We start from the raw sequence: 72,089 nt of genomic DNA, 5'->3' as shown, positions 1-72,089 counted from the left end.
GGGAAAGACTTCCAAGGTCATTGAGTCCAACCTTTATCTAGTGCAACCTTTTACCATGCTGTTCAGAGAGGAACTGGATTTTGAAGGGCAGAACATTCCAGAAGGAAAGGGGAATTACTGTGTTGCTTTCTGAGGATGCAAGTTCAACATAAAAAGCTATAATGAATTTTTCTTTTGGCAAAAGTGGGTGTAGAGCCTGACAGCATTAAAACCTCTGAGGTGAAATTTGAAAATGTTAGCAGATTATTAGCAGTGTATAAAAAAAAAGTGCAGAAAGCTGTAGTGCTGAATTAATGAAGTGCTGCCCTCTCAACCCCTTGCAGCCTGTTTGAAGAGAGTTTCTGAAGCTCCTGCCACAAGGTTCCCCCCACCTGAAGCCATGGGGTTGTATGGTGCGGATCACACGCAACCAGGTGCCTCCTACCTGAGGTTCCAGGTTTGTCCCATCTGCAGGAGAATTTTAGAGCAGGGTCTCAAAGGCACCTTTGAGTTAAAACGAATTTTATAAACAACCTCTGGGTCCTGTACCTATTCCTGCAGCTTTCTCTAAAGGTAACGTGTAGCCTGAGACTCACAGGAATTGTATTTTACCCACCCTCCTGGAGACTGAACTTCTGAAACGCTGTCACAGCATTTCTTCCTAATGACTTTGTGTATTTGTTTTTGAAGAACAACAACAACTTTGGGGTAGGGAGGAGAAGACAAAAATGTTCTCTGAAGATGCTGTTTCTGGAGGTTACTTTTAGTAAGCCAGGAGTCTGCTGCCACTAAAATCAGCAAGAAAGTTATCACTGGCACCAGGGGAACAAGAGCACGTGCAGCATTCAGTTTTACATTCAGAGGCTGGGTTAGGAAGTCTTTTGTTCTTGCCTCTGGTTTGCATGTCTTGTTTACACAGGGCAGTTAATGCCAATAAAAGGACTAACCACCACTAACAAGCAGCTGTAACAGATAACCCATTGAGTATGGGATGGATTGTGTTACAGCAGGGAAGGGGGGATTTGTAGCTCTGTGTTATACAAGGATGCTGCTTTCCCACACGGGGAGCATATTCTACAGTGGTTAAATCGAAGCAGGGATCTAATTTATTTGTACTGAATCACTCCTCCTGTACCCACCCCTGCACCCTCTCCCTGGGAACAAGGCAGCCTGAAGGTATTCATCTCCTAGCACCAATGCTTGCCTGGTGAATATGCCAAGCACCTTAGCAGGAGGTTTCAAAGGCATTTCCCTACAGCAGGGAACTGATAGAACTCCTGTCTCTTAGGATTTTTACGCTCTCATGGAAATAAAAGTGCTGTAACTGACACAGTAGTATCCACCCCATCCCTGCAACCCTCCTGCCCCGCATGCTTCAACGTCTATCTTTCCTTTGCGCGCCATGGATTTCTCTTTGAGGTCTTTCTCCGAGTCCCAGGCTCTTCATTTAACCATACAAAGAGAGGCTCTGCATGCTCCCTCTCTTATCTACTCCCTTGTCTCTCAATCTGTTCTCAACCTCAGCCCTTCCCCTCCATTTCACAGTGTTTTTATTTACCCAAATTCACTTTCCTTCACACCCTATTCGGCTGCAGACCCTCCTTCACTGTCCTCTGGCTGCCCCTTTCTGTTTCCATCAGATGGGCTTGCACTCTCAGCATCCCTTCCTTCCACCTTTTCAGAGTTACACTTGGTATGCCCCTTTGCCATGACCTTTAAGCTTTCCCACACCAATATCTGGTATCCAACAGGTGCCCCCCCTGCCATCTCTGGGCATGTCAAACATCATGCTGTGCAAAGCATCCCTGTGAGGGCTTTGAATCTCCAAGCAGGAAACCCAAGGCAGTGCTGTATGAACTGAATTCTCTCCAAGGCCATGTGTGGTACCTCGGGGTCTGGGCTCTGTTTTGCTCCTATAAAGACAGGAGACTCCAGCCTGGAGTAGAGGGCAATCCTGCCCTCAGACAAGCACCTTCAAGCTTTTCAATCAACCCACAAGGAGGGTAATCCTGCATTTTTCTTGCAGAGTCTTTTAAGGGAAAAGCTATAAAAGAGTTACTCTCTTTGCTAAAAGGTTTCTGTTCTTTTCTGTCATCCCTCTGTGTTACTAGCATGTCTTTCACTAATATCTTCTCTCACTAATACATCCTTTTCACTTCCTCACTTCCCTTTCTTCCTCCCAAACAATTTACAAACCCTTTGGCAATGGCAGAGCTGTATGGGAATAGCTTCACACTGACAGGGAGTAGCTTTACATTGGGTATGAGGAAGAAATTGTTCCCTGTGTGGATGGTGAGGCGCTGGCACAGGTTGCCCAGAGAAGCTTAGGCAGGGAACTTAATCCTGAGTCTCCTGTCCTTTCTTTACTCCAGCAATGCCACATCCAAAGGGATCTTTCTAGCCCAGGGCAGGTGTTTCACAGTTTGCCCTGCTGGAGTGTATCTAACCTGCATAAATACTTAAACAGTTGCTGAGAGAGGAGAGCATTTTGCAAGAGATTGATTTGACAGTGCTGTTGTTCAGGCGTTCACACAGGATGTGGGAAACTGAGGTTCAGGTCCCTGCCTCAATGAATATTGAATTATTTATGGAAAGAGGAGCAGCTGCAGTAGGGAGGAGTGAGACACAGTAATGCCTCTGGAGTTGGGGCATTTATAGGGCATGTTGGAGAGGGCAGAGCAAGATCTCATCTCCAACTATCCCACATTCCTGTTGACTGTCCCAGCTTTGGCTGGCTCACTTGTTCTGTTACCTCAGAGGAAACCTTCACAGCTTGCCCCTGTCCCACTGCAAAAGTTGTAAAACCACTGTGTAGTACAAATTACTCCAGTTCTGGCATTTCTCAGCTTTTCAGACCTCTGTTTTTCAGTGTAAATGTTCTTTTACACGGTGCAAACATTTTAAATGCAAATTAAAAGATTTCTGTCTTCCCTGTGACTTCTCAAGGAAGCAGTCTGAATGGTTTGATGTATTTTCAGCCTGGATTCCAGGGCCTACTGATCTGGGCTTCTGAGTACTCCTGTGGCTGAGGAGAAAATAATTTAAAAAAATAAAATTAATGGGGTTTATATTTGGTTTGGACAGTCATAAGGCTTGAGGTCAGGCTTACAGGAGCAATTTCCAGAGACTAACACTCCCAAGCTGTGTCTTATAAAGCTCTTAAGGACTGGGAGAGGAGGCTGTAAAAATAAAACACCCACTCTAAAGAAACATGATGAATATTGTGTTCTCAGTCCTCACCACAAAGGTGTTGGCTTATCAACTACAGGTGCTCCTCAAGGAGTCCAGGAGCTTGGTCTCACTGTTCCACAAGAAGTCCACATGCAGAGGAAGGAGGGGACGTTATGTGGCAGGTGGGGTGAACTTTTGAGTTTCATGGTGTCTCTGGACTTTCTCCCCAATCCTTTACTCTCCTTCAGTTTTTCACCGCCTTTTAATGCTTGATGTTTGCTCCAGGTCAGAGAATTTATGATGTGAAATCTCAAAGCTTCATCCTTACTTATGTTCACACAGTCATCCCAGGTAATTTTTGCTTGGCCACTGTAGTCCTCAGTGTGACTTCAAGCCTGTCAGATCTCACTTTTCTTTTCATCTCCACAAATACAGGTGTTCCTGGCTGCTGACTTCAGTAAACACTGGTTCTCTTCAAAGTTTCCACCAGCTAAATGCCTTCAAAACCATAAAATTATTCTTAGAGGAAATGGGTTGTGCATATTCATATCACTGCTTCCTCATCTGTCAGCTTGCTGAAATCGTCTTTAACTTAGCAAGGAGTATAAAGCTGAAAGTGTTGCTATCCACCAGGCAGAGATGGATCTCCTGGCAGACAGGTATAGCTCTGCTTCAAGGCAGTGAAAGGACATGAGAGACATGAGCACCCAAACTTCCTGGTCAGTGACTGGGGCAGCTCTTTGCTCAAAGGAGCTAAAGAATGGCCCAGATCTGATAGACTGCTCCTAAAGAGGAGATGACTGCCTGCAGACTGGAGTTCGAACTAGTTAGGAAAGGTCAGTTCCATGCAAGTTCTTTCCTAGCACAGGCAGTGACCTTCCAGCTCCCAGGGATGCTCCCAGACACACGCAGGTTTAACGCGACAGACACAGCCTTGTTATGAAACCCAGCAGGATGAAGAATCTTGCTTTTGTCTTACTGAATTCAGAAAACCTCCAGCTTGTGGGGAAAGATATGTCCTATTTTGCTGCTTTGTGAAATGATATTTAGCAATAAACATGTAGCAGAGGAGGTAAAATTTGTTGCACAATCCATCACCATGACCTTTGCAGGAAATAAAACTCTGCTTCGGAGCTCATCAACAACAACTCACGGTGTGATTTACTGTTGGGGCTCCCTAATTTTATGCTAATGCAACTCTATTGATTTCTTCAGAATTGCAGTGGTATTATGTGGAAGGAACACAGAAATAAACTGAGCACTCGGTGTGATGAGGGGACTGTGTGACAGAGAGCTTGCCTGTGTTTTATAATTTTATCATCTGCCCTAATGAAAACCACTTCTTCTCCATGCACTCCTCAATGCCATCAGTCCAAGCACAGTGTTAGTTTAAAAAAGTGATAAATTACCTTCTCCTACTGCTGCCTGGATCTAAAGCTATTTGTGAATTACTGCCAGTAGGTATTTAAAGAGAAAAAAGAAAAGGAAGAAATTAAAATCAATTCAGCAAATGCCCCTAAGTTGTACAAACAACGGAAGATTTGTAAATGACCTGTGCTCAGCATATCTGTCACCAACAGGGATGACAATGTTTGGCAGTATTTTTCCAGTTGATTTGTAACCACCGTGGAGAGCAGTGAAAGTTGGCTGAAATTCTTGAGCTGCCACTTATTTTTCTATTTGTTTGTTAAGTTTTTTTTTGTCTCTGCACTGAGCACAAATGTTCTCCTTTGGGCTAATTCTCTGACTTTTGGTTCATGCTGCAAAAGGAAAAACACAAATCCCTTCACAGCTGTTCTTCTGGCTTATCAAAGACTTGCTTAAAACACATTACAGTCAAAGCAAGGCTGCTGTGCAGCAGACACGGGACAACAGGGTGCAAAGATGATGTAAAAACAACTCCTATGCAAAGCAAAGTTCAGAAAGCAGAGCTTAGTGTGAAGCAGAAAAAGACATACACATTGATTTGACCATATGATTGGGAATTTGGGAATGAGGAGTGCAAAGATTCTTCTTACTAGGGAAAATAAATCCATGGGACCTCCTCAGGTGGAAGAGCACATTCAATTACATTTCTGTGATTACATGACTGTGGATTCTCAGTAGGATATAGATAGGGTATCTCATTTTTTGAGAGAACAAGCTTTGTACCTCACACTTTGTTCAGAAGCTTGCTTTGGTCTCAGTGTCTGGCTTCTAACACCTGCATGGATTCATTTCCACCACAAGCTCCTGTGTACACCTTCTTTCAGGAAGATGCCTGTCAAAACAAAGCCATGAATTCAACCACTGGCACTTCCTTCTCTCCGTGGTCTTACTCCTAATGCAAACTATAAATTTTGCATTAGGAGTAAGAAAAAAAGAAATTCAAGCTGTGCTTTTTTATAGGAAGTTTCTGGATTTTAGCAAAATATAGAATAGGGAATATGGCTAGGGCAAAATGATTTTCCAAACAGCAGAAGAGGAGCTAGTTTAATGCAATGGGGATGAAATAATAGTACAACTAAATTTCTAGGAAATAATAGGAAAACAGTAAAACCATTTCCATGCAAGCTCAGAAGACCAAACAGGAAAATTATCTAGAGTTACTGAATTTCACTGACCAAGGCCAAAATCTGAGATTCCAATAGGAGGATATTCATTCAGGGTGGTAAGGGATGGACCCACAGTTCCAGAAGCTGTTTGGATTCAACTGACAGCAGCTCTGAGTTACAGGTTAGTTGGTGGTCATAGAATGGATCAAAAATTGACATTCATTCATTCATTCATTCATTCATTCATTCATTCATTCATTCATTCATTCATTCATTCATTCATTCATTCATTCTTGGGTCCACAAAGGAATATTTTCCTGACCCTGCATCCATCCGCTCAGTCTCAAACAGCTGGCAAAGACTGGTGAGGTACAGGCATGGCTGCCTAAAATCAGGGAAGAATTCAGGGAACAAGGGAGAAGAGCTTTACTTAGGTTCCCATCCTAGCTCCCAGTTAGTCTTGGAACCTTCTGCAAAGGACCTTGACTCTTGCCTTTCACCCAAGGTACTGCCTGTGGAATATTTAGTTCCACAGTTGGGTTGGTCCTCTAGTACACACACACATACACACACACACACACACACTTGGTGCACTTCCAAAGGTTTTCTGGTGTGCTAGAGCACGAAGGAGAAGTAAATAGCACACACAAGCTGCCTTTCCATTGCAAGCAGAGAAGATCAGACTTCAGACCGCAACAGCAGAGTGTGGCCAGCCCCCTGCAAACAAATATCCCCTTGGTCAATCTGGGCCCATTGCTTGCTGCTCTCCAGCATTATCAGGGAGTATTATCACTCATATCAGCCCCCAAATCATTCAAATTCCACTGCAAGGTGTGGCAGACAGTAAGATGGCACCTACCCAAGTAAAATGAACCCCAAGTCTCAGCTGCCTGGGGCTGTGACAGGAGTAGGGGTGTGGGACCGCCCTTTTTCTCTGGCTGGGAGGGAAGGATTGATGAGCACAGGGGAGTAGCTGCAGGAATCCCAAGCTGTGTTTCCCATTTCTTATTCTGCTTGGGAAAGTGGGATATGGTCAGGAGTGAGTCTGAGGGGTGGCGGAGCAGAAGGATTAAGGACAGGAGGCCTTTGGTGTAGGTGTGGGAAGCCCAGGCACCATGCAGCCGTGAATCCAGGGCTGACAGCAGGCACGGCAGGACTGTCACGTTCCCACTCTGCCTGGAATTACCTCACTACCAGCATCTCTTCCACAAAAGCTCTTTCACACCTTCTACAAATGTGTAAAAGTAAACAAACTCCCACTATGGGTAAAAAAACTCTGCCAGTGTAAGAAACCTCAAGCAGGTTTTTTTTTAAGCTAAGGAAAAGTCCACAAAGATTGTGCTGGCTTGTTAAGCTGTATGTGCATGAGGATTTTGTGATCTGCTCTCACTTTTCACAGGACTTATCCTGGCTTCCCATAGGTTTGCACAGGTATATTGCAAAATATCCCTTTTACTCTCTTCAAAGAGAAACATTTTTTCTTCACCAGTGTTTGCTCAACAGTGGGTTGAGCTCATCCTTTGTGTCCCTGCAAAACTGAATGGAGAATTACATGGTATCACGTTTGGGTATCTGTGAGATTTGGTGGGTACAGAGGCATATCCATAGGGTGAACCAAATTCCAAAACAAATTGTTTCTTTGATATATTTTTGATTCATTTCCAACCACCAAAAGTAAGGCAATTAAACATGTGAACTCAATTGGGATTTTAATCCAAGTTTTCCACTGAAAATCTCCATGGCTTAAAATAATGTATTTCTTCAAACAGTAACATGCAATAAAGTACAATACTTGTCCCCACCACTAAGAAAAACCAAAATTTACAAAACCCTGTGTGTTTTCAACAACTCAAATGCTGGGAGCCCTTGGATCCAATGTAAGCAGGATGCACTTTGGCTTGCCTCCTGTTCTTCAGGGCATTTCTGTCTAGTGTAAGTGCTCAGTGGGAATAACATGAAATGATCTGAGAGAAATCTCAGTGCATCAAGGTCTACATATATTCCAAAAAAGTGGTAGAGAAACTGTTGCCATAAAAAAGTTCATCAGACTTGCAGCTGGAGAAGAAAACAAGGGATAAAGAATTTCTCAAAACTCCAAGAAGATCCTTTGCTACATAGACAGCTCAGGCTGATGCTGAGCAGGGCTAAAGGGTTTGGTGAAGGCATACACAGGAACACCACCTGCACCACGTTATTGTTGTATCACTGCTACTCTGCACTTCAGAAAATCATAAAATCACAGAAAGGTTTGGATTGGAAGGGATCTTAAAGATTGTTCAGTTCCATGCCCCTGCCATGGGCAGGGACACCTTCCACTAGCCCATCTTGCTCAGAGCCCCATCCATCCTGGCCTGGAACACTTCCAGGGATGGGGCAGCCACAGCTGCTCTGGGCAACCTGTGCCAGGGCCTCACCACCCCCACAGAAAAGAATTTTTTCCTGATGTCCAATCTAAACCTGCTCTCTGTCATTTTGAAGCCATTCCCCCTGGTCCTGTCACTCCAGGCCCTTGTCCAGGGTCTCTCTCCATCTTTCCCACAGGCTATCTTTAGGTCCTCAAAGGCCACAATGAGGTCACCCCAAACCCTTCTCTTCTCCAGGGTGAACAATCCCAATTCCCTCAGCCTTTCCTCCCAGCAGAGCTGCTCCATCCCTTGGATCCCCTTGGTGTCCCTGCTCTGGCCTGGCTCCAGCAGCTCCCTGTCCTTGCTGTGCTGGGCCCAGGGCTGGATGCAGTCCTGCAGGGCGGGATGAGCAGAGCAGGGCAGGGCAGAGGGGCAGAATCCCCTCCACTTAGAGTATCTGCACATTGCTCCTACTGATGATCTTTGTAGTATTAAATGTGGGCTTGGGAGTCATCTACATGAGCTCCTCAGACCTGTGTGACAGCAGAAGTCTCAGAGAGAACCAGCCAAGAGAGAATCAGCCATTGCTTTGTGAAGGGCTGGCACGATGGGTGCTGACAAAGGCACTCCATGGAGCCAGAGCCTTGCTTTCTCCAACAGTCAAGCTAAAGGCGAGATACATAAAATCACTGCTTCTAAAAGGAGATGTAAGCTCCAGAAATAGAAAGTGGGGCCATGCTCCCAAAGACTTTGCCAGTCTTCTCAGGGAGCAGTCCTGACATAAACCTGATCACCAATGCAAAGAATAAGAACTGCTTCTTTGGAGTGGGAAAGACACCTTCATCTATCAGAAAGGAGCAGAAAGGGTAGAAACTGTTTAAGAAAATACCTTTCTTGCATTTCAGGACACTGGGGAACACTGGAGCTGTCACAGTGTTTCGCATCTTGAAATGTGGGTCTAAGGGAAAGAAAGGAAAGTTTATTTCATCTAGATGTGGAGTGCAGAAAAATTACTTGTCCCCTCTGCCCTCCTATGTGACACAGATGCAGGCAGTGGGAATAGTTTTGCTGAGGGAACTCTCAGGTGCCACCATGTTTGCCTCAGAGTAGATGTGTGCAGGTGTTTTAGAACTGTCCCTGTCTGAGGGGGATAAACAACTGAGCTGTTTCAACTGGTTTAAGAGTGGGCAAATTTCATAACTTCCAGCTTGCAAACAAAGATATGAGACCAAGCTGAAGAAGTTCCATTTCCGCTAACAGAGAGGCACCATGCATTCACGCTTTACAGTTCCCTCTGTCACTGCTGACTTGGAAAAAACAGTAGCTAGGCAAAGTGTGGCTTCACCTGGAGACACTGCTCCATGGTCCTTTCCATCCTGTGGATTAAATTTCCTTCTGAAGACATCAGAGGATTGCATGGGCCTTTGCTAGGAAAACTGCAGCATTAGCATGTGACCTAAGGAAGACATCATCACTGAAACAATTATAATGGTCATTTTTGTATCCTCAGGTTGGGACAAGGCATGTTTAACATGACACCTGGCTGCGCCCTGCCAGCCAGGAGGGACATCCCTGTCCAGGGGGCACCAGGCCCAGCATGGCCAGCCAGGCCCAGGGTGGGAATCATCCCACTCTGCTTTGGGCTGGGGCAGCTTTGGGTGCCACAGTAGTAGGAAGATCTAAAGCTATTAGGGAGCTGGGTCAGGGGAGGGTTAGGCTGGATGTCAGGAAGAGATTCTTCCCCCAGAGGGTGGCTGGACACTGAACAGGCTCCCCCAGGCAGCACTCACAGCACAAAGCCAGACAGAGCTCAAGAAGTGTTTGGACAACACTCTCAGGCGCATGGTAATCCTTGGGCTGTCCTGTGCAGGGCCAGGAGCTGGACTGGATGATCCTTGTGGCTCCTTTTCAGTTCAGACATTCTCTGATTCTATTAAACTTCTCCCAATGAATCTTCATTAAGTTACAACATAGAATCAGTCCTCCATTTCCATTTATAGCCTAATTCCCTTGATCTTTCTAGCACTAAGTTATTACCACTGTGTCATGCAGGCCCAGATTACAGCAGTTCTTCCAGGCAGGACTCTTCAGTGTCAGAACAGCAAGACTTTGGTTTCTCCAAAGGCTACAATGAGTTAAGCAGGTGCAGCATTCCTATTTCCACACAAAGATGGGAAGATGGAGCCAATTCCATGCAGACGGTGAGCTATTTAAACAAGAAATTCCTGTTTTGCATCAGCCTGCTGATGTGCCTCCTGCCAGAGGGCATCTGCAGCCTGAGCACTGCCAGTTTCCAGCCCCAGCGCTTCCCCCCTCCCACCAGCACTGCTTGTACAAACAGGGAGAAGGCACTGCATCCCACCATCCCTCCTCTGCTTCTTCAGGCCCAGGGAAGAAGGAAATCTACACATTTATCACTCAGAAAGGCACTTTGGTGACAGTGGAAAATATTACACACAGCCATAAAAATAGTCATGTCTCCTACCCAACAACAGCATTATTTCAATGTGATGGATGGCTTAAACCAAATAAAGCTACTTTCAGAGGCAAACCTCGACCTTCAGGGCTCTTTATTAGATATGTAAAGCTTCATCCACCAGGGGTCCCAAGCAGCTGTTTAAATATGCAGAATCTTAATGAAGTCAGCAATGCTCCTGATGTGTTTCAAGCAGTCTTTGCTGGATCCATGCCCATAAAACCGCTCTTCTGCCCTTAACCATGGAGGTATTTAATGGTGCAGGTGCCACACAGTGGAAGTGGTCACCATTCCTGTCACCCACAGGGAGATGAGGGCATGTTTTAGGCCAGGTTCAAATAGTACTGGTTTTTCATCAGTTTCAGCTGGGTTACTTCCACTCCAAATATTAAGACCAGCATCACTGAGTTGTACCTGCTCCTGAAAGCTTAGTTATTGTTGGTGTATTATTTACATATTTAGCCAAGAGAAATTCACAGTGCAGAGTCTATTTTAGCCCCAGTCTTGGAAAGGGTCTGCTATAGCTGTCATTATTATATATGTGAAATTCCAGGTGCACATCTGACCAAGTACCAACAAGTATTTGCAATCTTCATGGAATGCCTACTAGTGATGTTCCAAAACATCTTTCTCAGACTGCCTGTGTAGCTTATTCTTCCTTCTATTAATTCTTCCATCTCTGACCAGTGAAAACATGGACACCATTATATTTACCCGACCTCATTGCCATCTCAGCTGGGGAGAGACTGAGCTCAAGATGCGAATCAGGCCTGTGGCAGTGCCTATATTGCAGGCTGGCTGTTTGAGTTGGATCTGCAGACGCAGGAAATCCAGGCAGTGCTGGCTCCTGCAACCCAGTGACACAGCTGACTGCCAGCCAACACTGCTTCAGACAAGCAGGAGATCTCTCTTGGCTCTGTTGGCCATCATTGGGATCTCCATGCTTCAAAGCAGTTGCTTAATCATGGACATCTGATGCCATCTGAGGCCGACAAGGATGTCCCTGCTCTGACTTTCAGTTCCTGCTGCAGAAGAGTGCCACACTCCATGCTGTAATTCCTCAAGCACCTCTGGGATACCCTAGGAAGATCACTGCTTATTTATTTCGGACCTTGTTGCTTTAGAAGAGCTGGTGGTGGCAAGGACCAGAGGTTTTTGCTCTATCCTCTCAAGAGAGAGGGGCCTAGTGAGACACATTTACCACTGACATTGACAAAAGTAAGAGTTGTGTTTGCTTTGAAACCAAAAATCCTGTACAAGAGCCCCATTGCTTATGAGAGTTATAAGTCAAGCTACAGTTTTAAACCTTGTGAATTAAATACTCTACTATAAAAATAAAGCCTAGTGGTCAGACAGTTGCAAGAAGCAGAATATTCAATGTCAGTTATTCAAAACAACCAAAGGAAGTCCATTTTAAAAGTACTGATGAGGCTGTTTCTCTCAGACCACTAAGCAACTGAGACATTCAGATTTCCAGAAACAGAATAGACTGCAATTTATTTACCTGATCTATGCAGGCTAACATAACTGGGGTTTTAAGTAATAATTTCTTGATAGACACCTATTTGTGAGCATTATATAATCTCCTGATATTGTGACATATTTCTTCAGACACAAAGGGTCAGACAGTTAAGACAATCTGAGAGCAGAGAGGATGTAAACACAATGAATTTTCATGTGATTTTTTCAAAGCAATATAGAAAACACCAAAATAACATCATCACTTTTGTACAACAATGCAGTCACTATTCCTGGGTGTAGGACTGACCTTTGCAAAGAATTTTTGATTTGCTGTAGCTCAGTTTCTCCAGTGGAAAATGGCCACTCTGCTGCCATAAACAAGAAGAGCTGTGTGATTTCAGCTGCTGATGTGTTGTCTCTGATTCTGTTCTCAGCTAGTGAGGGCTGTTGGCACAGCAGACTTGTGTGGGTCAGGCAGGCATTCTGTTTTCCACATGGTGCTGGAATGCTGCTGTGCAGAGGTGGCTGCGTGGGATGGCAGGCGTGGTGTTGTTGACTGATTCGTCCACAACGGCATCATTTGTACACAGCTGTGAAGAGAGCCCTTGTCAGGCTCATTACCATCTGGGCAGAGTCATTCCCAGAGCAGAGCGAGCCTGGCTGAATGGACAGACTGCAGGAGGAGATGTTGGGGAGCAATGCCATGGAAAGAGACCTGGGGGTCCTGGTCGATGGCCAGTTGGACATGGGCCAGCAGTGACCTGGAGCCAGAAAGGACATCCTAGCCAGGGAGGGGATTGTCCCACTCTCCTCTGGGCTGGGGCAGCCTCACCTCGAGTGCCAGGGCAGGTCTGGATGCCACAACATAAGAAAGATCTAAAGCTGATAGAGAGTGTCCAAAGGAGGACCACCAGGATGGGGAAGGACCTGGAGGGGAAGCCACATGAGAAGCTGCCGAGGGCACTTGGTCTGTTCAGCTGGAGAAGAGCAGACTGAGGTCAGAGTCCTCACTGCAGCTTCCTCACGAGGGGAAGAGGAGGGGCAAGCCCTGATCTCTGCTCTGTGTGACCAGGAACAGGACCCAAAGAAATGGCTGGAGCTCTATCAGGGGAGGGTCGGGGTGGGTATCAGAAAAGGTTCTTCCCTCTGAAGGTGCTGGGGCACTGAACAGGCTCCCCAGGAATGGTCGCAGCCCCAAGGCTGCCAGAGCTCCAGGAGTGTTTGGACAATGCTCTCAGGCACAGGGTGGGATTCTTGGGGTGGCCTGTGCAGGGCCAGGAGTTGGGCTGGATGGTCCTTGTGGGTCCTTTCCAGCTCAGGATATCCTGTGATTCTGTGACTATGTCAACTGCAGTGAATAAGCTGATTTTATGACAACGAAGCACAAATGGGTGGGTTACAAATTACAGGACAAGGACGCTGATCATGTATCCCAAAATGCTAATGATGATATGCAAGGAGATAGCCAGCCATCTCACAGCCTGGTCAAGGTGAAGACACATAGGAAGGTGGGCACCTTCTTACTTGAAAGTAAAACCCAGGCAAAACTGATCTCTGCTTAGGTTTGATTACCAGCACAAATCTCAGGTTGAGTTCATCAAAGTTGTAGGATGAGATCTGAGTACTGAGTGAAATGAGTGCTCAGATTTCCAGCAGGTCCAAGTCATGTTTAGACTCAAGCTCTGCTCTCTGGGTGGGGATCTACAGTTGCAGAAAGGAAGGTGATGAACCCAAGTGGTTTTAGCTGGAAACCACTCCAAACTAAGATCTGGAAAAGTTCTGCTTTCTATTATCTGGTTATATGAAGAATAAAATTGTGTTAAAGCAACACTTTTCCTCTGCCTCTCCTCAGATTTTGGATCCTTGTTCAAGCTGGAAACTGGAGGGTAATTCTGATTTGGTTTGTTTTGTGGGCATTATAATGTTGGCATTTTTTGGCTTGTGTCTGCTTTCCAAATTGGGAAATTACATCAGCATTTGACATTTTTATTCTTGTTTTAACCCATTCTCAGGCTCACCTTCAAGACAAGGACTTGAAACCCCATGTGTATTTCAAACTTTTTTTCTTCACTGGAGTTGATTTCTCTTTTTATGTTCTCTGATTGAAGGAGGACAAATAGAACAGGTATCAAACTCTTCTGAACCACATGTATTTAGGCAGATAAGGGCCCAGAAAGGACCATGTAGGTCTGGTTCTATCAGGATTAAAGCTCCAGGAGGACAAACATAGGACACAGTGTGCCAGGGATGCTCAGAGGAGACCTCAGTCTCCTCTTCTCCAGCTGAACAGACCAAGTGCCATCAGCTGCTTCTCAGTGCTCATTACCCTGTTTATAGGTGTGTAACGTCTGATGTTGATATCTGTGTCTCTAGGAACTGAAATCATAAATTGAGTCAAGAAAGATCAGCATGAATCCCACCTCTTCCCTGTATCCTGCTGCATGACATGGTATTATCAACATTACAGGGGTGTTTATCTGTGTCCGGGTACTGCTGCTTCCTTTTCCTCTTTCACCTGGGGTCAATCTCTACAGCCAACCTCACCAGGACTTTAAGGGCTTTAAAATATCCCTATAAACTCTGCAGGACTTCACTGTGTGTGAACAATACAGAATGTTTCTGCTCTGGACCTCATCTGGACCTCCACCAACAAGCCAGTGTTCAGGCTGCTCTTGCTCTGCTTCTCATCTCATATAGTTTCAAAACACTTTCCTGTTCTCCCAGAGCTTCCAGGCACCTTCCTGCTCCCTTCCTGTCTGCTTGGTAGGCCTGCTGCTGTGCCAGCACTGTGTTCTCTGTGTCTGCAACCCTATTTCTGTACACACCAGACCAAGAAAGTTCTCTAGTGCCACACCTGAATGGACAGAGCCTCCCATCTGCCCCACTCCCACCCACTCTGCAGATTTGGGCTGGTGCTTCCCACCAGCAGAAGACAAACTGTGGCATAAGAGAGCACCTGAATCACAAAATCATTCAGGTTGGAAAAGACCTCTGAGATCATGAAGTCCAACCTGTGACCAAACTCCAGACCATGACACCCAGTGCCATGTGCAGTCTTTCCTTAAACACTTCTGAGGATGGGGACTGTATCATCACCCTGGACAGCCCCTTCCAATATTTAATCACCCTTTCAGTAAAGAAATTCTTCCTAATGTCCAATCTGAACCTCCACTGGTGCAGCTTGAGGCTGTTTCCTCTTATCTTGTCCCTTGTTCCCTGGGAGCACCTGGCTGTTCCCTCCTGTCAGGGAGCTGTGCAGAGCCAGAAGGTCCCCCCGAGCCTCCTTTTTTCCAGGCTGAGACCCTTTTCCAGCTTCCTCATCTGCTCTTCATAGGACTTGTGCTCCAGACCCTTCCCCAACTCCCCATTCCCTCCTCTGGACATGCTCCAGCCCCTCAATGCTCATCTTGCAGTGATAGGTGCAGAACTGGACACGGGATTTGAGATATGGCCTCACCAGTGTTCAGTACTCAGGGACAATCAGTGGTCTGATCCTGCTGGCCACACCATTGCTCATCCCAGCTGGGTGCCATTGCCTTCTTGCCCACACGTTGCTTCTCATTCAGCCACTGTCACCAGCTCCTCCAGGCCCTTTCCCTTTCCAGCCATTCTGCCCCAGACTGGAGCACTGCAGGAAGCTGTTGGGGCCAAAGTGTAGGACCCAGAACTTGGCCTGGTTGAACCTCAAGTTCTCCCCAATGACCACAGCAGTCTAATTGTCTCCCATCTTTGCCTCCTGGAAACAGTAAATAAGAAAGATCCCTTGCTAAGGCAACATCTCTGGCCATCCAGAGAGCTCTGTCTGAGTGTCCATCATCTGTGAGGACAGACAGCACTGCTCTGGAAGGCACTGCAAAAGGCTGTCCTCTGGGAACAGAGTGCCCTCACTGAGACCATCCCCAGCCAGTCAGTTTTGTGTTATCCTCAGCTGGCATCTCTTTGCCATGCAAGCTAGGGGCTTTTCCTCCCTGCCCCCAAATCCAGGGCTGTTTTAGGTTACAGTGTAAGATGTAACCAAAAGTATGTATTCTGCCACCATCTTCAGAAGCTGTTAAAGCAGGTGGGGCAGTGTTCCTTATCTCCTTCATGATTCATTCCTGATAACTCCAGGGGCTGTCTTCTGCTAATGGGCCATCAAGTCTCACTGCATGAGAGATAAAATTGCATCATCCCATTGTGAGATGCTCCGCCCAGGGAGAGGAGCCAAGCATTCCTACCTGGATAGAATCTGAGGCTTGGAATGCCACGGGCAGCCTTATCCACTGCATTCTCAGGGGACAAGAGCTACATAACCACCACCAGACCTTCAGAGGAAGACCCGACCTTCTACAGGATCACTGCTTCAACAGAACCACATCTATCACTTCAAGAGGACTGCAGACACCATTTAATGGGACTGCTACCACCATCCTGACCAACAGGCTGTCAGTTCTGACTTGGGATCTCCCATTGGTTTGTTTTCAAACTAGCACAAGGGCTGGCCATAATTCATGCAATGGTGCTCCAATTTCTTTCCCTAATTCCTGTTTTCCCCAGGGTTTGCTTCCTGTAAATAAGCTTCCTTCAGGAATAATAGCACAATGTGTACATTTCCCACCTTCTTTATGAGCCCCTCCTGCCTTTCCATATTTTTTATGCTGTTCTGATATTTCTGTACTTACCTTTTAAGAACCCATCCCCCTTCAACTCTAAATTGCTTCTCCTTTCCTTGTGCCTCTCCTTTTGCTCTTATTTTTTTGTATTTTCTAATTAATCTCCCTGCAATGCTGAGATGCTAATAAAATCAGAGGGAGAAAGGATTTTTATGGGACCCAGAGCTTGCTTGAAAACTAATAACCTTGCTAAAGTAGATTTAAGAGATGCTAGGTGCAGCCTTGCTCTGAGTGCAAACCTTGACTCAGCACATATGCAAACAGGTTCCAAAAATAGCTTGCACTTTCCCAATTCACATGTGATGCATGTGCCATAATTCTGCACTGTGCTTTCCAAATATAGCACTCACACACTATTGGCTGGTCTAAATCCATGGACATTTAGCTTTTTCAACCCAGGCATCAAAGCACGTGGCTGCACAGTTTTTTCATAGAGGGATTTTTCTCCTGGGCTCCTCCCCCTCTATTCACAAAAATAAAGAGATTTATCCCCTCCCCTGTGGCTTAAGATCCTCGTGGCCACTGCAGAAACCCCTCGTGAGGAGAAGTGACATTAGGTGTTGGCTCAGAGGTATTTTTAGCTTCTTGCCGTGCTCTCTAGCAGCTGGAAGCAAAGAGGTAACCTGTCACCTTGAAGCCAGCCAATTCCCCTGGAACAGCAGCAAGGGCTCTGCAGAGCAGCAACCCAGAAACCACAGCCTGACAAGCAGGGCTTGTCTGCACGCAGATCTGAGCCAGGAGCTCAGTTAAAGACTGAATGAAGGGCTTCTCTCCTGTATTTCAGGGATGGAGATGGAATGAAGGCTTCTCTCCTGTATTTCAGGGGAGCAGGTGAGTTTCTGGGACAGGACTGAAAAGGCAGAGTACTGATCACTGGGATCAAGGCCAGGGTGGATGGGGGTCTCAGGAATCTGGGCTAGTGGGATGTGTCTCTGTCCATGGTGGGGAGTGGAATGAGATGAACTTCAAAGCCTTTCCAACCCAAACCATTCATGATTCTGTGATGACCATTTCTTTGGAATAAAGCAGCTAGGAAGCTGGGGAGCACAACTCCAGGGCACTACAGGTCCAGGGATGCCTCACAGGTTTCCACCCACACTTCAGATCATGGTTACACACCCACAGCAGTGACACTGTGGTACAGGCACAGGCATAGGACAGAGCAAGAGTCTACACCCCATGAGGGGACACTGCGAATTCCTTTGAAGATATCTGTTGCTAAAGCAAATATGGCAGACGCAGAGCAAAAGCACATAAAGTGTCCATTCAAATACAGCCCAAAATGTACAAGAATAACTCTGTCCCACCAGCCTTATGTCAGAGCAGGTACTGTCCTTCCTGCAGCTGTGGTGAGCAGCTCCCACATCTGCTGTCAATAGTGCAGCAGAAATGTGAGGAACACATCCATACCTTCTTTCCAGTGGTCCTGCTGGATGATCCAACACTGCTCTAATCCCATATCAGTGATCATTAGTTGTGAAACAGCCTGAAGGGAGAAGAGAAGACAGATATGATACATGAATCTTATAACTTAGCAGACAAGGTCTTCAAGTGCCTGTAGTGGTAAGAACAGATCTGAAGCAAAGGAAAGTATACCTTCTTGGGGCTGTGCTGTGCAGGGCTAAGGGCTGGCCTTGGTGAGCCTTGTGGGTTCCTTCCAGCTCAGGAGGTTCTACAATTCTGTATTCTGTGATCTATCAGGCTGATAACACTGATATGTCTTCCAAGCCCAAGGAAAGGAATTTAACCTGCAGGAAATTCAGGGACTGAGAGACAGCCTGGGCCAAACTCATTTGGGATCGATACTGCAAGTACTTACTGACAGCACACTACACCTCCTTATCTAAATAGCCTGCTACTACCACTACCTTGCTTATCAAGTCCTGCTTTACACTTATTGAACTCCAGCAGCTTTGCTCCTAAAATATACCGGCACACAAATATGCTGGCGTGACTCAGAGGTGGTAATATCAGTGGGGATTTTTTTGCATAGCAGCAATGTTTAAAGATAAAAATTAATGCAGCTACTCTAGGGGCAGATGGAGAAGTGAAGTAATTGGCAGCTCAAATCCCATTACCTGTGGGTATCTTTGCAAGCACTCACAGCCTCTGACCAAGGGCCTTTCACATCTGCTTCAGCTCATGGTGCAGATGCTTAACCCTTAAAAACAGGCACTGAAGGGGAAACCTCTTGAGGGTTTGCAGCATTCTTTCTATTCAGCCATCTTCACTGCAACACCAGCAACTAACACTTCATTACTCCTGAGGAAAATAGAAAGAATTTTTGCCAGTAAGGACTTAGGGGTGCTGGTGGGTGAGAGCTGGCCCTGTCCCAGCTGTGTGTGCTGGGACCCAGAACCCCCCGTGCTGGGCTGAGCACCCAGCATGGGCAGCAGGGGAGGGGAGGATTCTGCCCCTCTGCCCTGCTCAGGTGAGACCACACCTGCAGAGCTGCCTCCAGCCCTGGCCCAGCAGAGCAAGGACAGGGAGCTGCTGGAGCCAGGCCAGAGCAGGGACACCAAGGGGATCCAAGGGATGGAGCAGCTCTGCTGGGAGGAAAGGCTGAGGGAATTGGGATTGTTCAGCCTGGAGAAGAGAAGGTTTTGGGGTGACCTTATTGTGGCCTTTGAGGACCTAAAGATAGCCTGTGGGAAAGATGGAGAGAGACCCTGGACAAGGGCCTGGAGTGACAGGACCAGGGGGAATGGCTTCAAAATGACAGAGAGCAGGTTTAGATTGGACATCAGGAAAAAATTCTTTTCTGTGGGGGTGGTGAGGCCCTGGCACAGGTTGCCCAGAGCAGCTGTGGCTGCCCCATCCCTGGAAGTGTCCAAGGCCAGGTTGGATGGGGCTCTGGTCTAGTGGAAGATGTCCCTGCCCATGACAGGGGATTTAGAAATGGATGATCTTTTAGGTCCCTTCCCACCCAGCCATTCTATGATTTTATGATTCCTATCCCTCCTGTCCCAACCTTTCAACTCCCATCAGATTTTCAGATTCCTACAAGCCACTCCTTGGGACAGCAGGGCTCCAAACTGCTGATACCCAGTTTGCAGTGGAAGAACAGCAGTGACCTGGAGCTGCTGACTGGGCACAGGTCACAAAGGGTGTCTGAAGGGATGTCCCTGAGACAGAGGCTCTGCTCCATTCCCCCATGAACAGTGGGTTCAGCTCTCACTGGAACACCTCTGCTGCTCAGTGGTGCAGATGGAGCCCACAGCCCCGCTGAGCAGGCACAGACTGTGGGTTAGAGCAGTGCCGAGGAGTTGGTGTGTGACAGACAGGCTGGCTCCTCCACTCCTGGGTCACCACAGAGCTCCTGGATGTCACTGTGCAGCTGTGGTGGGGGATGTGAGCACGCTCTTGGCAGCCATTCTGTCTGAGGAAAGGCAGCCTCATTTATGCGGAGTTCTGAATAAATTCCCTGCTAACCTCCCAGCCATCTGCCGTGGCAGTTGTACCTTCAGAGGCAGCCAACGAGCTCAGCTGCCAGCAGCACGAAGCAGAACTGGTGCCTTCTCGGAGCATGGGGGCTGCTGCCAACAGAACTTGAAGTCAGGCAGTTTTCCTGGGGGCTTCCAAATGGTTGCTCTTTGTCCAGTGGCATGAAATATAAGAGGGGGAGGCACCTGCCATGAAAGGCAAACCTAGGCAAAACCCCCCTGGTTTGGTCAGTCTCAGGTTAGGTTCACAAAAGTTCAAAGGTCTCCTGGTGAACTTGAGATAGGCCTTTTGAGAACCAGAACTGGATGCTGGGAAATTGAGAGCCATGAGCAGCCCTTTGAGATCAAGATATGAGTGAGGAGGCACCAAACAAAGGGGCAGGCTTGTCCAAGAGGCGGTGACTGTTTGGGTGGGCTGAGTGCGGCAGCTCCAGGTCACTGCTGTTCTTCCACTGCAAACTGGGTATCAGCAGTTTGGAGCCCTGCTGTCCCAAGGAGTGGCTTGTAGGAATCTGAAAATCTGATGGGAGTTGAAGGATTGGGACAGGAGGGATAGGAATCATAAAATCATAGAATGGCTTGGTGGGAAGGGACCTAAAAGATCATCCATTTCTAAATCCTCTGTCATGGGCAGGGACACCTTCCAATATCCCAGGCTGCTCAGAGCCCCATCCAACCTGGCCTTGGACTCCTTGGTGCAGGATGCTGTGAATGGTAGCTGTTCACAAGCGTTCAGCTGGTCAAACTCATGGAAGTGAAATCCCTTGGATGTTTATATTTGAAATAAATTCCACCAACTTGTGAAGCTTCTGGACGTTTCCTGGGTTTAGGTAATGGATTCAGAGCAAGAGCAGCACAAAGAGTCAGTCATTCCCGTGTACTGCATTATTTCCTTGACCAGGACTCAGGGTTCAAGGGTACAAAAGTATTTACAATCTCAAGTTTTACTGAAAAAAGAGAGTTTAAGTTTCTATGTCTTTGTGATTCTGCAGAAGGGTGGCTTACCACCTCCCACAGAGACTTTTGCTCAGCCTTCCCATGACATTCACACAAGTGGTTGATGGAGGAGGTGCTCCACATGTGTCCAAGGTCTGTAAAATCAATGTTCAAAGGCACAGCTGAGCTAGTTCAGCCCAAGGAACAAATCCATGTGGTTGAAGGGCAGGAATTGTCCTCTTGGGCAGTGTAGTCTACAGCAGGAAGTATAGAAGAGACATTGGCTTAAGCATCCATGAAAAGATTAAATTCAGACATCATCCCTCATATTTGTGAGGGGATCAGAGCACGACATGGGCAAATACTACATTCAACTGATGTGTGATCATCCTCTGTGAGGGTGGAGAGGCCCTGGCACAGGGTGCCCAGAGCAGCTGTGGCTGCCCCATCCCTGGAAGTGTCCAAGGCCAGGCTGGATGGGGCTCTGAGCAACCTGGGCTAGTGGATGGGCCCGTGGCAGGGGGGGTGAGCCTCATGATCCTGGATATCCCTTCCAAGCCAGGCCATTCTGTGATTTCTATGGAGCCACCAGAGCTCAGTGATAAATCTTGCTTCCCTTGCAGACAAATGTTCCCCCACATCAACTGCTTTGACTGACATGAGTGGAGCAGTGCCAGCTTACACCAGCAGTACATCTGCTCCCACATCTTTACATAACTGTTCCTGAATTTTCCCTCCTTTTTTTTTCCTCCTCCCCACAGGTAAAAAGAAGCTGTGATTATGCTGGATTCATTTGAGAAATTCCACCAAAATTGATGACACCATGATAATTATTACCAAAATTTGCTGCTGTTCATATTTTAAGCCCTTTAAACTTTCCCCCATTTTTCTTACAGAGCTGGGCTGTTAAATTTATTGCCAATATAAAAGACAAAGGGAAAAACCTTTGTAAAAACATTAAACATGCTGCAAGACTTGGGCCAAACCTGATTTACAGTCACTCTAGATGATCTAATAATGTACAGATCAGGTTCATGCAGCAGTGAGCAATTTGACGGTCAGACCAACAGTGTTTCAGAAAAGGGGAAAGCCGTGAGGCAAGCAAAAGGTGCTCTGTGGAAATGAAACACTTCAGAGTGGGACTCTGCTTGCAAAATCATTTTTCACCCTCAACATTAATATTTATCTGTTCTAAAGCATCACCTATGGTAAGTGCCAGGCATGTTTACTATAGGCACTGTGTTGACATCACCCTAGAGAAAATAACAATGGTCTGGCAGCCTGCAAAGTCTTTTTAAAAATAGACTGTGAAGCCCCTGAGAAAACGACAGGCTCTAAAAATAGGACTAGAGATGAGGAAGGCCAAAAAAAAAAAAAAAAAAAAAAAAGAGAAAAAAAAAAGCTTTCCTGATGCTAAAGCTCAGGGTCAGCTGCAAAATGTGAGGTTCCTTCAAGGACACATAATGAATGCATTGCAGTGCTCTGCAATGAATGAAAGCTCCCTCTCTGAGCTTTTCCTGTGCTGCACCAGTCTCTCAATGAGGGGAGAAGAGGGAAAAGGCACAATTTTAGCAAATCCAAGTAGGTACAACTTAGGGTTTCCCCTCCTTCCTACCCCTGATCAGCCCTTGATAAAAACGTCTCACAGAAGTGGTGTGGATCTCCCTTTGCTTCTCCCTCCACATACCCCTGCCTCTGTTCTCCAATTCCAGTGTTCATTCTCATAAAAACAGATTTTGTGAGCACATCTTTGCTGCACTGGCACAGAGACAGACCTCAGGAGGCTCAGAAAATCATTGTAATAACCCAAATAATTACAAGTAAGCATCCCAGATTCTTGGTTATTCGTGAAGCATCAAGCTGCACACCCCATTTTCAACTTTCATGCCCAAGTGTCAGGATAAGGCATGAGGCTTCTGCAAGAGTTTAGACCCTCCTTTTGGCCCACGACACTGGTAATTTTTAGTATCACTGTCTCATAGAATGAGAAAATATGAAATATCTTATGAAATAAATCCAGAGCCCTCCAGTGGCCAAAAGCACACCAGTAACCTTGCTGGAGGCAAACCAGAGATGGACTCCAAGTAAGCTGCCCTCCTTTAACTTGGCACCAGCCAACACCAGGTTTGAGAAGGGCTGGACAGCTGCAGTCAGTGGGATGTACTGGGACAGACACACGTGAGGATCGTGGGATCCCATGGGTTAAAATCCTGGCATCACTAGCGGAGAAGACACCAATGAAAAGAGGGAGTCACTTAAAATGGCCATGGTCACCTCTTGGGAATAACTTGATTTCCCTTAAAAAGTGGCAGGGGAGGAAGAGGCTAGCCTGAGTTTTTGACAGGAGTGCAATGGAAAGGCAAGCCATGGGCACAGCTACGGGTCAGGCACTCCAGAAATGCCACTCTGCCACCTTAGAGGACAGCTGTGAACCTCCAAGGAATTCTCTCCCTGCAAGGTAGGCACCAAATTCAGGCAAAGGAAGTTGTGCCTGTGCTATAGGCAGCTGCCTTACAAACAACTGCTCGGTGTAGATGTTTTGTTTCCTTGGTCAGTTGCCTAAATGCACCTCTTCTTTCTCCAGTTCTGTGTTATTTATCAAGGCGTAGATTCAGCAGAAGCTGAGCCTTGTGTGTGTGTGTGCCATTCAGAGTCTCAGGATCTAATCGTGGATCCTGAAGGTGTGACAGCACTTTCCTTTTGGGATTATCCAATTGCTGTGACCCTCCTTGCCAGGTGCTCTCTGTTGCAAAATTAAGCAGGTTTTCTTATCTAGGGTTTCCTTCCTCTAACTTTGATCACCCCAGTTTTGTTGGTTTGTTTTATTTTGTTCCCAAAACCACAAGGAAATTGAGTAACCTCTGGAATAATGGAAGTGTCATGCAGTCTCCTGATTGTTAGTGCCCTCCTCAAAAGGTGAGTACACTGAGCATCAGATGCAGGCTGCTCTGGGTTTCTCCAGCTGAGGAATGCCATGGCAGAGTCTTCCCTCACAGGCTGCATAAACCTCAACCCCACCACAGCTCTCTTTGCTCCTAGGGCAAACTCTCCAGAGGAACAGGAAACTTTATCAAGCGTAAAGCAGATTTTCCCCACAGGGTTCCAGTCCCATTTCCCTGCCCACTCATAGATGCTGATGGTGAAGGAGTGCACCATTCCACAGAGCTTCCCAACACCAGGATGATATTTCTAGCTGGCACAGTGCACTGTCACTTTTTGACGCCAGGGAGGAGATTAATCTTTTAGCCTATGTTAAATACTCTCTCATGGACCTTCAAAATCAAGCTGAATACAGAGATACCATTAAAAAACCAACCCAGGACATAAGTATGAGCTGAATTATTCTCCAGAAACCTCAATATACTTAAAATGGGGGAAACAATAGAAAATAATGGGAAAACCTCTAGAAATGCAGTTTTGCAGAGTCATGAGCCTGGTATGGCTTTCTACAGATGAAAACCCAAGAGCCAGAAGAAGATTTCTCAGAGAATTCATTTGTCCATTCCATTCTTTTCTTCTTTCCCACCACAGGTATCTCAGTCCTCAGATATCAGTGAGCAAAAGCAAGGATTTTTTTCTCCCAGCAGCCCTATCCACAAATGGCTTTAAAATTATCACTTCTATTCTGGGAGGGATACCACAAAAGGAAAAAAAAAATAATTTTCATTCTGCCACAATCCATCAACAGAATGAAAAGGGTGCGTTTGGAAGAACTCAAGGAAGCATTTGGCAGGGTTATTGAGACAAAAGGAGAAGAACAAACAGGTGAAAAAGAAGAAGGAACTGTGGAAGAAATTTTGAAAGATTACAGAGTTACCGCTGGAGAAACTTCCTATGGGTGAAAAAGCACTCCAATGGTCTAGAAAAAAAAAAGTTCAGGTGTGTTATATACTGTTTTGAGATCAAGAGGACAGGGAAGACAAATGACCAGAATTTAACCAAGAGAGCAAGGGTGTCTTTGAATACCTTAAAACAAACTGTCTCCATGCAAACTGGAGATACTTGGTTTTATACAGCAGAATTTACTGCAATCGAGAAAATAAATCAGTGTTTTACAGCTTGTTTACCATGCATGGAGCCAGTCAATCCAGCTTAATGACTTGCAGGACACGAGCTCTAGAGACTTCTGGCTGCATTATTCAACACTGATATACAGCCCTCAGAACACTAGAATCAGATCCTCATGCCAGCAGCATATAGATGATATCCAGGTGGGCAGGCACAACATTGAGAAACAGTCAAAAAATCCTTGGTTAGCAAAGAGGGTCACATTAATTTATAGTCACAGAATCATAGAATGGTTTGGGTTGGAAAGGGATCTTAAAGATCATCCAGTTCCAACCCCCTCCCATGGGCAGGGACACCTTCCACTACCCCAGGTTGCCCAGAGCCCCATCCAACTTGACCTTGGACACTTCCAGGGATCAGGCAGCCACAGATTTTCTGGGCAACCTGTGCCAGGGCCTCACCACCATCACAGGAAAGAACTTCTTCCTGATATCCAATCTAACCCTGCTCTCTGTCAGTGTGAAGCCATTCCCCCTTGTCCTGTCACTCCAGGCCCTTGTCCAGAGGCTCTCTCTACATCTTTTTTGGAGGTTCCCTTCAGGCACTGGAAGGCCACATCATTGTGGTAACCCCAAAGCCTTCTCTTCTCCAGGCTGCACAATCCCAATTCCCTCAGCCTTTCGTCCCAGCAGAGCTGCTCCATCCCTCTGATCCCCTTGGTGTCCCTGCTCTGGCCTGGCTCCAGCAGCTCCATCCCAGAGCACAGCCTTTTGGCCTGGGATCCTTTTGCTGCATTCCTGACCACTCCATGTGAGAAAAGTTATCTCCAGTATCTGAAGGGAATTGTTTGGAGACATTTTTTCCCGGTATGTATCCCATTCTCACTACTGTAGCCTTTAAAAGGAAGACACAGACTGAAAAGACAGGCCCAGAATGTATCCTAGACATTAGTCCCGCTTGTGTTGGATGGGAAAGCTGAAGAATGACTATCCATGACAGAGCTCTGCCATGGGTCTGCCAAGAGGAGTACAAATTCTTTGATTACCAGCAAAGAAGTCTGTGTTGCTCCAACTGCCAGATTAAGCACCTTTGTCAGTTTAACCATCCCCAAAAGATGCAAATCAAACTGTAACAGGATAACCATCCCCATCACAGTCCTCTACAACTGAGACACTGCTGAGCAGGGAATGTTACTAGAGGTCAGAGAGGAATTTTTTTCCCTGCATCCATCCATCCAAATTGGAGGATTATTGGTGACACTGTCAGACTCAGCAGCAGCATTGCTGGCGTGTTTGATGCAGCCAAGCTTGGCCAGGGTAAGAAAATGCTTTAAGCCCTGCTTGGCCTGAGTCAGAAAGCAGTGGTTTCTTGTTAGTTCCTTGAGAAGCTCATCACAGCATTGGGATCTGCCCCGTCTGAAATGGTTTGATTTTTCTGGAGGAGTTAAACCACACTGGGTCCCCACACAAGACCCCCATTGCCATTCACCTCAGCAACGAGTCTTGCAGTGAATGTTGAGTGCTCTGCTCCCTCTGACTCTACAATGTTAACTGGAATCAAGACCACGTCTCTGGCTTGCACCAGATCCCAACTATCCAACCAGAACAAAATCTAGACATGTACCACCAGCACCTTCTCTAAGACTCTTTATATGTCCTTCTCTCTCCCACACCAGCTTTGCCAGCTTCTCTCACAACAGGATGTGGCTGCTCCATCAGTTCTACCTCCTAGGAACCAGCCACTTTCTGATGCAGAGAAAGCTGCAGCTTTGACATGCAGGCAGCTCATCAGCTCCATTTGGTGTCACTCACTGCTTCAATTTTTGTGCACATGATTCTTTTCACTGAACTCCCACTGAAATCTAAAAGAAAAATTTTAGATGTACCTAAACATCTAGTCCCTTTATTCCTCTCAAAGATATTTCCTTCTCCTAGAAATTGATTTCTAGAAAAGCAGAGATTAAGGAGCAGTGTCTTACAAGCTAGCAACAGTTTGAGTATCCTCTAGTGGCACGAAATGGGATTTCAGTCACTAAACCTTGGATGTCTGTAAGATCTCCCACCCTTCCCATGCCAGCAACAACTACCTTTCCTCCCCTGAATCTACTTTCCTGTGCTCCATAGTATCCCCCACAATTCCAAATTCAGGATAACTTCAGCTGTGGTAGCCACAAGAAAAGAAAATAAGAGCCTTTTGACACAAGATATGTTAAGACATGAAGGCTCTCTGCTCTCTTGCTCATAGAAGCCTTGGCCATGCTCGTGTTTGAGGCTTTTAACAAGAATGTTTGTGTTCAAACAGCTGTGTGAACATGGGACCAAAGACTTGTCACATACTCTAACAAAGGCATCTGCTGCTGCTGCCACTACCCCAAGGAAAAGAGACAGCTCCACCATGGCATCAGTGTCAGAGCAGGGCTTTGGACATAGATTTAGAGAATCACAGGATCAGCCAAGTTAGAAAAGAACTTGCAGATCATCATCTATCTAACACCACCTTATCAACTAAACCATGCCACAAGCGCCACATCCAGCCTTTTTTAAACACCTGGTCCATGGAGTCATCCCATCCTTCACTGATAAGAGGGGCAAAGACATTGGTGAAAATAAGCCGAAGAGCATCTGCTGCCAAATCTCTAAGCTGCACACCTGTCTAAAAGATGGCATCATACCTAATAATGAAAAAGAGTTAACAGTATAACAGTACTGTCATGATTTTATTTTATTTTAATACATACCACCAAGATTAACAGTAATTTTAAAATTCTATGATGCCATGTGATAGAATACTTCCAGTTTGTAAAAAGGATTTTTTAGTTTCCTTTCAGAGAAACTTTAGGTGGCACTGCTGTGCCATGAGAAGCTTGGTGACAAATCACGGTGGAACAGCTCTTGGCCCTCTGCAGTTCTATGCACTTCACGCATGGGGAACATTCCTGCATTTCCTTGTCCACAGAGAGCTTTCAGTCATCCAAAAGTATCTGCTTTAGTGTTGGCAAAGTCAGCTCTGTAATAACCCAGGTTTCAGAGGTTGACTGGAAAACGAGAACCTTTCTTTAGCTCTTTTTTTGCATCATCCTGTAACCTTTTAATTGGAACAGCACTTCTGCTATTGAATTCAACAGGAGAGATTCCATACAGTTTTTTTATGAGATTCATTATCTGGGGAGTACATCTGCCATAAATTTTAAAGCCATAAAAGACTGCTGTGATCGTGTATTGTACTTAGAAAAGGGAGCAGTGGAATCTCAACCTACTGGTAGAGCAGCTCTGTAAGGCAGCTAGGAATTCTCCCAGTGTCGGCCTTGCACCTTCCCTGTCCTCTAAACGTGCAAGTTAGTATACACAAGTTAAAATCCACACTTCACTGTGTTACAACTGGCTGGATGGCCAGGCCCAGGAAGTGGTGGTGAATGGAGTTATATCCAGGGGGTGGCCAGTACATCTAGAGGTGTTCCCTGGGCTCAGTGTTGGGGCCAGTTCTCTTTAAATTACAACCTAGACAGGGGGATTGAGTGCACCCTCAGTCATTTCTCAGATGACACCCAGCTGGATGAGAGTGTGGATCTGCTGGAGGGCAGCAAGGCTCTGCAGAGGGATCTGGACAGGCTGGATCCATGGGCCCAGGCCAGTGCTCTGAGATTCCACAAGGCCAAGGGCCCAGCCCTGCCTTGGGTCACACCAACCCCCTGCAGCTCCAGGCTGGGGCAGAGGGGCTGGAAAGATGGGAAAGGCCCTGGGGGTGCTGGGGACAGCGGCTGGACAGGAGCCAGGCGTGCCCAGGGGGGCAGGAGGCCAATGGCACCTGGGCTGTGCCAGCCATGGTGTGGCAGCAGGGCCAGGGCAGTGACTGTCCCCTGGGCTGGCACTGCTGGGGCCACACCTCAGATCCTGGGGCGCTTCTGGGAACCTCAGGACAAGAAATGGACATGGAGGGGCTGGAGCGTGTCCAGAGAAGGGAACGGAGCTGGGGAAGGGGCTGGAGCAGCAGGAGGGGCTGAGGGAGCTGGGGGGGCTCAGCCTGGAGAAAAGGAGGCTCAGGGGGGCCCTTCTGGCTCTGCACAACTCCCTGACAGGAGGGGACAGCTGGGGGGGGATCAGGCTCTGCTCCCAGGGAACAAGGGACAGGATAAGAGGAAATTGTCTCAAGCTGTGCCAGGAGAGGTTCAGGTTGGACATCAGGAGGAATTTCTTTATGGAAAGTGTGCTCAGGCATTGAAAGGGGCTGCCCAGGGAGGACAGGGAGTCCTCATCCCTGGAGGTGTTCAAGAAATGACTGGAGGTGGCACTCAGTTGCTCTGGGCTGGGTGACAAGGTGGTGTTTGGTCACAGGTTGGACACGATGATCCTAAAGGTCTTTTCCAACCTGAATGATTCTGTTATTCAATGATTCTATGATTCTAAGGTACCCTAATAGAATAACCTTAGCAGGCCAACACCCCACCCTTCCATCAGCAAAGGAAAAGAGAAAAATCTAGAGACTGTCCTAGAGGCAGAGTGTGTAGGGGCAAGTATTCACACACCTGAAACAGCACTGCAGAAGAAAAAAAAAAAAAAAAAAAAAACAAAGATAAAAAAAAGATAATCAGGCTGTGTGGAACAGCCTGGAACAGCGTATTCCTAAATGGATCCCGCGCCCTCTGCTGGAGCTCATGCCAGCCCAGCCAGGGAGGAGAGAACCGAATACAGATCTGCCATGGAAGGGTCAGAGCTGGGAACAGGCAGCAAGAAGGGAGAAAGCTCAAGGGATATAATGCAGTGCAAAGGCTATTAATGAGGGGAAAAGGAAGCACTGCACAATAGGTGATGAGGGGGGAACTTGCTCCCAACAGGGTACCACAGGGGGATGGATGGACAAAGGGATTTGGGGCTGTCTCAGCTCACTTCACAGCAAAGACCAGACCCCAAAATTTGGACACTACAGCAGAGGGAAATTTGGAATTTCAGGTTTACTAAAACATCAGAAATCTCTGGCATGCCTGAGAACGGTGCCAATCTTTTCTGCAAGCACAGGTGAAATCATTGATTTGGATGAAGGGCACTGCCTGCACAGCCTCTGGGGAAGGTTCCACCTCCACCTGTGCTGCTCAACTCACTGCAGCCACTTTCCCAGGAAGTTCCATGATGTCCCCTCATGTCCCAACAACAACACTGTGCAGCAGACGAAAGGCAAGCTATCCTTGCAAACTTCTCCAGGCCTCTGGCTTCAGGGATACTCACAGGAGGGGCAGATCAGTAGATGCTGGAATGGCCATCCCCACTTCTAGGGATGCGCAGGACAAAGGTATCAGTGAGACTCAGCCCTTTACAGCACAGTGTATTTGTACGTCTGACACCTGGGGCTGCCCCCAGTCTGGAACAGCAGCTTGGTCAGGATGGCTGAAAAGCCCTGGGAGCTTTCTTCCCTCCTTCTGTGATGGCCAGGTTTGATTCCTACGTGGACATATAAACAAATGGCAGGACTGTACGGGGTTTGCAGAGCAATCAGAAGTCACAAAGTGAGCAGCTGCAGGAGGCAAACAGCACCTAGTTGATTTGGAAGGAGCTACAGCTACACATCCCTATATAACAAGTTTAGGATAGGAAGAGACTTCCTGAAACATAGTATCAAAACCTACTGGAAAGGGTGAATTTTTCTAGTAATAAACAAGGAAATGATTCCTCTATGAGTATGCAAATCGCTACTCAGCAAATGGCCTGGGCTATGGGGAGCTGTTAATGTTCACAAAATCAATACCCAGACAGTTTGTCTGCTCCTTTCAAAGGCTAACACAGCAGCCACACTGGCTTGGATTGGTCTGGGGTATGGAATATAATTTCCCCCTTTGGAAAGAGAGAGTGCTGTGCAGACCTGATGGTTTCACCAAAAACCTCAACACTTCACACAGATTTGACCAGGTCACAAAGAGAAATAGACACAGGGTTGTCACATTTTTCTGGTGAGAACTTCACCTCTTCCTTATTCATGAGCTTCAGAGTCTCACTCTTGTGACTACTTTCTCCTTTTCCAGGAGTGGATGTCTGTTGCCTACAATAAATTTGAAAATTAGGGATGAACTTTACATAATGCAGCCAATGTCCATCAAGCTATGGTTCAAGACTCTTTAAGGGTCTGTGGACAAGTTTTAAGGAGCCCATAAAGGTCACTAAGAAAAAATAATTGGTTGTCAGCATTTACTGTATTGCTATTCTCATCCCCAGCAACAATATTTATAGTATCTGCAAATAAAGACTGGGAAACAGTTATTTTACTCAGAGCTTGGGAAAAGTCAGATATAGATCTCTCCAAAGGGTCAAAGCTATATAACACCAGTTAATACCATTAACTGTAGAAGATGAGCTGATTTTGATCTAGACATAAGTTTCCTGTTTCTGCCAAACTTCTGCATGAATAATAAAGTCTGAAGAATGACCACAAGCAGACCACCTAAACCTAGAAGTTGACTGTTTCCCATTTTTAACCATTCCAGGACTTTCTCTTTTGATCCCATGACTGGACATTTCCCTCTAAAATCTTCTGACCTAACCAAGAAGACTCACCATTACCACTGTGCTTGTTTATCTCTCCAAAGAAATCAGTGTCCTAAACCAAAACCTTCCATAACAGAAATTATGGTGACTTTTATGAAGGATACTTTTTGTATTTATCAGGCATTCATTGATTCAATTCCTTTTTATACAATTAACTGTCCTCCTACAGAAGTTAAATTTACCGGACTGCAGTACCCTAGATACACCCATGGAAACTGTTTTAAAGAAAGCCACCACCTTTGATATTCTGCAGACTTCAGGCAACAATGGAGGATTAAGTGAATGAAGTGATGTACGTAATTCCACAATTTCCCTTGAAAGTCATGAGTGAATATCACTCAGTTCTGATGATCTGTCACATTCAGTCTGTCTGCAACACAGTTTCTGCCACAGTTATTCAATAGAAGAGATGCTACTCTGTCTTTGATTTCATTTCTTCTAATTCAATGACTCCCCAAATTGTATTCTCTACTGGGATCACTAATTTACTTCTGGGAAAATCATTTTAACAGACCAATTATGACAGAAAATACAAATGCTGTACTTAAAATTAATACATTTATACTCCTCCCTGCTTCTCCTTCTTCCTGCCATTTCCTTTATACCTGTATTGCCATGAATGCAATTTAATAGTCTGTAGGCCCTTATGGCAGATGCAGCTCAACTGGTCAGCCTTGCACAGCTTATGCCTTCATAATTCACCCTCTAAAAACCTTCTCCCAAACTTACCTTGAGCCGGATTGGTTTAAAAAACCCTCTTTATCTTATCTGCAGTAAGTCAGACTGAAGAGGATGTCACAAAATTTAACACCATGCAAGGGACTGAAAAAATGTAGGAGGACAGATTCCTGGGGCTCACAGACACAGCCCTGGAGTGGCCTCACCTTTTTATGGAGCTCCCTAAATCCCAGATTTCAGAAGGAAGCCATGAAATTAGTAATTACAAGAGTGAAGATCAGGGCTGTGCTTGCAGCCTGACCAGAAATGCCTTTATCTCCATCACCCATTTACAGTTCTGATGAGTGACCACCTGCAGTAGCCTGAGGCCAGTGAGATGACCACTCCTCCCTTCAGATCTTTGCTACCTGCTAGATAAAAAAGACATTTTCAAAAGAAAAAAAAAATAGAAGCATTTTGAGTTTTACTAAATAAATACAAAAGGAGGAGAGACGATGGTGATAAGGAGATAAAGGGGTTTGCATCATTGTAACCCAAATATGATTGATTTTTTGGGGTGAAGAGATGATTTATGTGATTTGCCTGGACATCATACATCTACCTGTAGTTGTGAGCAATCTCAATTCTACACACGTTGCTGCAGGTTTGGAGCAGTGCTGGTGCAGTCTGGCAGTGATGGGGTCTGTAATGATGAGATCCAAAACACAGCTCCTCGGTGGCATTTGTGCCACTCTAGTGCAGTGGGGTTTGGGACAGCAACTTCCCTCCAGAGGGGAGTGAAGAATCATCTGGGCTGGATGAAGAAGGGAAAGAGATGAAGCAAAGTAAGCAAGTGTAGTTTGAAATCTGACAGCCGAGAGAACAAAAGACTTTGTAAAACAAGGAAAATACATGGATTAACTCAAATGTGCAAATGTGTTCAAAGCAGTGAGGGCTTTGGGTGAGGGACAGGGAGCAGACAAGCACATGTACTTACCAGTAACAATACTGCCACAGTGGTGGGGGAGAAGAGAAAGAAAACAAATCTGTGTGGGAACCATTGTCCTTCAGCAAGACACAGACTCCTGCATCCAGTGGGAAAATGAGGCTTTTCCCTTGACTGTTGTCTCCTTGCTCTCTTCCAGCATGACTGTGAGGCAGACACATGGATAAATGCCACGTACATGGGCTTACCTTTGTGGCTCCTGAGTTCAGAAGCAAGCAAAAGCCGAGTGAGGAGTAATTTGGAGATTGCCACTGAGCACACACAGTGCCCATGATGGAGCAGGACAGGTCTCATGGAAGGTGGTAACACTCTGTGGAGTGCCCAAGTTGGCTCTGTTTAGTCTTGGTATCCAACCAGACACAGGATGTGGGACATGCAAAAGCATCTTCACCAACTTCATCTTTCCTTGAGCAAGGGCTGGAATGGAGTCAGACACATCCCTCACCAGCACTACACTGATCTCCAGCCAGTAGTTCACTCCAACCTGATGGCAAGCAGAGCTACCATAGCACAGAGGGACCACCCCTGCGGGACCACCAGGGGGACATGCCAAATTATCTTCACATCTTTCCCTGTGGGAGGACCTCAGTGCAGCACTGCAGCACCCACCTCTGAGGAAGGTGAAATTCTGCAAGGGGATGTGGACTGTGCTAAAAAAGCTGCAGACCCATATTAACTCCACATCAAACATTTAATATGAACACAATAAAGTCCAAGAGGGCAACTAGCCTTTTTGGCATAAAAAACCCCACACAACACTTTAAAAAATACTGATTTTATTCATGTCTAACCTATTCAACAATGGATCACACCAGCAGGAACAACAACAAATATCACGGTACAAGGTTTCACCAGGTTCTCACCTTGCAATGCTGGATTTGAGTCAAGCACATATTATGGCACTACCACTAATGACAATGACTGCTGTTCAAAGCTCACTCGAGTCCCATCTCCCTGGTGCACTTCCAAGCCCAATAACCTTGTTTCCCACTGTGTGTGGGGTAGTCTGCAGAGAATTTGTGTTCTCAAAGCCTGAATGCAGCAAACATCCTGAAGCCAGTCCAGCTAAAAATTCTCTATACCTCATTTGTTTTTTATTTGAAAGGGTTCGAGTTTTCAGTGAAACAAACAAAAAAGCCCCCACCATCAACAATTTCTCAGAAATATTTGACCTGGCCTGTATAAATCAGGTCCAGTAAGGGAGCTGAAATTACTTATCTCACCACATGACCTGGCCTGCAAATTCCAGCTGTTTTCCTTAGAATGATGCATCAGAGCAAGGTTTCACACCAAAAGGAAAGCCTGCCTGTCAATATCATGCCTACTGATGGCGGGCACACAGTATGGCCCAAGGTTTCTGCCCCATGGATTTCCCCAGGATATTCACACTTTTCCAAAGATAACCTGAACCTATGCTGACTCTGATGACAGCTGCTCTTGCAAGAAGGGTCCATGGCAGCCCTGGTCACTCATGGTGAGCCACATGGCCTTGACACACAGATCAGGATAAAGGAACTTGGAGGGTTCCCACAGCTGGCCTGCACTGAGAGAGCAGGTCCCTTGGGATTGTGGAATGCATTTTGCCTCCCAAGGACTGCAGGCTCACTTCCACACCCAGGACTACTCAGAAGAGCTGCACCAGGAGCAGAATCCATCTGGCAGCTCAGAGTTTCTCTAAGCCCAGTCCTACAAGCCTGTGGGAGCCACAGGTAGTCAGGAAGCTCCTCAGAGATCCAGACCCTCAGCCAGCAGCACAAAGATATACTGAAGTCCCAGAGCTGCCAAATCAGAGAGAGCTGCCTCCCATCTCTTTTCCCTCACACACTGATGCTGAAAAGTGCCAGACAGGCTAAAAGTCACTCAGGGAGATATAGAGGGTGTTACTGATAAAGCGTTCTAGAGAAGCTGGATGCCCAGCATCCATCAAACTGCCTTCTGGAATCCCAGCTGTCACATTTAACTTTACTCTTCCCCTCAGGCTTTCCCCTTCCAGAATCAATTCTTCCTACCCCACCTCCCATTCCTCTGTGCAGAGAGCTGGCAACACAAACAAGTTGGATCCACACGTGGTCATGGAAATTTGGCTGCACGGTTGACCTTTGCTGCTTCCAACAGGAGGGAATTCCAGGCCAGTGCACCCCTCTCTGCCCTTTACTTTTCAGAGGTAATTGGGTTTTCTATCACTTTCAGCATGGCACAGCATGGATTCATGGAGCTTGAAAAGCAGCAGAGGTTTTTATCACCATGGTGCAATGGGAGAAGACTTCAGAGCATTTTCTGGGAATGCCACGTACAGTTATATTACAATTGCAGAATTGTCTGGCTATTGTATCTCCTAAGTCACACAATGGACTACAAACAGTGCTATTTCAGTGAAACTCTCTACAACCACTGAAAATAAGTCACTAACTCCATTAGAGCAGGCAGTGGACTCACAGGTTCACAAAAACTGACTACAGATGCTAAAGCCAGATGCTTTGTAGGTAAATGAGAAACACCTCTGGTTTGGGCCCATCCCTCAGGCAGCAGATATTTTGCATAAATAGGATGATTACTACTTGTAGAGCTATATGAAACATCTACTTTTTTATCCAAGTTATGAAAGCACAGCTTTGAAAAGCACAGTAATCCAAGGCCAAAAAGGCAGACAAATGGACAGACTTCAGCCACTCATTTGGTTTTCTTAGAGAGAGCTCTTTGCTCTTTTAAGGGCTGACCGTATGCAATTGCCAGGTCTCGATGCTCCACTTGAAAAAAAGGCTTAAAGGAAGTTTCAAGAGCAGTCTCTTCAGGAGGTGTCCAGTGTCAATCTCCAGCTTCCCACAGGACTCGGTGCTTGTCTGGGGCTTTTGAGGAACAGCTCATAAATTGCTGCTATTTAGCCACTGGCAGTTGAATCCCGCTTTATTTAGTTTTCCCAGAAATAAGATGTATTGGAATCTTGTAGGGGATTCTCTCTGCTTCCTTCCTCCAGTCCCTGCTCACATTGAGTTTCAGTTTCCTGGAACTAAGAGTGTTGACCCCTTTAAAAGCAGCAGCAGCAGCAAGAAAACCACAGAGCAAGGAAAACAGTTTCCTGGCCAGAAAGGTTGTACCCCCTGCGTAGAGAGAAACTCCACCAACTTTACAGGAAGAAGATGCAACAACCTCTTTTGCAGCGTCCTGACATGACAGCCTTGCAGCATACAGAATCCAGCCTAGCAAGGAAAAATAAAAAAGGTGTTGTGTTAAAAAAAATGCACAAGAAAAAGGTGTTATTTTACATGGATCACAGTAAAGCCACAACAACATAAGGGTTTATTTCTTCCTGAGAATGTTTGAAGGGGATGAATTTGAAATCTGTTGTCAACTGCAGCTGGCTAAAATGGAAAGTGCTACAATTCTTTGCTTACCTTGATGCCTACTGGGATTGGCTTTAGGGCAAATTTTTCCTTGCAGCTCCTGGAAATTACACACTTGTCTTCTTGCATGAGATGAAATATATTTATTAGAAGGTTGCAGAATTTGTTAGGATGCATTGCAGTGCTGTGCTCTTCAAGGACAGAGGCACAAGGTCTGATTCTTACTGTAACTGGGACTTTGGGAATTCCTAGAGCCATTTTCATGGCATCTAATTTTAGGTCCTTTTAAGATAGATCTGTAATGACAATTTGCCTTATAGTCCCTCCCTCTGTGCTAGGGGCAGGAAAGTCTATCAAAGTAGATAAGGGAATTTAAAATTTTAACTTTATTTTTTTTAAACTAGATCTGAAACAATTTATGAGACAGCAGGACAAAAAAAATTTGGGTCTTCAAGAACTCTTCTTCCTTTAGAGACTTCTCCATTGTCACACTTTTGTGCAGTCCATTCCAGCTGCATCTGTACTGGTGACTCATAAAACCTAAAAGGCTATTAATAAGTTATTAAAAGTATCAGCAGTCTTCCACAACAAAAGGAGAAAGAAAAAATGGCTGGAATAAATGAAGGACTGCACCCTGTGGAGGGGATCCACACTGGAGCAGATCATGAAGAACTGCAGCCCATGGGAAAGGCTCATGCATGGAAGTTCCTGTAGGACTCACTTCCATGGGAGGGACCTCCTACTGGACTAGAGGAAGAGTGAGAGGAGTCTGTGATGATATTTTCTCTCTGCTGGATGGAGAGTGACAGAGTGCCTTTGGGGGGCTCCTGGCATCCAGCCAGGGTTAACCCACCACAGCTACATGGATAGGATATGATCTTAAATTCACCATTTCAGGACTCCTGAGTGCTAAACAAAACTCTGAGGTCCAGACTTAATTGTGTGAGCAGGGCTAGTAAAGAGCTTAAAGAAGTTCAGCTTGTGCCTGACAAAATGCTGAGCAGCTCAAGGCTTGCACTGCAAGGAGTTTGCACCATTTATGTTTTTACACAGCATTTTCCAGCATAATTCCCTTTCCTACTCAGTGCAGAGGTTTGAAAGCAACTTATTCCATGATGAAAACCATACACTTTCCCATCCTGAGCTCCCTCAGCTCTTGCTACTGCTTGGCAATGACTCAAGTAGCCAGAAAAAGAAAAAGAACAGGCTGTAAAAAGTGTGGCAGTGAGAAAGCTCTGGGCCAGAAGGTTGTTTGTCACATTGCCAAAGCCCAAAGGAGGAGAAAGAAGTGGGAGAAACATCAGAGATGGGAGAAGCCTACAAAGTGAACAAGATTTGTCAGTAGTTCTTCAAAAGGTTTTCTAAGACAAAGAGAAGCCAGGTCTATCAACAAAATGCACAACTTGCTTGCTTTGAGTTCACCACAATTGTGAGCAATCTCTGCTTTCCAGGCTAAATATGCGCTGATCTTCAAAGCAAAATTCCCTCAGCGAGTTTTCTTTCATGTCAATTTTTTTCCTGTGGATTTATATGTTGGAGAAGAGAGTTTTCACTCCAGGGATTGCAGAGGATCAAAAAATTGAGATGTTGAAGCCAGCTCACAGTTTTCAAGAGATTCAGAGCAGCAATAATTGAATCCCAGTGATTGTTTGGAGTTTGGTAAAGCAGAGACCCGATCAGACAATCCAGAGGCAGAAAGATATGCCTGCAGCAGCTGCATGAACCTCTGCCAAATGCCTGGATTTCCCAGCAGTGTGAGCAATCACAGTGGTGGATTGGTCTGATTCTTGTTCTAGTTTTACACTTACATGAATGACATGGATCTTCCCCAAAGGTAGTAGAGATGTTCCACTGGGAAGGAGGAGAGGATGAGACTCTAGTCAATATTTGATGTCTAGGATCTCCTTTTATCCATTGTGTATATTAAAAATTGAAAAATGCTTAGAAATTGTAAAATATACTCTCTTAGAGCTTGTTTCTGACCTGCAGGGAGATGATTCCTGCTCCTTTGTGGTTTGTAAATTCATTTGGGAAAACTCTCTGGCAGCAAACATGACTCCTTTTGAACTGGAAGTGCTGCATATTTAAAGTGTGTAATGTTACCTCCTGTTCAAAGCAAGGGTTGTGCAAAAGAACCATAGTCCCAGTAAATAAAAAGGTAATGAATTTTATAAACAGGTTTTTGAGTTTAGTATGAAAAATTTTCTTGAATTATCTGTAAATTGAAAAGCCAAAGTCTAAACCTTTCATTGAGTGTTCTAGAAACAAAGCATCTGCAGAGATCAAACACTGCAGCCTTAAGCAGATTTCTGCAAACAGCTTAGAAAGTATAACTGAGCTGTTTTATTCAGTTACAGTAGAACAATTGTTCAGCATAGCAAATGTTGGGAAAAACCCAACCAGTTGCGGCCAGCAAACCTCACATTCTAAATCTGTCCACTAAACCAGGGTTTAGCCAGCACAGCACAGCAGAGACTGGCATGAAATCATCCTATGTCCAAATTTATGACAGTGTTGGAAAGCACCATCAAAATAATGATTACTTTCACTCACACAGAGAAAGCAACAGGAAAGGTTTTGACCGGGCCAGAAGAATGGCAGGTGGAACAAAGAAGATTTTTCTATCTCTATAACTCTATAAATACAAAAGTAACAAAGCACCTAAAAGGAATGGACATAAAGGGAAATGTGAAGCATAAGAGAAACAAAATACCAAAGTACTCCTTCCTATGACTTAGTCATTACTCAGTTATTGCTTAGTTACTTTTAAATACCATTTAAAGTACAAAACTAAACAAAGAATTTCCCATGTGGTGAATGGCATTGGATGCTCAGCTTGAAGTCTAAAGGGGCTGAGTTCCAGAAAGCAGAATGCAGGTCTTGTACACCAAAAAAACCCTGCTAAACTGCTGTTATTTTTTACAAGGCGGACCTTTTTTACAAGGTGCACCTTCATTTATGTGTAGAGGGTTGCAGGGGATTAATTTTGGGCACCCATTTCTCTATCCTTTATTGTCCTTAATTTTGAGAGCCTGATACTGATGCCTCAATTCATAATAAATACCTCACCACTCCTCAGTGAAGTTTTCTGAGACCAGAGATGTGAAAAATTGAACTATGCTCTGGAATGGGATCTAAACTCACCTGGGCAACTTTTCAAACCCATTTCAGACACCTTCTACATTTATGAATTGAACACATGGAATAGCACACATGTTTAAAACCAAATCCATTTCAGACACCTTCTACATCTATGAATTGAAAACATGGAATAGCACTCATGTTTAAAACCAAACTGCTGGCTCCTGTTACCATGCAAGGTCTTGGAATCCCCCTTAGTGGTGAGATATGCAATCCCATTCAGACTGTACATTCAGCAAGTAAGAAGATCTACAGACAGAAGCAACTTCTAATGAGTTAACTGAGAATAATTTCAGGCGTTGAATGTCCCTGGGTATGGCAAAAATGTGGGGAAAGTTACTTAAAGTGGATGTAACTCCACTGAAGCAAATTTTACTCACTTTCATTAGGACAGGCCCCTGTGGCAGCCAGGCTATCCCACTGTGCAGAGATAAGGGAGAGGTGATTAAACAGACCAGATCCAATATATTTATAGTGCCCATCTTAAAGCAGAGAAGCAGAAAAGAGCAGCAGGATTGTAAAGTAAGCAGCTCTGTTCCTAAAGAGGGGATGAACTCCTTACAGTGTTTCTCTGTTGCAAAGCACACATCAAATAATTTGGCATAACTAAGTGGAAAGATCCAGCACAGCCGCATGTGAGATTGCTTGTTTTAGCTTGACTGAACAAATCAAAATATTAAATTCAAATATTCAAAGGAAATTCCCAACACTGCACCATCTTTCCTCAAATTAAACCCCCAATTTAACCCCACACAGTGCTGGCCATATGCAGCTCACACTTCTCTCCCCGGGAACCATCTGGGGCTCCCTTGAGGAATCCCAACTTTCCAGAACATGTTGTGTTTAATTCTGACATTAAAAGGACATTGTTAGGTTTAATGACATTGTGCAAAGACTGCACTGACTTGTTCCAGAAAATGCACCATGTGGCAAGTCCCACATCCATTCCCTAAATCCGACCCAAGCCTAAGTGCTTGTCCTCAGCTGCTACCAAAGCAGCTCCTTCAAAGCTAACTCTGAAGAAAAAAACCACAGAAAATCTTGATCTTTTCTACATAAAAGGAAATGGATTAATCCTGAGGCAGACAGTGCTGCTCATGCGAGCGGAGTCTTTGTGGCTGGGCTGGTTTTGGATGGGGTACAGTTAATTTCCTTCCCAGGGGCTATATTTCGTGTTTGTACTGGGGTTAATAATACAGGGATGGTTTTGGTTGTGTGACACAGACCCAACTGGTTTTCCTACTGCCACACTGGCAAGGGGGCTGAGGGTGTGTGCCAGGAGACACAGCTGGGACAGGTGACCACAAGTGACATTCCAGACCTTATGGCATCATCATTATCAGTGCATAACGTGGGGGAAGAAGATGGAAAGGGATGGATGTTCAGTATGATGGCATTTGTCTTCCCATGTCACTCTTAGGTGGGATGGCCCCTGCTCTCCTGGGGATGGCCAAGCATGTGCCTGCCCATGGCAAGCAGGGAATTAATTCCTTGCCTTGCTTGTGTGTACTGCTCTTCCTTTCCCTAGAAAACTGCCGTTATCCCAACCCAGGGGTTTTCCAGCTTTACCCTTGCCATTCTGTCCCGTATCCTGCTGGTGGGGAGTGAGGGAGCACCCACCGGGCACCCGTGCAGGCGTCCCTTGTCTCATACCTCCGTGGCCCACAGGAGGGCACTGCTACACTCCACAAACTCCTCCCGGGCACTCGAGGCCGCTTCCTGACAGCAACAGTCAAGTTAGACTTTCCCCCACTGCAATTCAAATCTCCTTTGAATTTCCAGGCTTTTCGGAATTCAGTAGAATGCCACAGAATCTCCTATGTCTTTGCCCAGAAAGATCACCTCTCTTTCTGTGGGCATTTTGCTGGAATAAACATCAGTGATCTTCCCCGTAGAAAAGGCTCCATTGGAAGCTACACACCAACCTTCCAAAAAAACTACGTTTTTTTGCTGCTGAGAAACTGTATTCAGTAAACCCTGAGATTAATTAATAACAAGGAAGGGTCTGGAGAGCCAGTCCTGTGATGAGCACCTGAGGGAGCTGGGGGGGCTCAGCCTGGAGAAAAGGAGGCTCAGGGGGGCCCTTCTGGCTCTGCACAACTCCCTGACAGGAGGGGACAGCTGGGGGGGGATCAGGCTCTGCTCCCAGGGAACAAGGGACAGGATGAGAGGAAATTGTCTCAAGCTGTGCCAGGAGAGGTTCAGGTTGGACATCAGGAGGAATTTCTTTATGGAAAGTGTGCTCAGGCATTGAAAGGGGCTGCCCAGGCAGGGGGTGGAGTCGCCATCCCTGAGGTGTCCAGGGTGAGTGGGGCACTCAGTGCCATGGTCTGGGGACAAGGTGGGGATCAGACAGCTGGACTTGATGATCTTGGGGGTCTTTCCCAACCTCAATTACTCTCTGATTCTATGACCAGCTATTGCTTCCAACACACTTCAAAGTACTGTACAAAACCAAATTCACTTTGCAATCTTGCTATTTACCACACCACCATTTGCATTTTACTTCAGATAACTGCAAAAACTTGCATTTTGGGGAACCTACAGCTTTCCAGCACTGATGTCCGCCACACCTTCACAAGCACTGACACACCTGGCACATGAGCTCCTGTTCAGGTGTACAGCACCCACACAGTTTCCCAGTCCTTTCCCATTTATGGGTGAAAGATGCAGCCAAACCACAGACATTAAAATTTGGGCTGTGCAGATTTCAAAGTCTTCTCGTCTGTACAGAGAAGCCTATGACACAGGGCTTAGATGTTTCCCTTGGCTCACAAAGTATCCCTTCAAGAGCAATGTTTTGGGACAACTGCAGAGTTTATGACTTTAAATTAAAATTCAACAAGATATGCTTGCCCTTATTAAATTTTTTTGGAAAGGACCACAAAGGTCAACATTTTCAGCTTAAAGTGGCTGAGAAGATGAAGGAACCAGACTTCTACACAAGTTGAATCCAACCTTATCAGCTTTAACCTCATTGCTAGCCCTTGTTAAATTCTCATCTCTCTTCTCTTTACTGCTGTTTTAAATGCCTTTTTGAAATATCCCAAGGGAACCAACACACAAAATTCTACTAAAACAAACCCTGAACATACCTTTCTCTTCCTTCTTCTTCCCCAACTTTATATACTGAGCAACAAGGTCTGGAATATTCCTCTGCAGCACAGGCAAAGACAGCATTGCTAAGGACAACAGCCTGCTGGGGACAGCAAAACAGCCATGGTCGTGCTGCCAGCCCAGCCCTGGGAGGCCAGGATGGCAGCTGTTGCTGAGAAATGTGGGAAAGGGGCTTAGGATCTAGGAAATTCCTGCCATGATTGTGGCTGTGGCCATAGTTATCTCCACTCCTTATCTCTGCCCTCCTCCCAAAGGTCTCCAGGGTTCCTCTGTGATCAAAGCCAGCAATGAGAATACAAGCAGCAGGTTCATGTCCTCTGTGTAGGAGACTCAGTCTGCCCAGGACAGAAGCTCTGCCTCGTGCCCAGGTGGAACCTCCTGGCCTCAGTCCCTGCCCGTTCCTCTGGTGCCATTGCTGGGCCCTGGAGCAGAGCCTGGGCCCTGCTCGGAGCCCTCCCTGCACACAGGGACACCCAGGGCTGAGGGCCCCTCTCAGCTGGGGCTCCTCTCCAGGCTGGACAGCCCCAGCTCCCTCAGCCTTTCCCTGCCAGAGATGCTCCAGGCCCTGAATCATCTCTGCAGCTCCACTGGCCCCAGTCCAGGAGCTCCCTGTCCCTGCTGTGCTGAGGAGCCCAGGACTGGACACAGCACTGCAGATGTGCCACACAGCGCTGGGCAGGATCACTCCTGACCTACTGCTTGGAGCAAGAGGCAGGATTTTCAAATGTACTTGCTATTGCTCCAATTCTGTTTCACTAAAGTCACTAAAAAAATTCGCAATGACCATGTTGTGTTTAGGCATTTTTTAAATGCCACCTTCTATCAAAGTCCTGGAAGTGTGAATTTATGGTATCTCCCAAGTGTCTGGCTGCTTAGTTAAGTATTTATACTCCCACTATAGTCACCTGAAGATACAGTGAGGTTTCCAGTTATTGACAGAAAGCATGGAAAGGGATGTAGGGGCACAGGGAAATAGTCAGAGAATCACAGAATGGCCTGAATTGGAAGGGATCCTAAAGATAATTTGATTCCAAACCCTGCTATGGGCAGGGACACCTTCCACTATCCCAGGTTGCTCAGAGCCCCATCCAGCCTGGCCTTGGACACTGCCAGGGATGGGGCAGCCACAGCTTCTCTGGACAACCTGTGCCAGGGCCTCAGCACCCTCACAGAGAACAATTTCTCCCTAAAATGAAATTATCAATGGCAGCAGCATTACTGAAGCAAGTAAAGAGGGCCAACATCTCATTTATCCTGTTTGCAGCTGTGAAAACAATACCCTTTACAGAAGTTACAATCATGTGAAATCAGGAACAGACCAGAGAAGCTCCTTGAAGATCTCAGAGTAAGCAGCTGCCCCAGCTGCACATCTAGGTTCAATCCCCATCCCTGGAAGAGTCCAAGGCCAGCCTGGATGGGGCTCTGAATATCCTGGTCTAGTGGAAGGTGTCTCCAGCCATGGCAGGAAAGAGATCATCTTTGAGGTCCCTTCCAACCCAAGCCATTCTGTAATTCTATGATTCTAATTTCCCAGGCCTGTCTTGCACCATCTACTTGTGATTCCCTGCAGGAAAAAAAAATGGCCATTTGCATTATGTGAAGACAAATGAATGTACCTAGAACTTTACCACTGATAAACACCCATCTGCAGGCTGAGGAGAAACATGTTATTTTTCTTCCAGAGTCAGAGGAATTGAGGTATGGGAAAAATGAAATGTTAGATCCGTCCCAGATCATCCTGACCCAGAATGTTCCTGTGAGCATCAGTCTGTCCACAGATGGGCATGGTGCTGTGGCACATCTGACAGTCAGAACTCAAAAAACATTCAAATGGGAATTTTAGTTAGACTTCAAAACATTGAATTTTCAAGCTAAACAGGTATTGCGTCCCAGTGATACAGTAAATAGACCCCAAAAACCCTAAATGATAAAAAAGGCTTCTAAAGCATCCTGTACCATGCTGCCTAGTTGGCATCAGAAGAAAAATGTGCTGAGTTATGAACACCAGCTGAGAATTTGGCTCCGTTTGCCTGAAATTAAGTCTCTGTATCAGCAGGGCTGTTAAAACATTTCAGCCATCAAAAAAAAATTCTTCATGCATCATGGTGGACACAAGGACATGGCATGACTCCCTCTCCAAAAACATAAGGTTTTTGTAAGATTCATGCATTCCTTGTAAGTCTCCAACACCTAAATGTGCTGTAGGACAGGAAGGAATTTGCAAAAGGATTCATCTGGGCCTTTTTACATATGCTTGTTTCTGAATCACTAATATATGACTAAATATAAACCATGAAGAGCTGTAATTGCTATTCTACATATCCTCATATCCCTCTGAAATACCATAAAGGAAAAAAAATCTACCAAATTGTTTAGGAGGATTAGTGCCTAACAATGCCAATGAATATCTGCAAAAAAACCCCAATCGTGCCAGATTCAAAATGCAGATTTGACTGCTCAGTGCCAGTCCTTCATGCTTGGAGAGTTGACACAAATCTCTGAAAGAGATAGTGAACTCCTTCCACCTCCAGCATATTTTTCTTCTGCTGTTCTAACACCTTGGTCCCTGAGGGGAACTCAGGGGGTAGAAGAGAATAACTTGTTTCAATTCCCTTCTTCTGAACTAGCTGTGAAAAGTGATGTCAGCCTCTTATCTCCATGGAGCAAGCATTCCAGCAGCTTTCAATTTACCTTGCAGTTAAGTCAGCTCTGGGCTTTGTCAGACAGAAATATTTTTACACACTTTTAATTATCAGGCAGCCTGCAAGGGAAGGGAGAGTCAAAATGAGGGGCCTGCTCTGAGTGTTTTGTGCCTGAGCCTGGAAAACAGGGATCAGATCAGCCAAGCCCAACAAAGAGCCAGGTGACAGCAGGACTTGTCAGCATTTGGGTATTCCATGAGTTCCATGCACAAGGACAAACATTTTCCTGCGTTTTTTTTTCATCCTCACTGCCCATCTGTTTGTCACTGCTGTTGTGACAGCAGCACAACACTGTGTCCTGAGGGGGGAGAGGTCCCCAGCTGTGCCTGACATCATCCAGGTGTCAGGAAGGAGATGAGGAATACTCAGAAACATCTCCGCGTCCAAAAGGTTTAGGGAAAAGAAGGAAACCAATGGCTTGATACTGTCCCATCTTATTTCTGAGGCACTGAAAGGTGAGGGACATCCTCATGTGACAGAACTGGGGACTGTCCCCTTGACTCCAAGCCCAATAGTTAAATCACCTTCCTTCCTAAGCGGTCTCTTAACTGTCAAAAAACCCACACAACCTTTTTGTGAAATTACAACAAGCAGAAATGCCAGGACCATAAGTATTAGTGGGTGTTTTTTCTACACAGTTTTCATGACTGAGGAAGGAGGATGGGGAGGAAAGCTGCATCAGCCTCCAGAACCCCTCTCAGCTGCAGCTGGCTTGATCAGTATGTATTCAGACATTTTCTATGGGGATGCTGATTAGTGGTTACTGTGCAAGGAACTCCCAACTCATCTCCTCTGAAATCCCCTTAGCTAATTGTTAGTGGCAGCTCACAAATCTGCACAGGTTTGGTTTTTAAAAAGCCAAGAAAAAAGTAAGGGAGCCACAGTCCTCTGCAGATAGCACCTTTTCCTTCCATTCTCAATTCACCCAGAAAATTTCAATAATAAGCTTTTTGTAGTTTTTAAATTTTTTTTTCTTATCACATAATCTAGGAGTAAAAAGATTGTAAAAGCTGACCAGCTGAGTGGGAACAGGAGGAGCTCACAATTCAGAATTACATGATCTAACAAGTCCAATAGCACTGGAAAAGCAGTTTGGTGTCATCAAAAATACTTTCTCAATTGGGCAGGTGTTGCAGCTGCAGAAAAGATCAACTAGCTCAGCTCAGCCATAGCCAAAGCACTGGAACATCCCTTCTGTCACTGGGAGTACATGCTGTAATTACCAATGAGCTTTGGGCTGTCATTCCATCTCTTCTGGAGCATTTGAATATCAATTCAAGGAATTGATTGGAGCTGACACTGGAGCCACGCTGGTAATGAACAGGAACAACCAACGCCTACCACTACGCTGCTTAAAAAAAGAGTTTATTAAAAATAAACTCCCCTAAACCGAGAATATCCCCTCCCTTCCAAAAGAAAAAATAAAACAACATAAACCCCAAATGCATGTTATGTATTTCATTCCAGATCAAAGTTAGAAAAAAAACAAACAAAACCCCCTAAACAAACAAAGAAAAATCCTAAAACCAAAACAAACAAACAAAACCCAACCAAACAAAAACCCAAACAGGGCCAAATTTTGTGTTTTACCTTGTTTACATGCATTTTATTAAAAAAAAGGCAAAAAATATTTATGATATTAAGAAAGAGATTGTGTACATTACAAAATTTTCCAAACATGCCTTTTGTAAAGGGTACCAAAACAAACTGAAATGAAACTTCTCCCACAAATATTGCTGATTTTGAGGAAGGGGCACCTTTTGAAAATACATCCAAGAGAAATGTTTGCAGTCCACTGCTGAAGACTAGGTCATCAAATACCAGACTAATGCGGCAGTGAATACGCTCCAAAACATTTCTCAAAGTCACTTCCAAGGACAGGTTACAAAGATCAATTGCTTTGTCATGAGCATGAAAGGCCATAGTCTACAATTCTCAAAGGAATGTGCCAGACAGTGCTATTTCTGACACACTAAAATATGAGAATAATTCATAGCCTGAGAACTATACACTGCAAAGGGTTCCTTCCAGCTTGGGCTATTCCATAATTCTGTGAGTAAACAGATCAGAAACAAAGATCAGAAACAAATGCACGACTGTGTTCATGGTTCAAATCAAGCTCCTTGGCTTACTCTGTATTTCTTACAGCTCCTTTCTAATGTGGCTTGTTGCCATGACTCAAATGATGCCCAATGCTTGGGATGGGTTCTTAAGACATCTAAAGGGCCACCAGATTTGTGTGCACCATCCTGCCAATGCCACAGATAGAGCACAAGTGGTGTCCAAATTCACAGGCTTTTGTGACGTGCATGGATATTCATAACATTTCCATTGCCTGGCTTTTATTTTTTTCCTCATTGAATCACAGAATCATAGAACAGCCTGAACTGGAAGAGATCTACAAGGATCATCAAGTCAAACTCCAGTTCCTGTTCCCCAGGACACCCCAACAATCCCATCCTGTGCCTGGAGCTCTGGCAGCCTTGGGACCATGACCATTCCCTGAGGAGCCTGTTCAGTGCCCCACCACCCTCTGGGGGAAGAAAATTTCCTAAACAACCTAACCCTTCCCTCCAGCTGTTCCCTGGGTCCTGGTCACACAGAGCAGAGATCAGGGCCTTCCCCATCCTCTTCCCCTTGTGAGGAAGCTGCAGAGCTGCTGTGAGCTCTGGCCTCAGTCTGCTCTTCTCCAGCTGAACAGATCAAGTGCCCTCAGCTGCCCCGTGTGTGGCTTCCCATCCAGGCCCTTCAGCATCTTACTACTCACAGGAAAAAAGCTAAAGAGCAGACCTCGTTGGCCAAAATAAAGATGGAAATCACAAGACAATGGTTTCCTCACTGAAGTGAACAAAGAGCATCAACAAGCAGGAAAGCTCAAGGACAAAATCTAAGGACAGCTCCTTCCTAGCACTTCTGTGGCACAGAACTGGCTGAATGGATGAAGCTCCCACTTCAGTCAATATTTTGTCTGCCTCCTGAGCTTAAGAGGATCTTCACCTCCACAAGGGGAAACAATTCTGGGCCCCTCAGTTTAGAAAGGATGTTGAGACCCTTGAGTGTGTCCAGAAGAGGGCATTGAGAGTGGTGAGGGGCTTGGAACACAAGCCCTGTGAGGAACGACTGAGGGAGCTGGGGGTGTTTATCCTGGAGAAAAGGAGACTCAGTGGTGACCTTATCACTCTCTACAGCGACTTGAAAGGTGGCTGCAGTCAGGTGGGGTTGGTCTCTTTCTCCAGGCAGCAACTGACAGAATGAGAGGACACAGTCTTAGGCTGTGCCAAGGGAAATACAGGTTGGATATTAGGAAAAAGTTTTTCACTGAAAGAGTCATGAAGTTCTGGAATGCCCTGCCCAGGGAGGTGGTGGAGTCACCATCACTGGATGAGTTTAAAAAAAAGACTGGATGTGCACTCAGCTCCACGGCTTACTTGAGATGTCAGGGCATGGGTTGGACTTGATGATATTTAAAGTCTCTTCCAGCCTAGTTATTCTGTGAATCCTGTGAATTCTGTGAATTCTGTGATTTGAGAGAGGTGAGAGAGGTTAGAGTGGAAATGTGAAATTTTGTTCTGTGTCAGAACAGTGTGTGCAATAGGAAATTATTCTGCTCATCTCTTCAGGCCAGAGTGGCCATTGGGATCAACTGCTCTGACCTCCTACCCAACAACACTGCTTGCCACAGCTCCCTGACAGGAGGCTGTGGCCAGGTGGGGGTCAGCCTCTTCTCCAGGGGAACAAGGGACAGGACTGGATTAGGAAAAAAATTTTACTGAAAGAGCAGTTAATCATTAGAGCAGACCACCCAAGGAAATGCTGGAGTCACCAGCCCTGAAACTATTCAAAGAATGAGTGGACATAGCACTTCATGATATGGTTTTTCTGGGCATTGTGATATTCCACTGAAGGCTACACTTGATGATCTTGGAGGTATTTTCCAACCTCAATGATTCTGTGAGATGCAGTTGTTGAAGACATCACTGCTTATTTCTGTGACAAACCACAGAATCACAGACTGATTTGGGTTGGAAAGGACCTTAAAGATCCCCTCATTCCAATACTCCTGCCAGAAGGGCAGGAACACCTTCCACCAGGGCAGGTTACTCAAATCAGATAATCTAACTGAGCTGCAGAAGAGCTGGTTCAAGGCTTTCCTCAACATTAGATGCATAATAAAATGATGCATTAGATAAATGATGCATAATAATAATGATGCATTAGATAAAATGAGCTGCAGCAGAGCTGGTTCAAGGCATTCCTCAACATTGGATGCAATGCACCATTCCAAGGATACCAGGAAGCTCATGGGAGTGAGGAAAGATCACGGATTCCAGGAAGAAGGAAGGTCAGCAAAGAGCTGGAGAGTTCGGGATAGGGAGAAAGGACTGGACAAGGTGAGCAGCCATTCCAGGTTGAGGGGAAGAACAGTGAACCAAATTTGGTGGGGTTTTTTAAAGGGTGTGAATCCTCCACTCCTGGAGGGATATGGTATCCTCTGTGCCATTCTACCCCACTCCTAGGACTTCCTTTTCTCTCCTCAGTCTCACAGAGGAAAAAACCTCCCAAGACTCACAGCTCCTCTCTCACCAAGACTCACACTTCCTCTCCTACCCACAAAACCCAAGTATTTAGTAGTAAAATCATCAGGATTTGGTGTTTTGTACGTAAATGTGCAATATGGCAACTGATCTGGAGGCACAAGAAATGTGTGAAGATCTTACAATTTCTCATATTTTTCCCCCAGTACTTTCCTAACTACAGGTCTTGTCTGTCTTTTGCTGGCCTAGAAAAGTCGAGTTCTTCCAGCTTCCACTAGCAAAGAACATTCTATCCACCTGGTCATTCTTGCTGTTCCATTGTGCACCCTGCCTGACCAAATTTAGGTCACCAACAATGCACACAGCATTCCAGATGAGGCCTCGCAGAACTAACATTTTCCAGGTGTTACTGAACATTCTTGTCCTGAGACTTTTCAAGACTTGCACCTCGATTTTTTTTTTTTTTAACTGAGCCACTCAGTTAGTGACACTGGCACTCTGGCTGAGTGAAGGACAGGGAGCTGCTGGAGCCAGGCCAGAGCAGGGATACCAAGGGGATCAGAGGGATGGAGCAGCTCTGCTGGGGGGAAAGGCTGGAAAGCATTGGGATTGTGCAGCCTGGAGAGGAGAAGGCTTTGGGTTGATCTCATTGTGGCCTTGCAGTGCCTGAAGGGAGCCCACAGGAAAGATGGAGAGAGACTCTGGACAAGGCTTGGAGTGACAGGACAAGGGGCAATGGCTTCACACTGACAGAGAGCAGGTTCAGATTGGATATTGGGAAGAAATTGTTCCCTGTGCGGGTGGTGAGGCCCTTGGAACAGATTTCCCCGAGCAACTGTAGTTGCCCCATCCCTGGAGATATTCAAGACCAGACTGGAGAGGGCTCTGAGCAATCAAGGTGTCCCCACCCATGGCAGGGGCATGGAATGAGATGGTCTTTAAGATCCCTTCTAACCCTGGCCATTCCATGATTCCACAACTATTCCTTTTACTCACCCTCATCTGTCCCATCTCCAGTGGTATTTCCCTTACAGCAGACTGGTGATTTTACACCAAGCTTTCTGTCCAGTTTCAGGGAAGGCAGGACTGACATCAGAAGAGTTAGAGCAGGTAAGTCCTGTTTTTTCCAACCTAGTACTCCCTGTAAATGGAGACTTTGAAACCAGCAGATGTAAAGCCAACCTACCAGGACTGCAATGATTTTCACATAGCCCTATCAGCAAAAATGTAGGAGGCGCAGAGCTTGTCTCCACATCTACCTCTGCCACCCTTCTGTTTTTCTATTACTTAAGGATTGCAACTACATTTCTTCATCTTAAAAAGCTCTGTCTCCTTGGGAAACATATTCAGGTAAGAGGAAGCTAAGATGGAGAGTGGTCAGGAATCCAGAGCCAGAAAGTGCTACATTCAGCACCAGGAATTTGGTGGCCATGCATGCCCCAGGCCAGCCTGGCTCCTGCTCCAGCCAGGCACATGAGTGAGGGTGTCAGGGACACAAAAATGCCAAGCACAGCACAGCAGACAGGCACCTTATGTTGTGGCAGTGGCACACCTTCCCCAGAGCTCCAGAGCAAAGAGGCAGACAAAGAGACTGTGGTCCAATTCTGCTTTTGCTGGGGATAAATTTGGAGTCACTTCACTGACGTCAGTGGAGTTATTCCAGAATTGCACCAGTGTAAAAGAGGGCAGCATCTGCTTTCTGAAAATGGATGCCATCAAGCTAATTGAAAACAACAGATGCATCAAGGAGCAGCAAGAAGGGATGGTAATGTTCCCATTTCCTTGTAAAATACCATTTAATTTCCCTCCAGAGAATGTAAGAGAATAAACCAATACGTACTCTAAAAGCTAGACCTTTTGTTGATGTAAAATTGTATACAACCTTTTAGGTGAATGGACCAATGTGCACCTACAGCACCCTAAAGAGATTCAGCCTAGTCATGTGCACTTACAGCCCTCTTCTTTGAGTCTGATTCTTCTCTCGCACTCATTGAAATCAGGAGTCATACCATCCACAATCCTATGGAAACGTTTATCTAACCTTGGGTAGAAAGCAGAATCGAGGGCCCTCATTTTGTTAAACAGTCAATGGTTAGATGTGATAATTAAATAGATAAATTTGTGACTTATGTCACTTTTGGACTAAGGGTGTTCCAAAATTTTATACCACTGAATAAATATATTTATATTAATTTAGTGAAAATGAAGCCAAAGAAGCACTTGCTGAATTTTCTTTGTGTGAAGACAAAAGTTTCCCCTAATTCTCATCTCCGATGAGTAGTCAACACAGCTTCAGTATTTATGGTGACCACAGAAATGGATGAGCACTTTCCCTCCTGCAAATTCTTTCTTTCCTTTCACTAAGAAGAAGTTTAATGCAGCAAAGCTCAATTATTTCTTGGGCCCCCTCTTACTAATTGGCACAGACAACCTCAATATGTCCAGTGGTGAGGGTTCATCATTGAATGTTGTAGGACAGTACAACTCACACTGACCTCAGCTATGAGTTTCCCAAAATGTAAAGCCATGTTGTGACATTCAGACTCCTTGTGCCAGCCAACAAGCCCCAGACAGACTTCCCTGGAGCAAGGGAAAATCCACCTAAAAAGGGAAAAGCATATGGAATTAACATGTACTAACAGCATATGCCGCACTGTTAATGAGCACAGTCCCTGTCTGCTTTCCCCAAAAATATTTTTCTGGATTTATCTCCCTGGGTAGGGTCTTGTAGAACCCTAGCCTGAACAAGAAGAGCTCCTTGAAAGTGGCAGGCACTTTCCTGAGGCACTGTCTTTGGTGGCAGCTAAGGACACACCGCATCCCCTGGTTCCTTTCATCAGGGGATTAAGTCTTTTCATCCTGCCAACACCTACTCCCCTCCTTATGCCTAAAGCAGGTGCCTGCAATTCAGGCATTCTCCTGCGAACCTGCTGATAACATGGCTGCAAATCTCTTCAGAAGGGATCTGCCTCTAGTGCAAGCTTCAAAGAGCAACAATGAAGGTCTCAAGGCTGTGCTCTTGGTTACAGCAGCACCAACAAAGATATCTGGTGCTCATAGGGCTGCCATGGAGGGCAGTATCTTCCAATTCCCTATCAATCTGTCCACATCTTTCCAGCAGTGAGGAAAAAAATGCATAAAATGCTGCTGCTTTTAATTTCTGTCAATATAAATTTAAAAGTTAAGTTTAACTTAGCTCTTCTGAGTTTGGTAGGACTTACTTGGACTCGAGTCAGGTGGGAGCTTTTGGGAAAGCTGTGGTTGACTCCTGCTGTAATCTGCAGATCTTTCCCTGATGTAAACAGGACCTCAAGAAAAGAACAAACAAAAATAAGCAGTTTAACAAACAGTACATGTGCTTTGATTTGATGCAGAAGATTAAAGTTGGAGCCCAATATAATCCAAGGCAGTTGTACTAAAAGGAGTTTTGCCAGCTTGAATCAGCAGATGGTGAGGATCTGGCTCATACTACATTTCTGTAGTTTATAATTATCTTTCTTTCTTCACCTAGAACCAGATTCTCCCTTTAGGCTGCAAATCTTAATTGGGAAATCCTTCCTCATTAATTTCAAGAAATTCTTGGTCGTTAATTTCCCAGAACAGAAAGAAACCTTACCTATTTCTGCAATAGCAGCAGATGCTGGAGCTGTTTGTTCCTTTGCTTTTAGGGTTGATGCTGCTCTTTCCATCGCTGTGTGGAAGACACTTCAGTCCTTACCCTGTCTCTCGCTGCCCTGAATTTTCTTTACACTCACTCTTCTTTTCCCATAGGGATCTCTGAATGAGAGTACCCAGGAGAGAAGACCAAGCTCAGTCACCTTCACCCCCACAGCTGCTGTAGCAGTGAATTTTTATCCATGAATGCTGGATCAAAAGGCCCAAGCTTACTCAAAAATCCTGAATTCCAATGTTTTCCAATAAGGAGCAGAACAGGAATTTCATCTTGGAGATAAGAGCTGGAGTCCAACAGTAAAACACCACAGAACCAGTCTTCATGCCTTTCATGCTTCCAGACCTTTGTGTGGATAAAAAAATTTGTGTCCTCAGTAAAATTCTTCCTTTCCTTCCTTCCTTCCTTCCCCACCTCCAAGGAGATGATTTCTGCCCTGTCCTCCTTTGGTGAAAAACATCCTGTAGGAAAATGATCAGGGGAACCAACTGTCACAAACCAGCCAGGGGATCTGGAAGGAGCAATAGTCTCTTCCGCTGCAAAACTATTTCCTAGTGAGATTGTTGCAAGAGGAATTTCTGGATCTTTAAATGTAATGCTTTAGCCTGTATTCCTTGTCACCAGGTGCCCAGATGACTCTACATCAGACCAGTTGCCCCCCAGCTCCCTGGCTGAGTGCTCGGATTGTCCTTCACACACTCTCCAGCTCTCTGTAAGGACGGACAAATAAAATCTCTTCGCATCTCTAGGTTTGCACTCTGCTTTCAAAAGAAACTGGAAACTGCCCACCTGAAGTTGGACAGGGCAGCTGTACATGATATGAGGTGATGGGATCAGCTGCAGTAGGCAAAGAGAACATCTGTAAAGATAAGGTGCTGATATCTGAATACAAAATTCAGTGCTTTCGCTTGTAGCCACAATCACAGCACGGAGAGAAACAGTCCGGGAGGTTGTTATGGAAACAAGTCCCTGAAGGTGCCTACTTGGCTTCACAGGGATGTGCTCTACCTTCAGAAGGAAACAGATTTGCATTTTGAGCAGCCAGGGAGAGTGCTAAGGGCTGAGAACTTCAGGTAAGGTTTTTTAAAGCATCTCTGTGATCGGTGGCACGAGACCTCTGGTAAAGTCAACGGGTGCCACTGTGTCATTTCAGTCATGTGAAAAAAAAAATCTGAAGGCTCCTTAAAAAAGGTCAGATTCTACAAGTTCTGTAACATATAGCATTACTGATGACTCTGGGACTTCACTGCTTTTCAGGAGGTGCTTTGAGAAGGATTTATATGTCCTAAATGAGTCCCAAGGTTACAGTTTCCATGTTTCTGTTGGTGGTCTGTATTTCTCTTAAGGAAAACACAGGGAGCAAACACCACTCCTGCTTTAGACATTTTCATGTGCCCTTTCATTTTCAGAACTGACAAATGTGGCTCACAAAAACTGCACAAAGCTGCCTTGATCACCACAAAATTCCTTCACACCTTGGGTGCAATCTGTGGGTGGGAGAATCCAATACCCACTAGAAACTCACTTCTGGATTCCACCTGGAAACTCACTGCTGGATCCCACCCAAGGGCAGGACACCTCTTTCCAAGAGGATCTGCGTAAGACACGCTGGGATTGTGCTACCAGTGATCTTTTTTTCTTGCTAGAGTCTCCATGTCCAGCTGTCTGTCATGCTGGTCAGGAGAACAACCTGTTCTGGGCACGGAGGGCTCCTGCCTGGCAGGGCCAAAGGGGCCAGGCCCAGGGGGAGAAACGAGCACAGGAATTTTCTGACGTAGGCTCAGTGTGTCTCATGACTCCTCCTGAACTTGTGTTCAACCTGAGTTTTTTATATCTTACTTTGGGGGAACTTTTATCAGCTGATAGACTCAGGCATAAAATATCCCCAAACATGGGCATTCTGCTGGGAGAGGGCAGCAGCCTCAAAACATCCCTCTTAAATAGCAGCTTCTTTTGCTAGTTTCTAGTAATACAAAATTTGAAGAACCGTCCCTCTCTTGGCCTCACAGTAAAGATTTCATTAAGTTGACCCCAAAACACAACTAAGAACACCACCAAGACTAAGACACACTAAGAACCGGACAACTTTTACACAAAATCAACAGAGATGCTACCATGCCCCTCAGTCCCAATTGTTCACCAGGACAATTTACCCACCAGCTGATTACAGGCGTCAAGGGATGCAGAATGGTCCCCAAGGCTCAGACCTTCACAAACCTTTGCCTCAGTCCCATGAAGCAAAGAGAAATTAGGCTTTATTCAGGCAAACCCCTCTGAGCTATGAATCCTCACCACATCTGATGTTGTTGAGTTAGGGATGGAAAGAAAGATTTTAGTTTTCAGGTGGATTAGAAGGCTATTTTTAATGAAAGTAGCAGGGTTTTTTATTATGTGATTTGTTAAGGTGATACTTGATTGGTTTTAAAGTAGAAACATCTCACACTATTGGTGCACTATGAATAGCACACTGTGGAAAACCATAACTATAAACAATGGTTACAGAAAGAGATACAATAATTGTTTTAATTCTTTCCTCTACGATTCCTAGGCTAGCCTGGGAGAAATTATCTCTGTTCTTTCTTCAACTGAACTGAGAATCTCCACACATCAAATGTGTGTCTCCCAGCTGAAGAGAAGTGGCAATTCCCTACTAATTTCAGCAAGAGAGAGAGAGAGCAGAGGTTTTAATATAATGGTTGTGTGCTGACCCCAAGGGATATCCCTGCACACTAAAAACATTTGAGTTTGAGAAGGCAACAGCACTCTGGAGAAATGGAGTAGTTAGGATTTACACAAACAACTTCTACCATATGAGCAGGGCCAGGATGGAGAGAGGCTACAATAAAAGCACTCTAGGCATGGAGCCATATCTCATGAAAACTGAGAACAGGGAGAGTAATGAAGATGCAAACAGATCCCACCTCACAACCAGTTCTATAGCCAGTTTTTACTATATTAAAGAATAGGGCTCTGAGCAACCCGGTCTAGTGGAAGGTGTCCCTCTTTGGAAAGAGATGACCTTTAAGGTCCCTTCCAACCCAGGTAATTCTATGATTCTATGATATGCCTTTAGCATTCTTAGTCTTATGGCTGAAAAGCACAATATATATACAAAATCTATTCTCTGTATTTTTGCACTTTGGCATTATGTCTGGTTTATGTATTACACGTGTGCCATGCAATATGTAGTACATTCCAATATGCATTTCATACAGTGTGATGCAAGGCATTAATGGCTGCCTTTGCTTTCGTACACATGCAGACATGTGAATGTAGAATAAACATTTAGAATTCAAACAAGAAGGATTTTTCCTTGCAGGAAACTCTGCTAGTGGAATCTGAAAGCATACATTTCCCTTTCTCACCTGCTGGCAGAGCTTGAAATATTTTTAAAGTTAGGTGTAAGGCCAATCTGACTGAAACTAATGAAATTATCTGGGAAGTAAAATGTGTATTTGAAGATAGAAATCTCTGGTCCCTTGGCAAACTCGGCACTGCAGGCCAAGCTATGCATATTTTGCATGGCTGACACAAACTGCTCTCACAAAACCAATTACAAAAACACTGCTGTCGCTCCTATCCATGAAACACCAGGAACTGGCTAGGCCAGCAATACAGCAAGGGCCTCTCTTCAGGGCTCGCTGTTTATCCCCTCATTTAAAGGGCCTGGAGACAAGTTTAGGGAATTTTGTATCCATGCCAGTCTCAGTTTCAAATGTTGACACACTCACCCTGGAGCATTTTATGCCTGTTACTTGCAAAACCAGCATGATCCTCACACAGCACAGGTGCAGAGCTCTCTATGGTTGGCATTTTCCTGCCACATCAACAAAACACCAACATGCAAACTTCCCTCAGCTACACAAATGCTCAATTAAAAAAAGCAGAGGAGTCAACTGCTCTCACATGCCCGAATACAGAGCTGGGTATCTGAAGCACAAAGCACATCTCATTAAATGCTATTGTGTGAAGATGAACTCTGCAGATAACAAATGAATTTACTAAACATGCCTTGTATCAGAAGGCACTTACCACTATGAAGATTAAGTTGGTACTATAAAAGCCAATTAACATCAGGGCACTGGCATAAATAAGGCTGAGATAAGCTCAAAACACAGAGAATCTTCACCAAGCCTGTTGACTGCTTTAAGCCTGTTTTTGATACATGATGTATGGTCACAAGTAGCAAAGAGCTTTTAAATTTATGCACCTTTTTTCTTCTTTTTTTTTTTTTTTTTTTTTGAAACACAAACCAGGAGGATCTTTTAGCATGCCAAGGGTTGCAAAGAAGGCAGGCATCTGCTTGCTGGCTTTCCCCTAGAGCTGCAGAGCTCCCTGTGATCCTGGCTGCAGCGTTTCCATTATTCAAAGCAATGGCATGGCAGGCGTGACTGATTCCACAGCCAAGGGCACCGCGCTGGCACAGGGACTGAGAGCACGGCTCGAGCCAGATGTTTGTAGCCCCTTTAACTGTTTACTCTACTGATGTAGTGGCAAGGACTTCTCTGCTAGTGGAGTTACAAGACTTGGTCTCGGAGCAAATGTTGGATTAAAGCAGTCATCAAAAGCAGAGAAAGAAATGCATAAGGGAGTGGGGATGACAGCTAGCACTCCACAGAATAAAGCAAGAACATTTCTGGCTGCACACAGTAATGAGAAACAGCAAATCAGGCCAGAAGAGCCCATTATCACAATCATTCTGTTTACGGTATCACAATTCACAGTCTGGCATGTAAATGCTGAATAGATCCAGCTGCTTGTAGGAAGACAACTGTAACAGCAGCTTGCAGCTCTGTGTCTGGACCCAGGACAACAAAACCCATCACACCTCTGTCAGCATTTTCTTCTCTTTATATCCCTGGTTATTGGGAGCAATGAAGTTGGAATATTTCATGGACTCCAGGTCTTCTGCTTCCAGGAATTCAGATTTGCTGAGGGACTGATTACTGTCCCCTTTCTTGGGCTCAGAGAAGGGCGACTGTTGCTGGCCACAGGTGACGTGGGTGTACTGGCACTGCTCCTCATGGTCAGTCTCTCGGTGGTAGAAGTAGTTGAAGTTGGACACAATGACAGGGACAGGGAGGGCAATGGTGAGCACACCAGCGATGGCACACAAGGAGCCCACAATCTTGCCACCAATGGTCATGGGATACATGTCCCCATAGCCCACGGTGGTCATGGACACCACTGCCCACCAGAAAGCATCAGGGATGCTGGTGAACAGCGAGTCAGGGTCATCAGTCTCTGCAAAGTAGACAGCACTGGAGAAGAGGATCACCCCAATGAAGAGGAAGAAGATGAGGAGGCCCAGCTCCCTCATGCTGGCCTGGAGAGTCTTCCCTAAGATCTGCAGCCCTTTGGAATGCCTGGAGAGCTTGAAGATCCTGAAGACTCTGACCAGGCGGATGACTCTGAGGATGGCCAGGGACATGGCTTGCTGCTGGCCCCCATTGTTGCTGCTGCTCCCGGGCTGCTGCTTCTGCTGCTGTTGCTGGGCCAGCTCGGTGCCCAGGGTGATGAAGTAGGGGATGATGGCCACGATGTCGATGATGTTCATGATGTTGCGGGAGAACTCGGGCTTGCTGGGGCAGGCGAAGAAGCGCACGAGGAGCTCAAAGGAGAACCAGATGATGCACAGGGTCTCGATGAGGAAGAAGGGGTCTGTGAAGAATGGGCCGGAGCCAGCGGCGGGGCGCAGGGGCGGGGGGGTCCCGCTCGGCGGTGGCAGCGGCGGCAGCAGCAGCGCCTCGTCCCCGAGAGGCGCAGCCTCCCCGAAGCCAGGCTGGGGTCCCTTGGGCTCCTGGCGGAACTCGGGCAGGGTCTCCAGGCAGAAGATGACGATAGAAATGAGGATGACCAGCACGGAGACGATGGCGATGGCCCGGGCTGGCCCGGAGCTCTCGGGGTACTCAAAGAGCAGCCAGACCTGGCGTTGGAAGTGGTGCTGCGGCAGGGGCTTCTCCTCCTCTGGGATGAAGCCCTCGTCCTCCCGGAATGTCTCGATAGCCTCCTGGCCCAGCTGGTAGAAGCGGATCTCCTCCAGGAAGATGTCGAGGGGCACATGGACGGGCCGGCGGAGCCGCCCCCCGGACTGGTAGTAGTAGAGGATGGCGTCGAAGCTGGGTCGGTTGCGGTCGAAGAAGTACTCGTTGCGGAGCGGGTCGAAGTAGCGCACCCGGCGGCTGGGGTCGCCCAGCAGCGTGTCGGGGAAGATGGAGAGGGTCCGCAGCTGCGTCTCGAAGCGCAGCCCCGAGATGTTGATCACCAGGCGCTCGCTGCTGCAGCAGCTGCCGCCGCTCCGCTCCTCGCCCGGCGCCTCCGCCTCCGCCTCTCCGCCCGCCCGCGGGGCCGCCAGCGCCAGCGGCTCCTCCGCCCGCATCCCGCCCGCTCTGCCCGGCGCCACCCTTCCTCGCCTGCCCTTCCTTGCCCCTCCGCCTCGCCCCGCTCGCCTTCAGCGCCCGCCGCCCGCCGCCATCCGCCTGTTGCGCCTCGGTGCGGCCGCGCTCGCCCGGCGGCTCCGCGGGGCTCCCGGCGCGGCTCCTCCTCCGGCCGCGGGGCTCAGGGCACCGCGCTGCTGCTGCTGCTGCTGCCGCTGCTGCCGCGCCCGGCTCCGCGCCGCGCTCCCCGCGCACACACAGGGACACACAGACACAGAGGCACGCGGGAGAGAGAGCGGGAGAGGGACGTGTGCGAGCACACAGGCGCGGTGTCACACACGGGGAGAAGGGCACTCGCAGACACAGGCAGGCACCCGCACGGAGACAGACAGACACAGACACGCACGCCGCGCCAGCGCCGACACGCTCAGCTACAGACGGATGCGCGCACCCGCCAACGGGGGATGCTCGCCCCACCTCTCCCCCCGCCGCGGAGGACGCGGCAGCCCCAGCCCAGGGGCGCCGGCTTTTGCGGGGAGGCCCCCGAGGGGAAGCCGCTGGCGGATCAGCTCTCCGGCCAGGAGCTTCGCAACAGCTGTTGCAAAGGGCGGCACCGCCGCCGCCCTCCTTTCGCCCGCCTCTCCCCCCTGGAGTCCTGCCCTTGTCCCCTCAGGCAAGCCAACACCGGGGGCTGTCCAACACCGCGGCTCCGGGCAGGGCTCCGAGCTCGGCCGTGGAACCGAGCTCGGGCTGTTCCCGTCCCCGCCGCAGGCTGGAGTTGACCTTGACCCAGTCACTCCGTGCCTGTGGCTCGTGGACCTCCATTTATAAATGTCATTGCCATGATGCAAGCACGACGGTGGCATCGGACCATCCACAGATGGAGACAACCTGTCACGGTGAACAGTGCAACCGGGGAAGATACAGGTAAACGCAGTTTCTCTCGTCATTTGGGGTGGATCGAATTTGCCTCTTTTCCCACATACCAAACACATGAGCTTCCTTTTCTTTTTTTTTTTTTTCTTTTTTTTTTTTTTCCCCATCCCTACAAAGCCAGCATCAAGTCTTCCCAAAATCACAAAATCAGAATCTGCATTTCACAAGCAATCAGATCAGACTGCCAGCTCTTTTTGTCTTTAGAAACCTATGGTTTGCCCCGTCCCTGTCATGCTTGGCATTTGAAAGCACAGAGAAATTCACGACACGGTACATTCTCCTGAAAGACAGAAATTTGACTAACAGGTGACTCTGTTTCCATCCTTCACAGGACAAAAGTCTGTCTTTCCCTTGAAAGCCCTTTGTAGGTGCTAAACGTTATTAACCAGGCTTTTATCATCGCAGCATCTGATGCCTTTTCTGGCTGCAAGCCATGTGCTTAGCCTACACCATCTCTTAGCAGCACGGATCTAGAGGAAAACATTCCCCTTTTTATGCCTCCCTCCTCATAGTCCCTCCTAACTAGCTGGCAATTCCTGGTTCAGGCTCTGGACATTTTGACCAGCTGACTGTGGCTGCTTTCTTTGTCTCTGTTCTCAGGAAGGAGGTGAATATGAATTAAATGTCACTTAATCCCCTTTCCTTTCTTGCTCATTAGCATTGAAGATGGCTGTTGCAAAAGAAAGCATATTTTTTCATTTATGAAGAGACGGCTGTCACACAAGGAATTGTATTTTTGTTTCATATTAAACATAATTGGGGTATGGCAGCCAGATGAAAAAGACTTTGCTGGAGAATATACCTAGTCTTTGGAAAAAATTTTCAAAAGAGGATCAATGTTTGCTTTTTTAATAGTAAAATGCTTCTTGCTGAAATTTCTTTTTCAATTATTACAATGAATTATTCATTCCCGGGATTATTTGAATCATAATTATGATTTATTCATTTGCAGGGTTAACTGTTGAGAAATCCTTTCCAAACAGCTTTCAGGCGGGATGAGAAAGCTCCCGAGGTTTCTAAGAGGACACATAGGGAATGTCTACATGACGGAGGTCACCCTGCGCTGGGTTTGAAGGAGCGAGCTTCAGTCGGCAGAGCAGAGTCAGCGTGGAGCTCCAGAACGGTTTACAGGACCATTTTCCAGCCCACACAGACATTCCATGCTGCCACAGCTCTGGGCTGCCCGCTACCTGGGCAAGCCGTGCTTCAGGCAACCAGCAAAGGGATGGGATGGGTGCTCCCACATCCCAACCCTTCCCACCCTCCTGCCACAGCCCAGCTCCGAGCCGGCGCTCCGGCTGCTGTGCACCGCCCGGGCTTGCTGCTGACAGCCCTTCAGAGGCCGCTGGCCCTCCGGTGCGCTCACGGTGCGCTCAGGCTCAGCGCTAAAGCCAGAAGCCCTTGCAGAGTGCAACACAACTCTTGTCAGCACGCAGCCTTCTCCGAGCCGCTCGGCACCGCGCTGCCGGTGCAGCCACACCCCTCCCTCGCTTCTATATTAAGAGGCAATACCAGCTGCCACAACTCAGCCTCTGTGCAGATCCTGCTGGGCCAGCAGCTCCCGATGGCACACAATTTGCAGAGCTGGAGGCGAGGGAGAAGCAGAGATGTCGGGAGGGACAAGAAGAGTGTCCCCAAAAGCCACACTGCTGTACCATAATGCTCCCTGGAGACAGATTTGGGTGCTGGCTCTGAAGCCAACACCACGAGGCCAGTGCCACCTAAGGGTGCCATTAAGCTCCTCTTTGAGGCAGTAGCTGTGATCACATCCCCAACGCAGGTCTGGCACCTCGCTGTGGTTCAAGAGTTTATGATGACCGCATCCTCCCGCAGGCTGTATTGGTCATTAATGCCAAGGTGCACAAAAATCCTTTCAGAGATTCATGGGGAAAATTGTTCTGGCTTGCACAGGACACCCAGTTCTAGGCTCTCATTGTGCTTCAAAAACTGGAGGGATGTTGTCCTTCCAGGCCTGGTCCATACAGGCACTGTCAATCTACAGCATAGAAGTTCAGTTTCTACCATTCCTTTGGATGCACCCCCAAACGTGGCTCAGCATTTTGGGTAATGCTGCCACCTTTGGATTTCTTTTAGCTCCCTTTTGCAGGATTAGATGTGATCACCACTGCAGCTGCCAAAAAATTGTGTCTGTGTAGCATTTTCTCAGGAAAGCCAAACCCAGAGACACTCACTCCAAAAGTAAGATACCCCAAGTAGGAATCCAGGTTTGAAGCTAGGGCATGCAAAACTTCTTAGCCACTTCCTTGTCTTCCTGCATTTCCCAGTCATCTCCTGAACTTTCCAATTCCCTTCTTCATGGCTCCTGTGCTACCCCTATCTTCTGCTTCCCACATTCAGGTACTTTTCCCAGTTATGGAGCTTCTCATCCCTATAACCCTACTACAGTTTCTTCACTTGCTTGCAACCCAGTAGCAAAATACTTTTCATATCCCTTTTCCAAAACTCCTTTTGGGGCTGAAGGCTGCCCAGTACATGCTGGGGATGCTGGATGGCCACTGGGCCTTCAGCAGAACAGCTTGACATGCTTTGCTCATGTGACATCTTGTAACTCTCACCCCCATTAAATAGAGACATGAGAACACCTTCCATGCCTGCAATATATTTTGGTGATCAATGCACATCTAAAATCATCCACAGCACCCTAATGCACAGGCTGGGAGGCACAACAGAACCTCCCACAGGCTGGAGGCCCTGGGGTAGGATTCATTTCCCAGGAGCCAAAATATTCCACACATCAAACAAATCCCCCCAGTCTAAAAAGAGCAATAGACAGGGAAAATGAAAAAAAATATGCAATAGCTGGCAGAGCATCCCCATTTGAAATGGTAATTTACACTTAGGCACAGTACCAATTACAGCCAACTTCATACTTCCCTTCTTACTCAGAGCCATAAATCTATAAATGAGAGTGCTGAACAGGGGAGGGAAGCAGAATTAGCTTGAGCCTTAGAGCTGTTGGGCACACAACGTGGAAACAGGAGTTATGGTTTGTTCTTTTACCAGAAAGCAGGAGAAACCTGAAGGATGTTTATGAATGATCTTCCAGGCATCAACTCCTGTGGCATAAAATGTTCATGGTCAGATCCCTGAGGCCTTCAGCCTCCTTATTCTAGTCCAAGTGAAGGCCTGGGTTTGAAACATTGCATCTCACAGAATGCCAGAGTCACTTGGGGTAGGAAAGAGCAGTGATTTCACTGCATATGGGCAATGAGACCTTGGCTTTCCTATTTTTATTACACTCCTAGAGAGGTGAAAGTACTCAAAGAGTTCTCAATTCACGTAACTGCAGATCTCAAAGAACCAGACAAGGTGAGGAAGGCTGGGGCATCTAACAATACCCACGTATCAATCATGATTTCATGCATCACCACAATGAGTAGGGATCCAAAAAAATCCCAATTTTCTCAAAATAGAAGCAAACCTGAATATTCTCTGATGGGAAACCCTCCATCCCAGTCTCAGAATCACAGAATGGCCAGGGTTGGAAGGGATCTTAAAGACCATCCTATTCCAAAGCCCTGCCATGGGCAGGGGGAACATCTTTCCCTAGCCCAGGTTGCCCAGAGTCCTATGCAGCCAGGCCTTGGGCAGTCTCTGTGCCGCCCTTTGAAAATGGTGCTTGTGCTGCTGCCACTGATGGAGGAAGAATTGCACTTCCACGAAGTGAAGGTGACATCCTATTCTCTGGATTAGCCCAGACTAATTCTGGAATGCTATCCTTTCTGTTTGTTGAATGAGGACAGGTTCTTGTACTGGCAAAAATATATAATGGTATAACTGAAGATTTTGTCACAATACTGGGATAAATGGGGGAGGGAAAGATAAAACAGGTTGTACCAGAAACTTTCTCACAAATTAGGTTAACTTCTGTTAACCTAAAGTGCCTTTAATACTGCATTTGTCTTGGGCTTCCCCCCAAAATTCTATCTACAGATGAGTAACTTTTAAACCTTTAGTTTTAAATCTCTTAAGTATTTTCCATGTAAATACATTGGGGTTTTTTCAAATGCCCTTTCCCAGAGAGACACTGTGGATGTACTTCAGGGACTTCACGTTTCTGTTTATCACAGGAGGAAAAGCATTCTGGCCTGTCATAGTTTTAGGTTCACAACACAACCCTGTGGTGTGTGAGCAAATGCATAAGTGTGACAGGCAGTGACAGCAGCGTGCAGACCCCTCATGAGGGTAAGACAGAGGGTTTCACAGCTGTTTGCTAGACAGCTTAAAATTACTGAGGTGTACAAACACCGTGTCAGGCTTTGCAGCATCTGATGCAACTGCTTGGACAGTTCTGGTCACACTTCAACTGGACTTTGTCTTCTCTGGGTCTGTTCAACCCCTTTTGCTCCTGCCCTCCAATATTCAATTTACATTCTTTAATTTACTTCCATCATAGAGGCCCTGAGGTGGTCCCAAGTGTTTATCCTTTTATCCTGTCCCTCAGCTCCTGTCCATGTCCCATCCTCCTTCCCATTTTCTATCTTCTCCCAGCCTTTTCAGTTTGCTCTTCTATCCTTCCCCATTTCCCAGTTCCTTCTGCTCCAATCCTTTCATTTAACTTTGGCTGACACCAAAACCCCACCATTTCAATGAAGGCCTGCTTCCATGCAAAAATCTCTTGTCATATTTCCAAAATGACAAGAGATTCTTGAGAATTCTGCTGTGGCTTTTAGTCCCTCTACATCTGGGTGCCCATACACTGCTTCCAAACATACAGTGAGGAAAATTATGTTAGCCCAAGTCCAGAATGCTCTTGCAAGGAGTTCTGGCAAAGAGCAGATGGTACATGCTGCCAGTGGCACCTCTGATGGTTTTAGCTGGCAGTGCAATGTTTTCTTAGTGGTCCAGGAAATGATCAGTGCCTTATACCCTCTGTAAAGCTATGCAGAAGGAGAAAGCTTCTGCTTCTTTAAGGCATCCCAGTCAAGGACCCTTTTAATGCAAAGAGAGACTCCTGACAAGGCCTGGAGGGACAGGACAAGGGGGAATGACTTTGCACTGACATAGAGTGGGTTTAGATGGGATAATGGGAAGAAATTGGAAATTGTTCCCTGTGAGGGTGCTGAGGCCCTGGCACAGGGTGCACAGAGCAGCTGTGGCTGCCCCATCCCTGGAAGTGTCCAAGGGCAGGTTGGATGGGGCTCTGAATAAGCTGGGGTAGTGGAAGGTGTCCTTGCCCATGGCAGGGGGTTGGAACAAAATGATCTTTAAGGTCCCTTCAAATGCAAACCATCCTGTGAATCTATGATTCTATGAAAGGTGATAATAAAGGGAAAAAGAAAGAAAAACACACAGAGACACAAAGGGGTAACTGAGAAATTACAAAGACCAAAAATTTTCAGTCACTAATTTCAATGGATGAGGGCAACAAGGAACAGGAGGAGCTGTGACAATTGAGGGGGGCCTGTGAAACTCTGGAAAACTTGGGGAGAGTTTAGGAGCTGCTGGCCACTTACAGCATCCCTTAACACACATCCCTGAGAGTTTGAGATCACCCAGTGAAACATCCACTGAGGGCATCTCTACAGTCACATGCACTTGCAGCCTGTTTCAACTTTATTAAAAAGATAAACAAAACCAAACAGACAGACAAAACCCAAGAGAAAACCAACCAACAATAGCAAAAGAACACCTCAGCTGTGGAAATTCGCTACATTTAAATTACTTTGTTTGAACTTTTAAGTCCTTAACAAGTTCTAACAGTCTGTTAGATGTTGCCTGTATCATCACAAAACTCACTTTATGTCACCCTCTCTTTCATTACGAAGGAACAATAAAGAAAGATTTTAGTGAGATTTGTTCTGCTCTGATGTGAAGGGAACTCTGTTGCAAGAGAAGCCCCATCCCTTGTGTGTCATGCGTCCATCCTGCCCCTTCTGCCTGTCCAGAGTCCCCAGCCACAAAGAGAAGGGAAAGGATTTGGCCTTTCTGTGACTTCAAAGTGCCCTTCACAGAGATCTCTGTTCACCCCTGGAATGGAAGTGATGAGACTTCCAAAGGTCATCTGGCTAAAAGAGGTTTGTGTCCCCACCTGTGAGGACATAGCTCGTAGCACTGTGTTCCTTCTCTCACCTCAGGCTGCCTCTCTCTTCATCCCATTCTCTGATTTCTGTGTCGTGCCACTTCCTAGTGTCCTGCCTGAGGCATGGAGAGCCCTGGGGACACAGCTCTCAGCCTGCCACCTGTTATCCCATCTCTCCCTGCCAGAAGCTGCAGGTCTTGGCCAGTCAGAATAGTTCCCTCCAACTGATATGGGAACATCTGGTCATCCCAGAGCTAAGAAATCCTCAGGCGCTTCCATAGTAAAGCTCTGACAAGTCTGTAATGAAATACATGTTAAAAAAAATGCATTGAGAAAATTTCTTCAAGGATGGCAGAGAGCACCATGACATCAGAGAAGCCTCCTTGCCAAATTTTCTGGCTCTGCTCAAAAAGTCGGAGAGCTTTGTAGCAAAATGAGTGTAATAACTTCTGACAGGCAGAGCAAAACATTTTCCACCAACTTTGTTTTAGAGACAGCCAAATCTTTTTTTTTCTACTGGTTTGTTTTAGCAGAACCTTTCAAAATAAAAACAAACAAGCAAATTAGCTCAGAGGTAGACAAGCAACATGAAAAAAGTCTCATTTGAGCAGTCTTAAGATCAACAAGAAACCTTCCAGCTGGGGCAGAGAGGGCTTTACCAGACTCCTCAAAATATAACAGTAGCATGATCATTGAACTTAGTATTTTGGTATTATTATTATTACTACTGAATATAAACCAAATAGACACCAAATTCAATTAAAGCTCAACCTGATGTACAAAACTCAGTATCAGACTAAGTCCATTCACACAGCCTTCCCACCCTTCTTGGCTATCAAGGGCAGAAATTACTTCCCCTCTTCTTGACCACTGGAACACAAAGTCAATCTTCAAATACACAGAAATAAAAACAAGTGTAAGATTAGCTCTGTAACAAAAGCCATCTCTTCCCCTGAATGAAAATTGCTGGAAAGCAGTGGGGCATTGCAGAGAAGCTGAATAAAAAATGTGAGAGTCACAAATAAGGTGAGGATGAAAAATATCTGACAGAAATCACCCATGCAAAAATCATCTGTGTCTGCTCCAGGACTTTCTGGAAACCACTGGAGAGCCACAAGTTCTGATTCTTTCAGTCTGAATCAGATGTCAGGGCAAGAGGAACTGGCTCCATAAATAAAAGGAAAAAAGGAAAAAAAAAAAAAAAAAAAAAAAAAAAAAAGGAAAGTTAATTTAGAAACATGACTGGAGAAAGTCTGAGGTGCCCACTGCTTTTTGGGGTTTTTCTTTAGTTTCCCAGCAATGTTGTCTCCCTTGTTTTATTAAGAATACAGCGTTGTTTCATCCTTAATGTCCTTTATCTAGGAAACAAAAGCCATTGCACTTCCCTGGCTATGTCCTGTGCTGCAACTTAATGAAATCTGAGCATGTGTTAGTCTGCAATACCGCAAATTTGTCTGATATGAGACCTCCAATTTTAGGTTTTTTCAAGGTTTGGAGCTTGGCAGAGTCACAGTTTTAAGCACTAGATGCAGTTTAAAGCCTTCTGTGTTAATCTTGGAAGCAGACCTGAGAGAACTTTGCTGTGAAACCTCTTTGAGAGCAAGGGTTTCCAAGGAAAGGGTGTTTTCTTCAAGTTCCAGCTGCTGCTTGCAGAACACATCTGCAGCACCAATATGTAATTATCTCACTGGGATCTGATCAACCTGAGGCATTTGGGAAAGGCTCCTCCAAAGGAGAGGAAGGGTTTCAGGATCACAAGGAGCCAAGGAATAACGCTCTCTATCCTAGTGTCAAGCTATAATGGAGCTGGCACCAGATCAAACCAAGGATTTAAGCTCTGTGCACAGCCCAAAGCAGTGCATCATGCTCTTTCCATGACATCTTTCCCATTAGATCTGTCTTATCCACTTATATCCAACAGTTTCCTAATGCCCATCAAGCCAGGCCTCAGCTCTTGGGAGGAGGAACAACAGCAGCACCACTTTCATTATTGTTTTTAGAAACCCTCCCCCTGAACAGGCACAAGCTGCCTGTAAAATAAACCTTCCTAAACCACCCTTTGGAGTTTAATGAGAAATCCATAAAATTAACTTTTTATAGCATTGACCAGGTCAAGGCTTGCTGTGAAGATGTCAGCACCCGATGGCCTGTGATTATAAGGAACAAATACTACATGATCTTGGACCCAGGAGAAGCCTTTTATAGTAATTTAGGTACTGTTGGAGGGACAGGCATGGGAGCAGTTTTCCTTGGCTGGTGGAATCCCTCTGACCTCTTTTGGGATCACTGGGAGGGAGCCTGGAATGTCACTGGAGCCAGGCTCTAACACTGCTGAGGGCTGTTCTGATGAACATTTCTGTAAAATGCTGTTTCAGCACAAGGGTCAAACAAAATTCCTTAACTGTAATGTTGATGCTCACTTCTTTAGAAAGAAAGGAGTGGGAACATCTCCCTCAGCCTCAGCTCTCACTCCCAAGACTGACAAAATTTTAACTTTTTACTCCAATAACCAGAACTATAAAAGCCTTTTTCCTCTCAAAATATCCAGCATCTCTTTAATAACATGTAATGAAGAGGATGTGGTTGAATAATGCAATTCTTTTGCCCCAGTTCTAATACTTTTTTTTATAGTGCTCATCTCAGTCACTAAAAGGAATTAATATTTTATTGCTTTCTATGAAAAATACATAATGCCTTTCCCATAGCAAGGTTTCAAACTCCAGTTGCTTCTGTTCAGACTGGATTTTTTTTCTGATTTGGCTCTCACTGAGGTCAATAATCCTCTGTGGGAAAATACCTAAATTATTTCTTAAAAGATGAAGAGGGCCCTGAAATTTATCAGGGAAGCTGTTTTCGAATTTGAGCATAAAGCTCCTATCATGGTTTAGTTCCACAGCCCTGAAAACCCAGAAATTTCATTTCCTGTTTGTACACATCATCACATGCTAACCCCTTCTAGAACTCTGCTTCGAGTAGCCTCTGATTTTTAGGAAAAGCTTTCTTTACAACATATATAATCTCCTAATCTTTTCCTGTTATAAATCCCTACCTTTGTGATGGGCCAGTCAAATTCTTGGAACTGAAATATTTGCAAACAAGGCTTTATCAGACTGTGAGTTAAGCAAACAAAACTGAACTGACAGATCTGTGGAATCAAAACTAATGTTGGCATCTTGGTGTTGAAGGAAAAACAAGAAACTGCGCTTGAATTTAAGAAGAGCTTAAGCATCCCTAAAGCAGCCAGATTCACTGCCAGACATCTAAAAATAAATGAATTATTCTGGACTTTTAAAAAGCAAACAAAACCACTCTTATTTCCCAGTCGGTTCTCAGGAGCAGCTTCTCTAGGATTTTTCCCAAGGGAACCATTTCACCTAAGGACACTGATCCCAGTCCTTCAGGTTTTTACCCTGCTGAGAAGTGCTCTTTCAGCCATTTTAGCATAAGTAGCACCTAGCTTAAGGAATGGATTGACTAAATGATCAGGAAATGTGGAATTCTGAACTTCGGATCATTTGTGGACACATTGCTATTAATATTTAAGAATAATAATTTAAAAAAACCCCCATAGATTAGGTCAGGACAGAAATAGCATTAACTGCACTTCATTTTGTGAGGCATTTTGAGCTGTCATCAGAGCCAGCTATTGGAATGGAGCCTTAAAGATCACATCTATTTTTGTAAGCCCAAAATGACCAATAATTCTGCAAATGCTGAGCTAATTCTGCAAATGCTGAGCTCTTTGCAGCACTTGATGCCCAGGCTGTGGAGATCATTGCAGCCCAGTAAAACACTCCCTGTGTGCTCCCAAACAATGTAGGAGGGAGGTTACACCAGAAAAATATTTACCAAGCCTTCAGAGGAAGACTCTTGCATAGATTTCTTTCTCTGCAGCCAAACAATGCTCCCTCCCAAGCACATGCCCCAGGAACACTGGAAGGATCAGGCTGCTTGCCACTCCAATGGGCCCCTTTGGCAGATGTTACTGCAAAGGTAATGCAAGAACATGTTCTGAGAAAGGAGCTCCAGCCTCCTTGTAGGGGCAACACCAACCTGAGAGTCATTCCTCTGCTTTATTGTTAGAGGACATTGGTGCTACTGAAAACCCAATTAATAGGTTTGCTTCCAGCATTCCTTCAATTACATGTAAGCCTTCCCAGCTTGCAGTGACAGATTCAGAGGTTTCTGTGGCCATGCTGTTCCTGCTCTGTCTCATCTGCTGATTATCTCTGACTTACGGGGACATTGCAGCTGGATCCAGCTGAGCACTGTGGCAACAAAGCAATGGCAAACTGCTCAGCCCTCCAGCACCTGAAGGGAACCTACAAAAAAACATGTGGGGAGACTTTTTACAAGGAGATGTAGTGACAGGACAAAGGGGAATTTAAACAGAGGAGGTTTAGATTGGGTACTAGGAAGAAATTCTTCCCTGAGAAGAATTGAGGGTGGTGAGGCCCTGGCACAAGTTGCCCAGGTAAGCTGTGACTGCCCCATCCCTGGAAGTGTCCAAGGCCAGGTTGGATGGGGCTCTGAGCAAACTGGGATAGTAGAAGGTGTCTCTGCCCATGGCAGAGGGTGGAACAAGACAGTCTTAAAGGTCTCTTATAACCCAAACCCTTCCATGATTCTATATCCACTCCTGCCTCATGTCAGATGAATTCGCCTGACCTCTGACAGCCAAGAAAATGATAACCTAAAGGAACACCATATGCCTGACTTCCACTTTTTATCAGTTCACTGCACCAGAAATACACCTGTGGAAATTCAACGTGCTTGTCATTAAGGGTTTGGTGCCTTATGTATGCATTTCCTTCTTGCCCCATTTTCCCCGCCTGCTCCTAAGGAGACAGAGGATCCAACAGTGGCTGTTTGTAAGAACCATAAGGCTGAGCAACAGCCTCCTCTGCCCTTTCCCAGTGCCTGGCTTCCAAGGATGCTGATGAGTGGAACAGGCAGCAAGGCGGCTGCAGTTCATCCCCACCTGGCAGCTGCTCCTGAGTTTCCTCTGAGCAGAGAACCAAGGGTCATT

General features: G+C 46.0%; 1 protein-coding gene across 1 annotated transcript; it reads right to left on the bottom strand.

Annotated features, from left to right (window-relative positions):
- Positions 1–33,957: 33,957 nt before the first annotated feature.
- On the bottom strand, positions 33,958–60,083 carry KCNA6 (potassium voltage-gated channel subfamily A member 6). The gene is made up of 4 exons (XM_063154281.1): positions 53,651–60,083; positions 53,256–53,342; positions 52,530–52,635; positions 33,958–36,395 (listed from the first exon to the last, which is right to left on the bottom strand). Exon 1 carries the CDS (start codon positions 60,081–60,083, stop codon positions 58,527–58,529), a length of 1,557 nt encoding a protein of 518 aa, XP_063010351.1. The 3' UTR covers positions 33,958–36,395; positions 52,530–52,635; positions 53,256–53,342; positions 53,651–58,526.
- Positions 60,084–72,089: the final 12,006 nt, after the last annotated feature.

The sequence above is a fragment of the Melospiza melodia genome, chromosome 4 (genome assembly GCF_035770615.1).
Source record: "Melospiza melodia melodia isolate bMelMel2 chromosome 4, bMelMel2.pri, whole genome shotgun sequence".
Classification (NCBI taxonomy): domain Eukaryota; kingdom Metazoa; phylum Chordata; class Aves; order Passeriformes; family Passerellidae; genus Melospiza; species Melospiza melodia.
The sequence above is the reverse complement of the archived record's forward strand: the minus strand, read 5'-3'. Positions and strand labels throughout refer to the sequence as shown.

What these genes read in the sequence shown, in the direction of transcription:
- KCNA6 (XM_063154281.1), bottom strand. Translation starts at nt 60,083, where the DNA reads ATGCGGGCGGAGGAGCCGCTGGCGCTGGCGGCCCCGCGGGCGGGCGGA.